This window comes from Numenius arquata, chromosome 2 (genome assembly GCF_964106895.1).
Source record: "Numenius arquata chromosome 2, bNumArq3.hap1.1, whole genome shotgun sequence".
NCBI classification, from domain to species: domain Eukaryota; kingdom Metazoa; phylum Chordata; class Aves; order Charadriiformes; family Scolopacidae; genus Numenius; species Numenius arquata.
Genome location: NC_133577.1, coordinates 104,194,434 through 104,266,522, shown reverse-complemented (window position 1 = coordinate 104,266,522; position 72,089 = coordinate 104,194,434). Strand labels below are relative to the sequence as shown.

The 72,089-nt window shown below is 37.6% G+C and overlaps 1 protein-coding gene across 1 annotated transcript; it reads right to left on the bottom strand.

Moving 5' to 3' along the window:
- Positions 1-13,610: 13,610 nt before the first annotated feature.
- On the bottom strand, positions 13,611-62,252 carry MDFIC (MyoD family inhibitor domain containing; the record flags this gene model as incomplete). Its single annotated transcript, XM_074168247.1, is given in 8 exon segments — positions 13,611-14,981; positions 26,237-26,512; positions 50,079-50,210; positions 61,452-61,610; positions 62,020-62,033; positions 62,035-62,101; positions 62,104-62,168; positions 62,170-62,252. Coding segments are annotated over 8 exon segments (1,044 nt in total), but the record flags the coding sequence as incomplete, so codon positions are not given.
- Between the last annotated feature and the right edge of the window lie 9,837 nt (positions 62,253-72,089).

Here is a 72,089-nt window from a genome sequence, read left to right as displayed (position 1 = left end):
AGTGCCTAGGGAAGACAGCACTGCACTGTACATTACAAAGATCAGAGAGAGCCCAGAAGCAGAACTAGAAAAGAACTCTGTTCACAACATGCATCACAGTGCAGAAATTCCCAGAAAACTCAAATACCATCATTGTCATTTTTGAAATCAAGAAAGCTGGGGAAAAAAATTGCAGAAGGGACCTGATAAAAGTACAAGCTAACGAGTCGCATCTATGGAAAGATTTTATTGAGACATTTGACCTTAAACAACAGATGCAGTAGATTTTTAAGCCCAGTCAAAAGACTATCAGTCCTTGAATCCAAACCACCTCCATATCTGGTGAAGAATGCTACTAAAAATGCATATTTTATTTCCTTCTGAGGAAGGAATTCACTGAAACAACCAACCAAACAAAAAAGTTTTCAGACTAAACAAACAAACAGAAATTGTGTTAGGGAGAGTTTGCTGCAGCATATTCTTCCTAAAATATTTATTGTGACTGAGTAGTAAGTAAGCATTAGGTGAGAGAATTAAAGGATGTGTCCAAAACACAGAATGGGACAGGAAACAACCCTTAAGTTTGTATATACACAACAATACGAATTTCTCAGTTCCATTTGCTTTCACCTCTCGTTGACTGGCAACCTCAGTTAACAGAAGAAATGATAGAACATATTTTCTTGGTATGTTTTACCAGGTCTGTAAGAGAGCACATCAAGAATAGAAACCAAGTGACTGGTTTCTTAGAAATAGAAATAAAATTTAGAAAAATTGTTTAGTGCTTTTAATAACTAGCTGGAATAAAACATGGAACAAATAAGAAATATACCCGGCAAAAGACAGAAATTAGAAATCTTCAGGATTATTTAGTGGACTAAATGCCTTGGGAGACCATCCAGAAAAGCTGAAACACAGAGACCCGTGATGAACCTGATCCTATTCTACATAAAATCCTGATCAATAAACTGACATCCAGTATACTGAGGCTTATTTAAATTATTTTAGTAATACTTATGACACCCCTCTGAGAAGCATGCTGTCAGTTGGTGCAAAATTTGCTCATCAGCATAACAAGAAGGAGGAGGCCTCAGCTAGCACAAGCATTGCAAATGAAATGAAGATAAGCCTGTGTGTGCATGCCTGGCATATAATTTTAAGTTGTACAGTATTTTGTATTGCCTTTTAAATGTCAGCTGTTGGAATAAGCTCTTCATGTGAGAATCTTTGTTTTCTTGACTTTTTCTAAGTTATTTTTGCTACTGTGTTTTAAGGAAGCCTCTGTGGTTCCAAAGAAAAGCTTCAAAATAAAAATTGTGTTTTCAGGAATCCAGTTGCTGAACTGTCATCCATACTCTGGATAGTTGTAGATCATGCAGTTGTAGATCAGTGGTCTCCATGGTTAAAGATATTCTAATATACAGCAGTTCCTAAGCAATAGTACATATGGATTTGTATTTCTATATAAAACAAAACTAGACATCATTCTAACTTGTGATGTTCTGACATTTTGTTTATTTGAAGAAGGAAAAATAACCCAAAACCAAACTTGAATTATGGTATGGCTAAATTGGGAATTACAAGGTCTACAGAAGGGATGATGAAGTCTATGACTGTGTCATTTGGGAAGTGCACATCAACATAAATTTTTCTCTTTCCTGGATGGCTAGACTTGCAACATTACTACCATCCAGAGAAGTCCAACTTTTACATGCTTACATGTGATATTCCCCAGATGCAGTCTCTTCCACTAATCTAAGTGTTGTATGTGATTCTTTCTGTGTGCAAAAGCTACAGGGCAAACTGCGATCAATGTGTAATTTGACTTGATGCCCTTTGAGTTTCCCAGTACTCTGAAACAGGCAAAATCACTTAGAGTAGCTGATTCAATTTGTCAGGGAGCACTGCGTGTAACGTGTATTGGCCCTAATTCAGCTGTAGCAGAATAGGGTGTCTTGTCAGTCCGTCAGCACATTGGGTTATTCACAGGAGCAGAGCAGAGTATGTAAGCCATAAGCACTCCAAGCAAGCATATTTAATTAGAGAGGAACTCATGTACACGTACAACTATTAACATTTACAGTCACATAGCAATACTTTTTATAGAAATAAATTCAGTGATTGTAGATGTTGAAAGGAAAGTTCACAGGACAGGCACTTTCCCACATACCACCAAAGCACTGTGAAGGAACAAAGGAATTCTTCCTTTGGCTGTTTTTTAGCATGGTTTCCAGTTTTCCAGGCTAGCATGTCTCAGGAGGTTTTGTTTTGGTTTTGGTTTGGGGTTTTTTTTGCTCTCAAACTGCCCGACACCATCTGTCCCAGCACTCTGAGGTGCATTTCTGAGAAGGTAAAGGGAGATGAAGGTTTCTCCATTTAATATTGGTTTAAATGGTAAAGATTTTTCATACAAATCAGTAAAGACAGAAGTTCCCATGCCGTGCTACTCTGCTGTCAGACCTTTATACACAGTGTTCCTAACAATAGAAAATTATAATAGAACAAACAATGTATGTCTGTCCTTTAATCTATTAATGTCAGGAAATAATCATTTACACTAATTGTATCTACATATGGGAAATCAGTTCTGTTGTTTATGGTTTAAAACTCCACTAAAGAAGACTACATATTGATACGATACCCTTAATTCCAGGATTTACCTGAAGGCTATGGTAATCTTCATACAGGTAGGCAGACAGTAGGCCTATGCAAATGCAGATGCACATTTGTAATTCCCTTTCATAAATAATAGTTTTATAAAATATACAAATGTGGTGTTTGAGTTACATCCCAGGATCATATCTTCTATTCGAAACATGCTAGAACACCTTTGGCCTCTATTGAAAATACAAAAAGATCTAACCTGAGAAAAAAGTGAGATATCCTACATTTATTTAAACCACATACTACACTGAAGAATCTTTTATCAAAGGTGCAGGAGTACTTACCTTTCCTGATACACTATTTCTTGAAATATCAGGATCCTAGAGAATTCCCTTTAAGCTGCCAGACAGCATGTGCTTTCCCTGATTGTCTCATCTATTGTTTATCTGAGCTCAGAATTGGGCCCAAATAATTCAGGCACAAGGCTTCAAACAAGCATATTAACCTAAGAAGTGCTGCATACAGAGTTTCATACATAATTTGTAAAAAAAAATCAAGCATCTGAAATGCAATGAGCACAGAAGACATCACAAACAAATTGCACCCTTCCCATTTTAATTTTAACAAAGCACTTCAAAAAGTCTTTACACTTCCGTGCAAATTGCCTGCCCTTTGTGCACCAGCATCCTCGCTGGGGTGCTGATAGTCTGCTCAGGGTACCTACCATCAACAGGATCTTGCTTTTCACAACCCTGATTAAGTAAGTAATGTTCACTTTCCGGGAATCCCCCACGGAGCAGCAGCGTTCCTACGTGCCCAGCCATAACACCAGTAATGACTGGATTCTGAGAGAATTTGAAAACCTTCCTCAACACACTTATTTCTGTTTTTCAACCTATATTCAAAGCAATACTTTGGCATTGTTACGTGATTTTTGACAGGGTTACAGTAAATTCATCATGCTAAACTGAAATGTTTCTGGCAGATGTCTACTCTGCAACAATCAAGCCATGTGTACAGTAAAATGTGACAACCACAGCACTACTTCTAGTTGTAAAAATTACACATATAATACTTTATTAATGCTAACTGGGAGCACAATTATGCAGTATATTATTTATATTTTTTGTTAGAAAATTTTTATTGCAAAAAGTTGCTTCAGTATTTTAAATGGGATTAAAATTTTAAAAAAATTAGTCTTGACTTAAAAGCCATTATTGGTAAAAAGAAAACAAACAAGCATATGTGCTAATAAAAATGCAGTTTCTTTTTCAACCCTTCAGACTCTTTTTCTTAACCTCTAACAAATTATATTTTCAGTCATTTCTAGTTTTCCTCCAGAAGGCTATCCCAGAGCAATGGGTTTAGAAAGCTGTTTGGTGGGAATAAACCCTGCATCATTAAAGGGGAATACAGAAAATTTTCCAAAGCAAACATTACAAAACAGGAGACAATGGAGTAAGATTTATTTTTAAAGCAATTTAAGCTATTCAAATTTAGAGAAATCAAGCTTAAATAATGCAAAACAACTTGTTCCATGAGTAGCAGGATTAATTTTCATTCATATGAGTTCAGTCTCAGCTTTATTCCCTTACATTTAATAAAACGTGAAGTTCAGCTGTAGATTTTTCCACAATTAAACATTTTTAGTAAGTCTCCCTTGTGTGGATTCTCTGACAGCTTATAAGAGCTGAGAAAATTCTGCAAGTGCCCCCTCAGTGGGGCAAGAATAGGCCCACACTCACATTTGTTAGGGTTTGGTTTTTTTTTAATTGTTGTCATTTTTCACTTGGTTTAAATTGGACCAACAGGCTTAAAAGTTATTAGTAGGGAATAAGAAAATGGACAAACACGCATGCAAGCATATACATCACAGGGGATTATTAAGCGCTGTTCTCTCTGGAAACCAGGCTAAGAAAAGGGGAAAATTCATTTCTGTCATTGGAGAAATCCCCATACGTCTCAAAATATAGTCTAACAAACTACTTACGATTTTCATAGGGGTCAATTTTCATTTTACCATTTGACTCCCTCAAGAACAGCACTGAAGCGAAGAAGTAGCCTGAGGGAAATAAATAAATAAATAAACCTAATAGTATAGTTTGTGAGTTAAATTTCTTCTGGAGTAGGGGAATGCAAAACTATTGCTGAATCAATGTAACACAGCATTGTAGTAACCTCTAACTAAGGAGCAGGGAAGTGAAATATGCAGTAAAGTCTCTACACACATCTGACCTTTCCACCTGCTCTATCATTTTCTGCATTGCAACATGTGGAAGGATAGCATACAAAAAAAATAAAAGGCAGTACCCACTTCTTTTCCCCAGCCCGGAGAAACCGGACCTTCTAGCTCTGTATTATTGCTCTTTAACATTTCAGGGTAGATTTGTAATGGTTATGATGAGCCTACTGAAAGCTCACAACACAAAAAACCCAGTGGTCCTTGGTTTAATGCAACAGAAAGCATTTTGTCTTACAAATTTCCCACAAACTTCTATATCATAGATGAACTTTCATGCTTTATTTTGGTGTGAGTGGACTATTTACCTTAACACTGCTGCTCATCTTCCTTTCACAGCCCTTTTTATTAACTTTTTTATATTAAGTAAATTCACATTTTATCTATGATGTTTGTTTTACAGGTAATTCATCTAATTTAAAGTATTTTCTTAGGGACTTCAATTTAGCTTTGCCCTTGAAATTAACATTTAATGTGTTTTACATTTTTGCAATAGAAATTAATCTTTATTTGAATTATTAGTCCAGAACTATAACCTACATTCACCATATTTGAATGTTGGCATGGGAAACATCTGTGACTGCCACGTTATCTCAGATAGCTACTGTGAGAGAGGACATACAACTTTGTGTTGTGGAGATCCTGTGCTAGCGAAAAAAAAGTGCCATGTCAAGTCCATTTCAATAAATTAAGACACATATACTGGTACTTCTTATGCTTCCACCAGGAAGGGTAACGAAAGAAAGAAAAAAAGCCTCACCAAATACCACCACTACCACCCTCCCCTGAAATGTTGTAGAACCTGTTCGGGGAATACAGTCAAAGAGGAATCCACCTTGTAGACCAAAGAGTCCCATCCCTGCTTTATCTGATGCCTTCATCTCACTTGCAGAGCACAGGTCAGAAAATGTCACTTCCTCATTAGATAATCTCTCTGAACACAGGTGATGAGCAGCCCAGAATGCTGCTACTTTTCTTATACATCTAGAATATATAGAGATATTATGCCAATGAAAATTTTATGGAAAAACATTTCCTTCTATTCTTTCAAGTGTTTGACAAAATTAAGAATTCTACAAACCCCATTCAAACAATTAAAATAATCTATTAAGTGCGGCCAGCAGGTCGCAGGAGGTGATTCTACCCCTCTACTCTGTGCTTGTGAGACCCCACCTGGAGTACTGTGTCCAACTCTGGAGTCCTCAACACAGGAAGGACATGGACCTGTTGGAACAGGTCCAGCGGAGGGCCATGAAGATGATCAGAGGGACGTAGGGCCTCTCCTATGAAGACAGGCTGAGAGGCCTGGGGTTGTTCAGGCTGGAGAAGAGAAGGCTCCAGGGAGACCTCATAGCAGCCTTCCAGTACCTGAAGGGAGTCTACAGGAGAGCCAGAGAGGGACTCTTTGTCAGGAAGTGTAGTGACAGGACAAGGGGTTAACCGTTTTAAATTGGAAGAGGGGATATTTAGATTAGACACCAGAAAAAAATTCTTTCCTGTAAGGGTGGTGAGGCACTGGAACAGGTTGCCCAGGGAAGTTGTGGATGCCCCATCCCTGGAAGTGTTTAAGGCCAGGCTGGATGAGGCTTTGAGTAACCTGCTCTAGTGGGAGGTGTCCCTGCCCACGGCAGGGGGGTTGGAACTAGATGATCTTTAAGGTCCCTTCCAGCTCTAACCATTCTATGATTCTATTACTGCTGCAACATAACAAAACCATGAGGTATTACTGCACTACCTCATCTAACCTCTCTAATATGAAAGGAAATAAAATTCCATCCAGTTCAACATTTATTGATTATATTATTTTTTTCCCTATATATACTATAGATATGCTACAAATCCCATGAAAATCTTTCAAGTGTTTATGTAGAAGATCGTAATGTTGATTCATTGGACTGCTTCCTTTACAGAAGCTAAGGTGCAACCCAAATACTGTCAACTTTCTTGCCACAGAAATCCATGCATGTTATAGGCATGAATATATTTCTTACCTCAATAGACCATCCAACAACTATGTTTCTCATTAGCAGAGAAAGTCCCTTCACAAGTTATTCCCTTGGTCTTGCGGTACTTTACTTTGAAATGAGAAGCATAGCTCACACAGTCTGTAATGCCTGAAATGAACACCGTACCGAAGAAGACAGGTTGAAGAAACCAGACTGGATTTCTTTGGACTAGGTAAGAGAAAACTTGGCAGGAGTACACAAACTATATGAAAGGTTAATATATGAAAGGTTATGACAAGAGAATGGTGATTGTTCTACACGTCCATTGGGAATAGAACATGGATACATCAGTCTCACTTGCAGAAATGAAAATAAGATTAAATGTGATGTTAGAAAAAAGCTTTCTACCTGTAAGACTCCTGTAGCACTAGTGCTGACTATCTCAAGAGTGTCCAAAATTCCCTTCACCAGAGGTTTTCAAGAACATGTTTTTAGACACTATTTAAGCTCAGACTGCTGAGCTAGAAGTTCTCTAGAAGTTCCTTCCAGCCATGTACTTCTGTGTTTCCACAACAGTTGTGTGCATAGTTTGGAATTAGTATCTTTCAGCATTAGCCTTATCTATACAACAGATTCTGCAAAGCAATTTCCAGCAAAAGTTGGAAGATAGTATTACTCAGAAACACAGTATATTTTTGTCCTTTCCAAACACTTGTGACACAAATCAGTATGAGATAACCTTTCTTCATTTACATGTACATATACTACAAAAATATTACAGTTTTGCTTTCAGGTGCTATAAAAATTATTATCAGCTTTAAAAAGATGTGAAAAATGTAAAAATATCATTTTAACACAAAACCCCCCCACATTTTCACCACAGGTTTTTGTAACAAGAATTGCATATGCAATACATGGAACAATTTAAAAATCATTTTGATGCATTATGAATCACCTGTAAAAAAATAAATAAGTGAAGACATTCTCAATTTTGGTAAATATTTATAGAGCCAAACAATATGAAGTATATGTAACAATCAAATTTCTAGTGAAAATGTGTGCAAGTAGGTTTATTTTGAAAGGAAAATTCCTACTCCCAGTGTCATACCCAATTAAATTCTCCAGGTAATGACCCCATTTGCATAGAGAGCTGAACCCACAAGTGGGAATTTTAATGGGCACACCACCTGAGTACATTAATTGAGAGTGACACTACTTGAACTAGTTTTGTGCTTACCCCACTGAAAATTCTACTCATATTATTTTTAATGTCAAGCTACAAGTCAAATTTCAAGATGATGGATTTGTTCTTTTTTAAGCATTGAATTTGAATAAAAGAAAGCTTTAATTCTGTTATGCATTGCATAGCTTTAACTAATCTGTAGTTCTGATTCTCACCATTGCTTCATTTTTCCAGTGATTGGAATTTAATTTTATTCATTAATTTGTGAATAATTAGATAGAAAATAATGCCTTCAGCAGCTAAATTGCTTTTGGATTGCTGTTTAATGTACTTTTACCAGAATATGTGTTACAGTTAAGCTGGCATAATAGTTTACTAAAATGTAATTGTGTAAATAAGTCTAATTATTCTTTCTAAAGAAACAAGACTGCATATAAAATTTCAGTCATGGATACCTTAATTTTCTTAAACTTAACCCCATGAAAGCTTGATAGTTGCAAAGCAGATTGCTGATGCACAGAGACAGCAGTTGTCAACAGTAGTGGAATCCTTGCATTGTGCTTTCCTTTATCCTTCAAACGCTACTTGTAATGACCTTGAAGTTATTGTGGATTCTAAACCACTGCTGTTAGTCTACATTAAATATGTAATCAAGGTGTCTCCTCCTCACATGAAGAAACAGACAAATGGAGTTGCATTTCCTAGGGAGGAAAGCAAACCCATCTGTTTAATACGTGTTTTTCCCGAGCTTGTTCTTATTAGCCTTCAGTACTGAAAGTAATGCAGGGTCTAAAAGCTACCATATATATGCCACTATAAAAGGTATTAATTTTAAAATAATGTACTGGTCTTAATTTTGAGAACTATTTTGAAGATTGCCAGTTTGCAAGACTCTCTAGGGTCCATCTCAACAGAACTTTCAGTACTTTATTTCAAAAAGCAAGGCACAATCAACACATTTTGAACTTCATATATCCAAATATAAACCACTGTTGAAATACAGTTACTTAGATACATTCCAAAGTTCCAAAGATATCATTTTCACAAGTCTATTTGACTAGAAGTTGCATACAGCAGTGAACATACAAACGACAAGGAAATAATTTACAATAAAACATATATCTTGGTATTGTCCCAGACCTCCATAATAAAAGCCCTTTCTGTTCTCTTTGAACAATGATTAAAAAACCCAAAACCGAAAAAACCACCTTGTGAGAAAGCTGAAAAAGCAAAGTAGGCACTGTGGAAAAAGACTGTAATGTGAAACACATACAAGTTGGAGTACAGCGTTTTCACAGTGTGGTCACTTTGTGCAACTTGGAGATGAGACAAATTGCAGAAGCCTACACCACTGATTGAAGAGGAATTGTATAGTGCTTGGGCACCAATTACATACCCTACAGAGATGATATAAAGAGCCTCAATTACAGTGGAGTATTCTGTCAGTTAAAATAGCATATGCATATCAGAATAAAAATTAGTAAGATACTATTAAAGGTATAAAAGTTATTATACGATCTTTCATTTAGCATTCAATTTTTATGAGTATTGAATGGTAATGTACTAACAATTGCTGTGATATACTTACATAACGGAGGCAAACAAATGTATGTAGTGTTTTACTAAATTAAGTTTTAAGTGAGGTGAACTGATATACTAAAAACCATATAGAGATTAAGATCACCTAATCAAATTCAACATTTGCCTGTTTTGCAGAACGTGATTCAGAATTTTCTCTCTTTTGAACTATAGTAGAAATAACCCATCATATCAAAGACTTCTAAAGAAGAGAAAGGTCATCCTTTTTTGTCAGTAGCACCAACTCACTGGTAAATAGCATAAACAAGTGCTTATGAGGAGGCTGACTTTTGTGCAAGCAATCAACTTCACATCTGAGTATACTGAGCACAGTGAACAAGTGCATCTCAGAAGTAGATGCACGATATTATTTTTACTGAACTTCTTTCGATATCCTGATGCTAAAATTGAGCTAAGGTCCCCCTGCTCTCTTTGGAAGTGATAAGAACTGGCAGAAGGGCTAGAAGGTAGGAAATAAAGTAAGATTAATGCCTGTAGGATTCTAGAACTACTACTGTCACCATCAACACTACCTGAACTCTTCCAACACATGATGTACACACTCACATATAGACAGAAAGAGGGACAGAGAGGATACCAGGTAGGTATTTCTCTAATCTTTAATTTAATTTTGAGGCCAAGAGCGAGATTTCAGATATATGGTTCGTTCTTTGATTCATTCTACAATATATCTGTTGCCTTTCAGAAAATTATGAGACTGCTGGCAAAAGGAGCTTTACTGTGAAAATACATCAACACAATTGGCATTGCTCTCCAAGAGCATACATCAAATATTGCAATCATTAAGATAATTTTTAAAATTTTTAAAAATGTGTGAATAGCTCAGAAAAGCTTCTCATTTAGAAGATTATAAAAACAGTAATTCACGAAACTCAACAAACAGTTCTTAACATGAGTGCTATGACTGAAATAGAGTCATTATTCAATCCGAAAGCTCCCAAATGTTCATTATCCTTCTTCACAGAAGCCATTTTTTCTAGAAATATTTTGTATTATGGATACTGGCTAGAACACCTTTAATAAGTCTCAAATGCTGCTATTTGTCTATGCTTTTATCAGTTCTCACACAAACAATTACTTTGGTACACTTGTTACAATGGCAAGACTTCATGGTACACACTCAATCATATTTTCCGTCAATCATAGTTTCTGTCAGAGGTAACATCTTACTTCTATAACGCCCAAAGGAGATATATCAGAATTTTTTTAGGCCCACTAAGAGCCCACATATGCACAGACATGGTAGAACACTCAATAAATTTAAAATAGACATAGAAAAATTAGTGGAAAAGACTAGACATGCAGTTTCTGCAGTTTTAAAGTAGCATAAGCAGCTTCACACTCAGCTTAAGCCAACATGAAAAAGAATCTTTGATTAAATCACAGCTGAAAAGATGTACTCTATCTGTGTTTGAACTAACGGATTTTAAAAACACACCTTACTTTACAACAGTGGTACTGTGTGCAAGACTTCATTTCATAGGCCGCATAGACCTTTAGACCTTAACATGTCTACTGCAATAATATGACTCAACTACACTCTGTTCAGCTTGTTTTCAGTAAACTGAAGACTTGCTGCAGATATATTAAAACAGTTTTCATTTTGATCAAATTTAATCATTACTGGAATTCCACCTCAGTAATACAATTTCACTTAACGATGAACATTTTTTACTGTTAGAGATTCATGCTAGAACAGTTTCCAGTGCCTGAGTTGGTTTAGCTCCACCTGTAAGACAACCCTACTACATGGGCTCACTCTCTGTGCAAAACCCCAAGGCCAAAGCCTCCAGGAAGTGTTATAACAGAAAAACATCACAAATAAGACATGAAAATATCATTCAGAAGAGTAACAGGGAAGACTAGAAGAAGAAGATATCCAGAAGTTTCAAAATAAAGATCTTTATTTCAAAATAGTGTTTGAGAATAGCACATCTAGTTAATATAAAATACAAATAGCAAGTTACCATTTTTTCAAATGGGCCAGTTTGCAGAACTATATACTGAAACACTGTACAAGTTCACAAGAACTATTATAAAATAGACGGTTAAGTTCTGATGTTTTAATTTTATTTAAACTATATTTTCACATTTGTCTCCTTCTAATTCTGCTTGTTTTAATTACACAAGGTGCTTACAAGTTTGCCTATAGAGTAGAAATTACAAAACAGAATTTAAGAATATAAATATAGAAAGGAATTCCTTAAACTACATACTAATATTCTCTGCTACGAAGATACATTTTACAAAAGTGCTAATATCTCTATGACAAACAGTAGCAGATTACATTTAAATGTCAAACAAATCACACACTTTTATTTTTTTCAATTGTCTGTTATACTTTGATACTAATCACTATGAGGGTTAATAAACACTATTTTCACTTCCTAGTATTTCACAAGTGAAGTGGGAAAAGAAATGTTTGCATATGTGTGTGTGTGCATGTGTGTGAGAGAGTCTCTACATATATGCACGTATGCATGAACAGAGTTATTCTAATTATTGTTCGTATTTTAACAGTACTGGAAGTAAAGACTTAGCAGTAAATACAGTTCCCAGGTTTTCATAATTTCAGTAAATCAAGAAAACCTCTGAGTTTCTGTAAGTAGAAACATAGGTTTGTGCAGAGCAAACTGTATAAATAAACTTTTACACACATAATGGACTCCCTAAGTTGGTATTTTTCTTTTCTTTTTAAACTAAATCATCCTGTGGTAAAAGTGATTATTACTAACATCCAGTATTTGCTAAAAGCTTGATATGCTAATGTGCAGTTTTCCAAACACAAAACTGGAACTGCTCCAGCAGGTCAGGACAGGAGACTGGAAGTCCTCTTGCCCATCCCCAAAAGCACAATCAGACAGGAAACAGCCACAAGTCACCTCTCTATGACCAGAAGAACATGAGGAAGGACAGTTCATGGTGCTGCCTAGCCCCAGAGAGCATGTCCCCACCAACAGGGTGCCCATAGACCTACAATGGGCAAAGCACTGTCTAGAGTTTTTCCAAGGTGCATCTAGTCCCAGTGCTCACTGTGATGCCCCCAATTTCCCCAGAGGCATTATGCCTTACAAAGGCAAAATGCCTCCAGGCACTGCCACTCAACCAAGGCACCTCTTCCCCCTTCCCAATGTGGTTCACACTTTTAGGAGTCATAATTGAGCCCCATGGGCCTGATTCTGAGCTTGGGGAATTTATCAGTTTAACTATATGATCCCTTATTAGCTTGCCTATTACCATAATATCTTTGTGCTCTCTAGCTGGAGCTAAACCAACAGAAAATTCTGACATTAATGGAAATGCACTTAGTTTATGCAACACAGATCTGAATCTGGCCCAATATATGGACACACCCCCTTCCCCCCATAAGAATCAATTCTTGTAGTAACTATCAAAAACAGGTAAGAAACTCTCTGAGTAAATCTGTGCTGCATCAGAATACACCACAATACTGCAGATGTTAAGGCAAAAAGTAATACCTCCCAGCTCCCTAGTATAGTTGAGGATTTGGCTATGTTACCTTCAGTGATAACTTGCAGTAGTAGGCACTACTAGTCAGTGTTCACAGGGAGAAGCTTTGGTTAATATCAGACCATTTGTTGACTTAGCTTCACAATCCTGTGATCTTTAGCTTGTCACATTTGCATAAATTGAACTCGCTACAGCGGAAAGAGACATTGTGGTCAATTCACTCAATAGGAATATGCTATTGGCTATCGATGACTCTTGTAACAAGGCCTAAATTTACGAGATCCAACAATCTACAAATGGGAAATCTGGAGTGTAGATAGGAGAGTTTGTGAGGTCAAAACATGTAGGTGGTTTATAAGAAAAGTTAATGAGCTATAGGCATGGAGGGGAGAAAGTAGCAGATGGTAAAGAAAATGGGTACCATTACTCCCTAAATCTGGGAATGCCATAAACTTCTTTATATGTAGGACCAAATTCATTTCACAATTACAGAATCCTTAATGGTGTAACAGGGAAAAAGTTGCCCACCAGATTCTAACTATTTTTAAAGAATATCATGTTTTTTAAATGTTCTTTTTTTTTTTTTTTTACACAGTTATTTAAAGATAACACTTAAAATCTATCTGCGAATAAACATTTTTGCATTTGCTTTTTGCATTCAATGACAGAATTCCTTGATGACGTCAGTTTTGATTTGGTCATTACACCCTGTTTAAATTCTGCCATCCTCTGTGGATCTTTCTCACACAGTGAAGAAATAAATCCTAAGCTATGTGATACTGGCTGTAAAACCACAAACACTGACAAGGCCACTAATGTACAGGTTTAGATTCTTGAGTTAACTTCTGATAATTTCCCTTTCATAGCCAAATTTTGAAGATTTGTTAGTCTATTAGTCAGTTTGTTAGTCTAATGATACATTTCACGTCTACGCAGATTTCCAAAGTCTCTTTCTAAAAAAAAAAACATTTCAAGTAATATTAGTACTGAAGTAAAATGTAAGTTCTCTATTCTGTCTTGATTGATAACAACAAAATCTTGGCACTGTAGTCCGTGGCAAAACTTACATTGAATTTAGTTTGCCAAATATTCCCATGGTATCAATACTGACAATGGAAAATACCAGGAATCTCTCTCAAACCAAATAGATATTGAGAACAAAAGAAATATTGCCAATGTGACCACTGTAGCAAAACCAACAGTAGATTCCTGATGCTGACTTTGAAATAAGTTTAAAATAATAGACCAAAGTTGCTTTTACTCCAAAGAGATTGAAATAAAGACATTTTCCTTTTCAGAATGCCTGTAAAGGCATGTTATGCATGAAGGCATTTGAGCGTTTAAAGTTGGTAAAGGCAAATACTTAAGGCTTTGGCCTGTAAGTTCTTCTCTGACCAAAACCTGTCACTCAGTTCAAATGACAATCCTGCCCTCATGCAGCCTGCAGTATCAGACCTATAATTCATTTCAATAAAGTCTTCCATTTGCAAAGCCAAAAGGAAGCTGGAACGTAGCTTGAGTTTCACATACAAAACTATACAATTTGTGTTAGAATACAGATTTGAGGATTGTTTTTAAAAAAATGTATATATAGGGAATTAACAGTGCAATACCAGTCGGTTGTGTGAAAATCTTACCTTGTCTGTCTTCAAATGTATTTAAAAAAAAGCTCTCCAGTTTTATAGAGAATAAAATAAAAAGGGATAAATATTTCATGATGGGAAGCAGATCCCACAGCATTCCATGCAGATCTCCAAGCAATCTGAAGATTCACAACATGCGTCCATTATGCCACAGTCCATATCGCACGGGCAGTTACAGTCATCCCCCATCTCGTCCCCACAGCAACAGCAGCAGGCCTCCGATGTGCAGATGCCACAGGATGCTTGTCCCAGAACAATGTTACAGAGGGTGAGAAATTCACAGAACAAGCAAGCCAGGATACAGTGAACACAGCAATCTTCACACGTACCAGTTCAGTAGCATGCCATGTATGAACAAACAAAACAAACCAAAAAAAAAGGAAAGACAAAAAGAAGAAATCATTAGTATGTTATTCCAAATCCAGATATATCACAATATCAAATAAGTAGCTGAAAGACAACGATTCAGAATAGACATAAGCTAACACCACAAAGAACGTTTCCCATCTTCAAGGTCACTTTTGCAGCCTAACTTGTCTCCGATTTAGTACTGGGTTTGGTGCAAGTTTCCTTTCCCCACTTCACTTCACGCAAATCCCAAGTACTAAACATCTTGTACAAAAGATGTACAAAAACTAAACCACTTAGATTCATTTCTCCAGTCATTTATTATATAAAATATCCATATGTTTTATCTTCAGTCATAACTTCTTCCAGCAGGCCTACAAAGTGATTAAAACAAAAAAAAAACCTACAAAAAATCAGCTTATGAAGGAAACTATCTAAAACTTTTTCCAGCCTCTCTCAGTGCCCATCTGAAACTGTTTTGTTGGCTGGCTAGTTATGAAGAAAAATAAGGGAGCTGCCACAACATCTGTGCTTTCTTCATAGTTTTATGCACACCTTAAAACCAGCATAATAGCATGTTATACCTCTTTCTGTAATTTAATAATATATTAAACATTCAGTCAAAATACAGATCTTTCTATTGCTTTTCTACACAAATCTCTTGGTAATCCTTTTAATGTACTACTCTAATCTTCAATAGAGTTCACACCTACACCTGAACATCAATATCCATCTCTCATAAGTACTATAAAATTACATGAGATAATTGAGGTGTCCCACAAACTGTCTGCAAAAAATATGGCACCCAATGAGTAAATATATGGAATAACTTCAAACAATTAATATATCCATGAGACATGACAGGAAAACACAAAGACTGGAACTAAACTTGCGTCAGTGAAAAGGAGGCTGCAGGAGTGAGGGATATACTCCATTGCTTTCACTCTCCTTCCATACGTGTAAAGCATATTTAATTTGTAACAGGCAGTGAACAAACATCCAGAAACAAAATGAAAACTTAAAAATACATTAAATGCTCAGGACAGAGAATTATTGCTCTTTCCTAGCCTCAGCTTTCATTTTTCCTTTTACTGCTTGCAAGCCTTCAACTCCTTTAGCCACAGACAGTTGAAGATTGGGAAAACATTCTGGGGAACATATTCTGCACCATCTCATCCTTTCCCTGTCCCTACAGCCTATCACAAGTATCTGCTATGAGAGACCGGTGGGAAAGTCATGATATTGAGCTATTTGGGCACCTACAGATGTTACGTTCTTAACAGTTCACAGGTTGGAGACTGTTATTATAGGGGAAAGATTGCAATTACTTGCAACAGTAATACAATTACCAGGCCTCCTAAACATATTCATTGCATCAAAAATGATGCAGTAACCGTGACAAGTACCTTGATTGATTCCAAGTACCTCCAACATTGCAGAAACTCTGATGGCAGGATAGTGTAGAGATGACTTGACACAAGCAAGGACAAATACAGCAACGCAACAACAGAGGCTCAGACTTGCAAAATCTGTTCCAAGAAGTAAAGTAACTACCTGAGCTCTTGGCCCACACCAAACATCACATTGCTGAGAACTGATTTCTCCTACTTACTACACTACTTAGATCCAAACTTAGCTTGGGAATACCTGTACAGCAATGTGGTCACAGTCATAACATAAATAATGAACCCTTATGCCTCAAAGAAAAAAAGGAAATATCAGAAAAAGCAAGAAGGAGAAAAAAAAAACCCAAACCAAAAAAACCTCAAAAACTCCCCACTACTGTGCAGGAAGTAAAACTGAGAGGAAACCACAGGTAAGATTGAGCTGTTTTTAAAGAATGTTGTTGCTTGCACTAAAAGGCTGCTTGTCTGAAGAAATACTGTCGCTAAGTAAATCACCTTCATAAAAAACCCAGAAGATACGTGAAATAAAGCTGGGGAGTATCAGTTCACTGAAGAGGTCCAAAGCCAGACCGATAGTGATTAATTAGCTGGTTGTCATGGAGATGCTGTTAAATTTGTTCAGGTACAATCTCCTTTCAGATTTTCTTTTAATATGAAGAAAAAAAGATAAAGAAGCCAAGAGTTCTATCTAAGAAGCCTTTGTATTTGAGGAGCTGAACTTTTTACTATTTTGCATCTTTAAAACACAGCCAAAAGAAGCTAATACCACAACAAATTTTGTTCTACAAATGTATTTTTAAGCAAAACACCATAATAAAACTTTATGTGTATCAGTATTGAAAATAAGATGCTCAAACAAATCTTGTCTTCTTCATGCAAGGATATGTACAATTGCAGGGAAAGAAATAAACATTCACATAAATTACAATATACATATTTATTGATGGGCAAGAGACAGAGTTCATAGGTTACACAAAAGGGACTGCGCTCAGAAAGCACTTTGTGGACTCACAAAAGAACTCTTCCCTCCTAATCACACTAACACACTAAAGCAATGCTTATGAGAAGAGGCCGTGTTGATTTAAATAAAGGTGTTTCAAAGGTAAAAGCTATCAAAAATGACCCAAGACACAGAAAGAAATTTTGGCCAGTACAAAAGGTACAGTCACAGTGGTTTTTTGTAATAAGAAATCTATGTGCTACAAAAAACTCGCACATCCTTCTCTAGTACCCATATTCCTACAGCAACCTGTCAGTTCCACGGAAAAAAATTATATCGCTGAAAAGCACTTCCTTTGGTTGCTGGTGCAGGGTGGTAGAATCCAGCCATGAAGAAGATGCTACATAAAGCTCCCTCCAAAACATATGACTTCAGATATTTCATTACCATGTTGGAGACCACTAAAATATATTTCACTGCTTGCACAAGACTCTCTAATAATTCTTTCCTGCTTCCAAGACCAAAGAGACTATTTTAAATTACAGATTATTTTAAATTTCAATACTATTTTAACATGCTAAGAATAAAGATTATACTTAACTTCCACTCTTTGACCTTACCACATCAAAATCCTAATAGTTTTTGCAGATGAGTGAGTAGTGGAACACATTAATCCAACTGGAACTAAACTTGATTTATGTATTTAGGAAGAATTTGGAAAAAAAAAAGTGAATTTGATAATGTCTTGACAACATGTTTTCTGGAAACTTCGAATATATTTTCTGATAAAGAAATGATACAGTAATATCAATTAGGACACTATATTACTGTAAAGAGATGCTAGCTTAAAATGATCTATTTTTAATGGGGTTTTTTTGAGAATTGGAGGTTTTCTCATTCTTCTTTTCCCATTAGATAGACTAATGCAATTTAAGAATTAGGAGTGTGCCTTTATCAAGGACCACACTCCATCTGCCTTGATGTTCATGATGCAGTACTGTTGATAAATAGTTAACTCCTGAGTTTCCTGGGGTTTTTCATTAAATACTTTCATGGAGAAAGAAGCAATTAGTTTATGTCTCATTACCTAAGCCCACCATTAATGAAGATAAGCTTTTCCTTAGGACTTCCACACTACACCACACCAATCTCAAATTTCCATTGCTTTTCAATTCTTCTATTACACTTTTCTCTAATTAATGTAGAAATACTGCACAACACGTTGGCACTATCCAAAAGTGAGGATGTGGGGTGTCAAACACTGTACAGAGGTATACTTTATTTTAAAAAAACAACAACCAACAAACCAAACCAGTACATTTGCTCTAGTTCCTTTATCAAACACATTTATGATTTCATCAAAACATCATATCACATTGTGATAAATTATGATAGGCTTGGTCTGTAGGCAGTGATAATATATTTTATTAGACCAACTCACAGCTGGGGAAAAAAGATGAGCTTTCAGATACTCAAGCTTATCTTCAATTATCCTTTCATTTTGCCTGGGATGAAAGTTAGACCTGAAGTTAAAAGGGTCACCCCATGCAGCATTTTCAAATACCAATGTAAGTAAAGCTGTTTCCTTAGTCCTTTGGCACATCCCCAAAAGTTACAAATTTGTTAGGGAACTTCATCAAAACTGTTAAACAATGCCAAGGCAAATAGAAACCCAGCCAACTCATCCAAGTTTTTGCTTATATCATACACGCACATCCAGCTTCTTTGTGCTGTTTTAACCAAGGAATGTACACAGTACCTGTAACATCTACTTCAACTGGGTTATAAACGTTATCTCAGACAATATCCAGACAATAAACAGCCTAAAGTCTGTTAAAACTGTTTACACGATGTTATTCAAAGCCCAAAAGGCCCCACTCTACCTTATCCCAGTTGTAACAGCTATGCTCAATTAAGGAAAAGAAACAATATCAACAGTAAACCAACTTTAATTTCTGTCCATGTCTTTTGAACATTTGCACGTGCACACCACTTTCCGTTTCTACAATCTTTGCATACAGGTATTACCTGGATATCCAATTCCTTTTAAGTACTGAAATACATATTCCTTTTACTTCAACTTCCCTTTTATCAACTCCTCTTCGTTTTTATGAAAAGATGTAGCTCTACTTAAGAAACAGACTTTTAAGAGAACTATTGACCATCAAAACTGTACAAGGGCTGCAGAAGTTAAACTGAAAAACGTACAGAGAAACACGTGCACAGGCTGATCTGTGCTGCTTTTGTAATGTTTGACACTAACCTGTCACAGACTGACCCAATAAGCTTTCATACCAAGCAGGCAGGTCACATATGATAAAAGGTTTTCAGGTCTGCAATGGTAAATAAGCTCACTTACAGGATGGTGACCTTGGCCAGCTTCTTACTAACTATATTCACTGAGTTCAGACAACTCAAAACAAATCTCCAGGCACTCTGCTGTCTCACGGCGAGAATCAAAAAGGGCAAAACCGCAATCAAAGTGGCAGCCGAGGTCCTCAGCAGGGGTTTACTCCAGGCCCCTGCAGAGCCCAGAACAGAAGCCCCAGCAGGTGCTACAGGCATCCCGTGGGCTGGCGGCAGCGGGGATGACGATGCGGCGCCGATAGCAGAGACAGCCCAAAGCCTGAGCGGCACGGCGGGGGAAGAGACGAGGAGAAACTACCCGGCACCAGTTTCTTAAAGGTGTGCATTACACAGAGGTGGGGCGTAAACTTAAGGAGAGCAGCACGCATGCCATCACACCACCGTTCCCCTGACACATGGGATGCTGTGCAGACCCTGCTACCCACCCCTGTCCAGAAAACTCCCAGGAAAATGCTCAAGGAAAAATAAGAAATGCAGAAAGAACAAACTGACCTGTCGCATGAAGTGTTGTTATCCCTAGATAACAAAGCTACATTTATTTAGATAGGGGAAAACAGAGTTACAAATCAAAATATATGTGATATTTCAGCATTTCAATATAGAAAACGATTATCTCTATTGATCAAGAAAATTGAAATGTTGCCGAACAGGCAAATTACACTGCAAAATGCATGGAAACTTTCATCAAAGCTTACATTCTAAGCTCTCGATACAGATACAACCTCAGAAGTAAAATGATCCAGTTCAAACATAGAGATACACTAAGAAAAGTGCCAATTTACAATATCTAAGGCTTCCTTAGAACACAAAGCTTTCATTGACATTGCTCATCACTGCAAATACTGAGACTAGTTAGGTGGTAGCTACACCATGACCTTATAAAATGGATACTGTAGGAAGACTTTTTTTCTTTACAGGCCCTGTTTTCCACTCATCCCTGTCACACAACATGCAAATCACCTCCCAAGACCTCTCTACAAACAAAAATATAAACCGTGCTTAAAACAAACCACTCTTCACAATGCCTTCTTAAAAATCACAGGTTCGACCATATGATAATGTTATTTGCCCACTGCCTGATTGACAACTGCGTTCTCATACAACCTTGTCTAACAGAAAACTCTGTTTAGCACTTCATGCTCAGACACAAATCCACTTTGAACCAATTTCTAAAAGATAACAATGGAAATTTTGGTCCAAGCAGAGAGATATACAGGATAGTATCTAAGTAGCTGCCTAAATGCTACTTAATGCTATAGGATGGATTTCAGAAGTGTATGTATTTTTTTAAAAAAAAAGAGACAGAGATGGGCAGCAGATATTTCTGCAGTGTTAGGTTATTCATCACATAATGCAGACTCATACTGAATTTCAGTAAATAATACCAATCCAATGACAGAACAGTATATAAAAGAAAACTCACTGCTGCTCTTGTGGCACTCAAGAGGAGAAAAAAAAAAAAGCTATTCAAAATTCTATGTCCAAAAGGAAATTAAAGTTGACTGAAAACTATTTTTCAGTTTATCCTAAGTTATATAAACCAAAGTAAGATGCTCCTACTTCAAAGAGAGGTCTCCTACCCTGTTAAGAGAACTACTCACTACTTTCCACGCACCTAGTGGTTCTTAAGACCCTGGTTTAACACAAAGGCTGTTTTGTGGTCTTGCTTTGTCTTCAGTTAAGCCATCAATACGACTTGGGATACTCTAATAAATTAATGTAGTCAGCAGCATGACTTAAATAGTAGCCAGCAACCCCATGCTTATATTCAACATCTAGAACAGATGAAGTTGCATTATACTAAAAAGAAGGGGGAAAAGAGTCTCATTCAAATGCACCCTGAAATGCTGAATTTTAAACATCGAATTTCTAAAAATCCCATACGTTGGGTGAGATTGTTCAATGCATCTCTAAGCTCAGTAGCACAAGACACACAGTCCAGAAGGTTGAGGAAGGTTACTTCAGGCCTTGCTCCTGGAAAATCATGAATGGTAACTTAAATCTGGCAGCAAGCCTATGCTGCCTGTCCTTCCCCAGAGCCTCACCCCTATACTGCAGGCTTTCTTTATCTACCTCACTCCTGCATCTAGCCTTATTACATTTCCTAAGGCCTATCTTGAAAAAAATCCTTGGAAAGAAGATGCCTTCTTTGGTTTAGAGAGCCTGGGAAGGAATAAAGTGAAGATCTCCTGACAAAGAGTCCCTCTCCGGCTCTCCTGTAGGCTTCCTTCAGATATTGGAAGGCTGCTATAAGGTCTCCCCGGAGCCTTCTTTTCTCCAGGCTGAACAACCCCAGCTCTCTCAGTCTGTCTTCACAGCACCTCTCCTATGCTTATAGCAGCCTCCCAATATCTGATGGGAGCCTACAGGAGAGCCAGAGAGGGACTCTTTGTCAGGAAGTGTAGTGACAGGACAAGGGGTTAACCATTTTAAATTGGAAGAGGGGAGATTTAGATTAGATATTAGGAGGAAATTCTTTATTGTGAGGGTGCTGAGACATTGGAACAGGTTGCCCAGGGAAGTTGTGGATGCCCCATCCCTGGAAGTGTTCAAGGCCAGGCTGGATGGGACTTTGAGCAACCTGGTCTAGTGGGAGGTCTCCCTGCCCATGGCAGGGGGGTTAGAACTCAATGATCTTTAAGGTCCCTTCCAGCTCTAACCATTCAATGATTCTATGATCTCACCGCACATACAGGAGGCAGGCTCATGATCCGCTCACCATCGTTTAACAAGCTACCATTTCCAGATTAATACAGCAATCGTGTATGCTCTCAGCCTTTTGAACACGTGAAGTACCGCCCTAAACTCAAATTATCAAAAGTTACTGGAGTTGTGGGAACTACCCTGACAAGTGTAGTAATTTGTGAGGTCACAGCAACTTGATCAGAAGTGAGAGCTCTGTTTCAAAAATGAATTAAAACCTGTATTCCTGCTTTCCATCATTAACTTTTTATAAATGACTGCTTTGATTAAAAAAATGCATGACATCAAGCTTCATAAAGTTTTGGTAGGAAAACTTGGTTTGGTTTTCACAAAATGATTAGTGCCTACTTCATTTTGTTCCCTCCACCCTCTTTATTAAATTCCTCTTCCTCTCTTCTTTAACTTGCTTTGGATAGGTATCACTGCTTCCAAACACAGCATCTAAACTGCCTTCTTTTTACTCATTTACAATTGCTTTTTCAGCTTTCCAAGATGTTTCTCTGCACTACGCATAACAGGTGCAAGAGAGTGACAATCCTCTTTGCTAGTGGTCTACCGACCAGAGTTTTGGAAGAACCATGACACCTCTGACATCAATAATTTAAAATATTATTAAAATTTCTTTGAATAAAAAAAAAATCTTTTATTCCCAATATGCACTGAAACCTATCCAGTCCCTTTGAAAAATCTTTAGAACTGACACAGTGTTTAAAAACTGCTTTTTAAGAGAGATACTCCTACTATTTCATAATTCCTTTGGTTTTTTTGTAGTGTAAGTTATGGAGCTGAGTAAGATTTCTTCAGGGACAATATGGATTAATAATAGATGCAGAGGAAGAGCAGAACTGGTGAGTGCACTCATACCCTCCTAAGCCTCACTGGATGTGAAAGTGTTTCTAAACAGTATATTCTGGAATGCTGACACAACTCCATACACTACAGGCTCATTTAAAAAGGCAGATTTCAAAGCTTTTATACTACAGCTACCAAAATGTCTGTTATGTTTTAAGCACTTCCAATGCATAAGATTACACTGCTTAGATGTGCACAAACACAAACGCACACCTTAAGTAAATTCAAACCCAGCAGCTCTTCAGCAGTAACCAATGGCTTATGAGGTTAACATGGTACAAGTTAAAGCAAAGCCAAGTAGTTAAGCAACGTTGCAAATAATTTCCAATAGTTTCCTATCTTTTCCGTCTTCCTGTAAACCTTTTCAATAGTTTCTATAGAAATGTCACTGGATCAGAAGACATAACTGCTCACAAAAATATATCTTTGCCCACAAAAGTATGATTCATAATATAAAGAATCTGTAGGAGTTAGGTTCAAATTAATTTATGTATATAATTTTGAAAGACTGTCTATGCAATCCTCAGTCACAGGGCTTACTAGTGTACTCTCCTCATTTTGTATAGCGAGATGTATTCATCAACTATATATATTGCTGGGTTAAATGCAATTAAACTCCTTCGAACAAATAACCTGGCTAATTAGACCAAGTTTTTTAAGTGTAGTTTTCCAGAAGCTATCATAAGGGATTAACATTTCTTAAATTCATGAACATAATTATTTTTGAGTTATGGATAAATAATTTTTCCTTAAATAGTGATCTTTTCTTTGTGTTACTTTAGATATTTCAACTGGCCACTGTCTGAGTCTCTGATTATATATCTAATCAAAAAACTGATGGATGATAGAAGAAATTACATGTGTATTGATACTTCCTGCAAGGTAACAGCTTGATAAAATTATTACTTATAGCCTGCAGTTCTCCCATGCAGCCCTACAGGGTAAATTACTGAAAAGCTGAACAAATTGTCAGAAGGCTTGTACATGCGTGCATGCAGACGTGTAGACACAAATACCCTAGATATAATTTAATCATTGCACAATAAAACTTGTGCTTCACTCAGATTAGTTAATAGAAAACTTAGAACAGCACATATTAGCAGTGTGGGTCAAGCTATTCAGACAATATATCGAAGTTCCCACATTCAAAATGAGAACATTACAAAGTTAGAAGTACACTGTTGAATATATTTAAATTTTGCTATTAGATAACTCAAGAAACTAGATGTGACAGTAAGGATTAGCCTGTATTTCTGTATTTTGAAAATATCTAAGTTAGTGTGACAACACAATGTAATTATCTATATCTCTTATCAGACACATCCTTAAAAATATCAACATTTCTGACTGTACATAGAAAATTGTATATTGGCAATTTCAGACAACTAACACAATCATGTGTTGGATATTAAAATCAGACATTAGAACTTACAGCTATATCTGAAGGTATCTTATTAATTTTCTCCTCAATCATTCAGTAATTTGACATAATCATTGCCAAGGTTATTAAAAATAAACAAAACCCCCACCGACTGTATTTATTCCAATATAATTTTAGAAGAAAAAAAAAAGGAAGTGCTTGCCATAAATAATTTTATAAGGGCATGAACAGGGCAGGTACTGTCTCTTTAGACCTCTGCAATTTCTTTTTCAGAGATCGAATTTCCTAAATTCAGAGGCGTGCACTTTATACCAGTCATGCGAATAGATCTAGGTCTCTTGACTTACAGTTTTTTTAAATCTAAGAAAAATACTGGGCGGGAGGGTGAACTGGATTTGACATAAAAGATAGAGATAAGGGGAATATAGCAAGTATGAAGTTGTGATTTTGGAAAACGATGTTAGAGGACTGAAAGTGAAATTGAAAAATAACAGCAAGTTCTTGAAGATAAATATATAAATAAACCACAGCAAGGAGGACCAGCCCATGGCACAGTCCGAGAGAAGCCGCTAATGATATTACTACACAGATTCACTCAGTAGGTTTGATTGAAGTAGCTGAAGTCAAGAGAAGTCACTCCACTGACGTTAGTAGGCTTCATTCAGGTCACTACATACAGATCTTCTGATCCCTTTTCCTTTCGTCTAGGCTGAGAATACCCCCATTTCACTGAACAGTACCATTTCCCATTTCTCTGAGAATCTGTGCTTGTACCCACCCCTCAGAGCTTTTTTTAACCAGTGACATCTATGCCTGCCTCAAACCAATAAAAATTTATAGAGCCTCCGCACCCTTCTGTAACGGGCAGGAGCAAAGCCCATTGAGTATATTAGTGCTAATGGGAAGGCAGTGGATTGAGGAGAGGCTTGAGAACTTTGGGACCATTAGAGTAATTGCAAGCAGTGAAAACACACACATGCAGCTAAAACATAAGGGAAATCATTTACTTTTGTTTATTTAAGCTGTGCATAGGGAGTATGAAGCTTTTTCATGCAAATTATTTACAGCTCAAATATAGCATTAAGGCATGCTAAACACTGAAGCACAGGTCCAGATTTTATTACCTAGTGTTCAGACCTCATGGCTAGTCAGAATATCTGCTAAGAGAACATTTCAAACTCAACCCTCCTGGAGCCTGCCATTACTGCACTTAAGTATTTACTATGTTTTGAACTATTGCTTTACCATTTTTTTTCTGATGTATACATGACAATGTTGACAGGTGCTTCTATCGGTTCAGGATACTGATACTAACTGGAGAGACTAAAACATTATCAGACTACGTCAGCCAAATGTTTGAAAGAAAGAAATCTCCCATTGCTTCAGTTTCCTTCAAATACTTAATATTTTCCTTTGGGGAAGTAACTTGTGTCTTATCATAATAATTTCTATTTGCTTCTGGAGCATGAGTCATGCTCTTCAATTATTTTCAGTTGATTGTGTAATTATTAGTGAGAATAGGGTTTGGCAAGTTTTTATTCAGTTTGGGTTTTTTTAATAAGAATTTCTGCTTACCTTCAGGTGAAGTACCTGGCTTTTGAGAAAACACAGAGCTTATTTTACTCTTCTTGCTGCTGTTGCTGTTGACAGACAAGGTGGACTGAATTTTTCTGTGCATTTTTTCTGAAACAGGAGCCGAAAGTTTTCTGTTGTCTGCAGGCACGTGCTTGACCCCGTTGTGAATTCCACTTCCATTACTCAGACCCGCATGGCCATTTTGGATTTTGCCACTTTCTTCCTCACCTCTTTCCAGTGCTGAAGTATTCGGCTGAGGCAAACGTTGAGGTTGTGCTTAAAATGAAAGAGAGAAAGGGTTAATTTAAATTGTAAATTGATAACTGAACACTTTAGGTTAGAGTGGGAAGGCAACTTTCATTGCTCGTATTGATCAAAGAATAGACTGCAAAGTCAACATTCCCTCATCAAAAAAAGAAAGCAAAAAATATCTCTAGATTAAAAATAATTATTAGGTACTCAGAAAGTGCCTCATGTCTGTATGAGGCCTAAATTCCCTCTTCATCACTGCATGGAAAGGTTTGCAATGCTCTATGAATTAGGCAGAATGAATAAGGCAGTAATTTAAAGAAGGAAAAAATCAGGAATGGGAGAAAAAGTAGCAAAGCTGAGATAAACTTGGGTTAAGGGAGTCAAATGAAGAGTGGGGGGAAATGCAAAAGGAGATAAAAAGGTATACGTAAGAGGATGCAGACTGCAGTAACAGAAGTGAAGCTGCAGGTTGGCCAACCCACCAGTCTTCAGAAAATAACCTAAGTGACAAAGTAGGACACCCCCCCCACAACAAGCCACACCAGACCAGTATATCAGAGAAGAAAAGGAGCATCCAGGTAACTAACAACAGTCTGAGCTTAAATTCATAAAGATTGTGCATTGCTGGGAAGAACAAAACCAATCAAGATCTGTTTTGTGGAAGAGGTGATCCAGTAACTAGAGGGAACATGCATTCAAACACCACAAACCAAAGGCTTCCCCTTCAGATTCCTCAATTCAGAATCACAATTTTAGAAATGGCTGTAATGGGCGAGTTAGGGCTTTAACGGCAACAAACTGATATGGTCAAAGGAAAAAAAAAACACAAAACCTGTCGAGGCACGAATCTGCAGTGGCCTGGTTAACACCCCAAGAGTACATTCTAATGAGAGAGCACGAAACTTGACCATTCTTTGTTGAGCTACTATATCATAAAGGAGCATATTTTTAATAACATGGAAAGTACATTGTCTATATATTTAAAGTCTGTATCTAAACAAAAGAAAATATGCAGGACTTTTTTTTATGTGAAGCTTTAATAAAAAAAAAAAAGTAATTTCCAATTAAAGATTCTTACTCAAAAAAAATGCAGACTTTGTTCGAAAACTAATTAAACTATACACATAGCAACACAACAAGATTTCATAATCAAAAAGCATCAGCCCAATCACCTCTCCTAATCAAAACACTACTATATCATGCTTGGACATGAAGAGGTTTTCAGACAGTCCAATCTTCAACTATTTACAAATCTAATATCAAGGAAAAAGCCCAGATTCTACTGAACACTCAACTGAAGAGAGATTAGAGAGTACCAGAAGAAAAACAGGGCTGCAGTTCATTCTCTTTTCAGAGGATTCACATCCATTTTCAGATGATTTCACAGTATTGCTTTGTATCTAGATTACAGTGTGTCCAAGATAATGATACATATAGATAATTATGGTTAGCTTCCTCTAAAAGAAATGTATCCACTGAGCAATTCGGGTACAAGTGACCGAAATTTTGGACAAATACTACTGGGACACACAGACCCATGGTCTCTAAAAAGACTATCAGTTCTGAATTTGGCTATCAAACCCTCCATGCTTCCCCTTTATCAAAGACACTGATATCATTCTCAGATTGCTTCCTCCAACTATCATAAACTTACCCCAATTAAACCTCAGATAAACCTTAAACTTTAACTCCTGGTCACATTCACAGGCAAAAGGAGATACTTTTCATAACAGTTTCAATACGAACTGGTTTGTTTTTTCTTGCCATTTGATTTTTTTAGTCACAGCAACTAAGATTTTAAGATACCCTAGACTAGCCACATCTGTGTAGGTCAGAGTAACCCTGATTGAACCTGCTTTACAAAACTGGTAATATCGTGTTGCAGGCTGGGGGAAACATTTATGCTTTAGTCTCCCCAAAGATGTTGCAGGGAAGACAAAGATGGTTCCCTTCCTTTACCAGCAGTAACTACTCACTAACCTTCAAGCCAACAGAGCAGGAGCTCAACACTATCTTGCACCCGAGCATCTAACTGTTGCCCAAGAAGTTTTTGATGGCAGTACAGAAACTGTTTCTCCTTTCAATTTTGCGTTAGTGCTTCCAAAATCTATGCATATCCATAAGCAAGGCACTTTCTGCTCTCTGGAATTCCAATTGTAGCATATATTCTGCTAACATTTCCAGACTATCATAAAAGCCCCAAACCAAGTTTCTAGGGAGTTTTCTCCTACCTGAAACAGGGTTCTTTAAAAGCATACTACTAGAAACCCTTTGTATAGGACATCTTTCCACATATGTGCAAAACAAATTTTGTCAAAAAAATAATCAAATCCTTCCATTTTAGAAATAGTCAATGCAGACCTAACTGCAGTCAAAAAATAAAATCTTTAGCAATGTCAGGAATCAAAATTTTTACTCTCTGAAGTTCAGTGTTCATACCTATAGCTCCCCATAGCTTTATTTTCATTATCCCACTCAAATGTAAACTTTACTATTAAGAACAGTGTTTTTCTCATTCCATGTAATGATGTTTCCCCTACAATTCCCAAACGTGGAGTGGTGCAGTTGCACCAATAACCTAGAATTACTGGGGAGGGGTTAGCCTTCCCCAATAAATAAAAGCGAGACTATACTAAAATTCTGTATGTCTGGACATGCAAGTTTCTAAAACTGACAGTTATGACCTTTTCCAAGCCAGTTAAATTGGTGGTGGCAGCTTACAATTGTTTGCATATTTTTGGTGCTTTGCTTCAATACAGAAACTTGGCAAATTATCCAAAATTTCATCTTCAAAATTAGGTGTATTTTTGTCAAACTGTGGGTGAATGGGAAGTCTTCGGGAATCTAAACAGTCATTTGTGTTTGCTTTCATTACTATTTTTACTAAGGTTATTTTGGGGGAGGGGGTGGGTTTTCTTGAGGGTTTTTTGGTTTTTTTCTCTAATAATACTGTTCCCAAAGTACTCTTACTTCAGTCTTTTAGCATTTACATCCAACTTTTTAGCTGACTGGCTTTACAGTATTCACATGTGATACGCAGGTCAAATCAAAATGGAATAAAACCCCAAATGGATTAGTTATCTCAATTTAAATTTATTTTAACTTTATTGATAATTTTGCACTAGGGAGACTTGAATCTTATGGTTAAAACACACTTGAAACCAATTAGGAACCATATGACCGCATTCTAGCATAAAGAACAAAAGCAATTGACAGTTCCAAGATTAAGCCACAACCACTCAGTTTAAAACAGAAATATTTTTACCTTATTTTTTAAAGGTTGTATATATCTTAAAAAAAAAAGGTGTAATATGGGGAACGACACAATGCTTCTTAAAACACAGTGATACCCAGGGACTCTCACTCTCTCTTTAATGATCCACTGCTCTCATTCAGCTGTCTTTCTTTTTTCAAATCTTTACATATGTGACAGCTCTCAAAAGTAGACCATAGACCATCTGGCATTTTCAGAGGTGTAACTTGTGCAAATTCAGCTCTACTGGGAACACAATGCTATCTTCTGCCTGCGTTATAAAAGATACAATAGAATGTAGAACTTATGAGTTGTTTTGAATTATTCATTTTTTGCCTGTATATTCAAGAAATTTTACAAACTCTGCATTTTGTACTACATAATCACATGCGTTAAAGGTACAAAGAAACTTTTTGACACCTCTTTTCTACAGAAAGATGGCATTTTGTTTGATATGTGAACATTCAGCGCCTGTTATATCATTCTAAACAGGCCGTGTGCTGCTACAAAAGATCCCATTTTACACTGTATGTATGAGCAAAAAATTTTATTCTTGATATTCAGTAACTAATGCAATACACATCAAAATTTCAAATATGAGTTGGATGAACATTCAGCATCTTCAAATCAGGATGGCACTGGTCACTTACTATATGTTAAAGATTGAAAAAAAAAATCATTCCTCACACAACACAGAAATATTGTCATTTCAAATATCCACAATGAATAGTTTCAAATGTCCTAAGAAATACTGTGCTTTTTAGGTTAATATGTTTTTAATCTTTAGCAAAACCAGTAGATTTAAGTCAATATTTTATACAGTGCTAACACTAGTGGATTTTCAATAAGAATGATAAATATTGGATTAATGATTCAATAGACTGAATCTTTTTTGATAGAAAACTAGCAGATAATGTAGCTAGTAATAACTATACATGAATCTGCTGCCTGTGGAAAAGCAATAAAAAGCCAATATATTGCTATAGCATATAATCTATTAGCGTGTTTCACTGCTTCCTTGTCATTGGTTTCCTTGCAAAGTGGGCCTTAATACAATAACTTCTGCTGTTATTTAACTGACTTTACATAATAATTTAATTGTGAGGTTACTATCTGGTGAATAAATATTCGAGTACTAAACATTTACTGTGGTTTTGATGGTTTTGAAGTAACTATGCACATTCTCATTCAGACTGTAAAATCCTTAGCATGAATGAATTAGCATTAAATGAATATGCATATCTATATGTACACTGACAATACATTGTTTACATCTTGCAAAATAACAGTTATTCTTAGGAGAAAAATCCTGATGGATGCATTTAACAGGAAAACGTATGTCAACACAGGGAAACTCTCAACCAAAAGAGGACAGTCTAAGCTATCACTAGGGATTTTAGACAAAAACACAAAAACAAACATACATGGAATACAGACTCCTCAGAGTCAAAGTGAATCAAAAGAAAACATCAAGAGGGAGAGAAGAATTGAGAGACCTAATTAGTAGCCTAATCACATCAAAAGCTGTTCCAAGGCAGCTGATACTGATGCCCATGGTGTTTGCTAGGCTGGCCAATGCCACCGATGGGAAAAATACTCTCCAGTTTGCAGCCTGGGTCATCTGGCTGCATACCTAGAGAGGTAAGAATGTTGCTTTTCTTCCTTTATGACACAATAGCTTATGACATCAGATCAGGCCACAGAAGCAATATTTTTGCAGGTAGACTACGGAGGAATAAAATGCACAACTCCTGGGTGTAAAAAAAGGTAACCTTTGGTATTTTCAAATATGGAGAAAATACAAAGTATCATTTCATTAGAAAAAACCCTCAACACTTCTCTGCCTCCCAAAACAGTTGCAACCACCATAAGAAGATCAGCTCTTTTGAGGAAATACAGAGGTCCTGCTCGGGTCCATTAATGCTGAAAGCCAAGATCTACATACTAATTTGAACTGGGGAAATTCTTTTATCTCAGTGGTAGCTGCTCCTACTCCCTCTGCACGGATCACATGGAAGAGACCACATGCAAAGGAGGTAAGAATCTGGCCTCTGTTTTTTATCAGTGCTTCTTCGTAACACTATGCTGGAGGGGAAAAATAAAGCAGATGACAGATAGCCATGGATTGCACAGTAAAACCAGGGGCGGCTTGGATTCTAGAGTAAAATTAAGGTGATTCCAAATTGCTTCTGGAAAAGACATAAATTCCTGGGACATAAAAGGCAACATTTCCAACTGACTAGCAAAAAAATCTTACCTTTTCAAAAATATTACAAATTGTATGCATTCATACGCTCAATAAGCATAAAATTTCAGTGAAGCTGAGAGAACTCAAATATCTCAATCCCTCTCCCTCCCCACTTTTCTAAGTAAAATCCTGACTAGTCTCTACATGGATCTTCAAACTACATCAATAGTTTTCTCTGCCTAGCTATCTGGAATATTAACATTCAGATTACAAGATGTACCTCTGAGTCAACCTGTGAAGTGGCTTTTGTCAGCAATTATTTTTGAATATTTTCTAGGACATAAATAGCATATACTGCAGCTTCCATATCACAGAAGGCATACATTAACTAAATAACAAGGTACCATCAAGGTACAATTTATCTTTTAAAATCAATTTTTTACACTGAATTTTTTATACCATGCTGACTTTACAAGGAAAACAAAGTACCAACTAACAGCATCAACCACCTTTTTAGAATTGCATCTTCTAAGACATGAGGACATCTTCAAAATGAATACAGTATATTATTATGAAACAGGATGGCCTTTGTAATGAAAATACTGTAGTAAAATTGCTGTTACGAGTTTTACAGGACCCACACTGAGAACACTTTGTTAAAATACGTCTGAGAACACAACCAGGGAACACCAGGTGTAACAGAAATGGGTCTGGCAGGGGACAAAGGGAAAAGACATTTTATCCCGTCAGCTCTCAGTCGGTGAAGGGCTGACAAGAATGGCAAACGCATGTCTGTGTGTGTGTTTATGGGTTGAGAAGGCGACACAAGTGCACGAGAAGGTGCCAAGAGTGCTCTTAAATCTCTGCAAAGACACCTGCAGTGCCTTCCTTTGGAAGCACTGCAGGACCTTACACACTGTTTGAACGGTTGCAGGAATTGTATAAAGATGTCTTTGACGTACCCAGAAAGAAGCAGTTACCACAGGGAAGCATGAAAAGGGCTGGTAGCCAGAGGTTTACAAAGTTGATAGGCATTCCCACTGAAAATGTGGGGTGAATTTCTCTATTTACAAATCCTCTTCCCTGACATGTTTTTTCAAAATGAAAAAATGCCTGCTGATTTTTTTAATGAGCAACAGCAAATTTTTAGTCATTGCTGAACTGAGTAAATCCTTAACATTTTCATTACCTTTACATTACATTTCATTACATTTTAATGATGAACTCAAAATCCAAATATCCTTTTGTCTTCTAATTACCATTAGATTATCAGTAAATTCTCCTTCTTTATCATACGCAAATCTTGCGATCATTGGCAATGTTTTTTGTGAGACCGAAAATATTGGCATCTATGATAAACTTTGTCGATGACTTGAAAATTCTTGCTAGATCACAATATAATTAGAAATAAAGATGGTTCACATAATACAATGATTGTTAAACCACATCTACATCAAGTGACATATAGTTCCTACTGTAGCATACAGTTTTTCATTTTCTGAGAACGAGCAGCAGTAGCTTGCCATGAAAAATCCAAGAGAAGAGCCAAACACAAAACTGGACATTGTTGGTTACAGGCACTCAGACACCTGGGGAATAAATTTCTATATAAAGCTGTGTTCAAAAGTGGGAATTTTACTCCAAGCTTTCCACTTGCTACATTTATCTATCCGATTTTCTCCTCATACATTCTGCTAGGACTGGAAAAGAACTGCAGTCTGTCTGCTCTTATGTTTCATAGCATTACAAATACTTAGAGCAGTGGCAACCATTGCACAGACATGTGCAATGGCAGGTTAATTCATGGTCACCATTCCAACATTTCATGGTGTTTACACATTAGTCAATCACTTACGAAGGTGATTTTATTTTTTTTATTTAAGGGAAAATCCCTAGTTATTACTTCCTATGTTTTCTACATAGGTAACTTATTAAGAGGCATAATGATCTACTTGATTTTTGTTGCAGCTGTTGTTGTTAAATCTTTCTCTATAACGCACCATGGCTTGCAGAAATTGGGTATGAGAACAAAATAATACAAAAATTAAAAATCAGATAGTTAGGCTTTTTGTTAATTTCTGAAGTGCTGAAAGTTATTTATTTCTGAAACACAATCAGTGATTTAGTAAATGTGAAGACAGTCCCCAAAACTATAAACCATACAAAGGGATGCCAACCCATTAAAATCCCACCTCACCAAGGAACAGAATGCTTTGCTTCTGGAGCTTTAATTTTAAAAGGAAGGCTAATTAACCAATAGACTCAAAAAAGGAATCCAAGCTGTTGGGATGACAATTACAGCAGTTATGCAATTAGTACCTATTACAACATATGGTTATACCACTGCATAAAGACACACTGGCGTCCCATGGAACTTGAGACACTAAGTCAAATATTTGGAACACTTTTGATGCCCCTCACCATTGTGTTACTTGTTCCCAAATCAAATAATAAATATCAAAGAGAAGCTACAAACAACAGGATATCGCTTGCTGGGTATTGCCTCATAAGCGGCACAGCAGGATGTACCAGATAGGAGAGATAACCTCAATGTCATTAACAGCTGTAATCTGGGCAAATGCACAAACAGGTCCTCTTGGCTCCACCAATTCCCGCTCCCTTCCTCAAAACCCCAACAGCCACTGACAAACTAGACAATGTTTCACTGCAAGAAAAAACATGGGATGGTGAGGCAAATAGCTTTTCAGCCTGCCCCTAGCCATTCTCTTTTGAGTGAGAAAATACTCATTCTCCACTGACCATATAGAGTTTTCAGATTACGAGAGTACGGTATTCAGGTAAACTCATACAAACATACACAACAACTGGCTGTACTTGGTTTTAAAAAGAACGTGAAGCCAAATGCTTGGAATGAGCAATTCCCTTAATGTTCACTGCTCCCTTGATTTCTAATCCTCCACTCATGTAAGCGAACGAATTTCAGAACACTCCAAAAAGCGTTCCACCTCAAGTGTGAATCTGACATCCTGCTCTTAGTGCTCTGTCTTTTGTCATCTCTATAATTCTAAGTAATACCCAGTGCTACTACTAACAAAATTAACAAGATGCAGAAAGAAAAAATAGGAGTAAAAACAGGACGGCAACATAGAGGGGGCAATATAAAAAGTTAGTGGGAAAACACACAGAATATCAGCACAAAAATAGGAATACATACGTTGATATCTGAGTTTCTGACCCGGTTGCTGCACTTATTTTCTCTCTGTTATTCTTTCCAGCAACCTAGGGCTGATGCTAAGTTTGGCTTCAGCTGATACCAAGTACCAGAAAACCAAAGGAAGAAAGAGAAAGTACAGCTGCAAGGAAAATGGAACAGGAGAAGCAAATGGGCAGTAACCATGAGGAACAGGCTAAAACTTGGGATTTTACATTATTAAAGCAATAGTAGGGCAAAAACATCAAAAGAAAAAAAACAGAGAGCAACCACCCAGAAGAAGGCAGCACTGGAGGGGAAGGAGCCAGAAAGGGAAAAAATACATAGTGAGCTGAGCCACTTCAGTCTGTGAGGGCAGAAAAGAGCAGGGAAGAAGAAACAAAAAAAAATCACAGGCAAAATCCCACTAGAGCTGCAGTATTTGCTACAAATTTTACAAGTAAGAAAAGAATTAAATGATATATCACTGGATGATAAGCAATGAAATACGGACAAAAACATCATACTTATACAGTGATTGAAGTATACAACAACTTATATAGTGTTGAAGCAATAGTTCCCCTTCTGCTCAAGGTCAGAGAAGCTCCTGGAGCCCAGGCCAAAAATAAGACACATTCAGCAACAGCAGCATGATGGAAAAAGGAATCATGGAATTGTCAGAGTTGGAAGGGACCTCTAGAGATCATCTAGTCCAACTCCCCTGCTGAAGCAGGATTGCCCAGAGCACATTACTCAGGACTGCATCAAGGTGGGTCTTGAAAATCTCCAGAGAAGAGGACCCAACGACCTCCCTGGGCAGCCTGTTCCAGTGCTCTGTCACCCTTACCATAAAGAAGTTTCTCCTCATATTTAAATGGAACTTCCTATGTTCCAGCTTGTGCCCGTTGCCCCTCATCCTATCGCTGGGAACCACTGAAAAGAGTCCAGCTCCATCATCCTTCAACCCACCCTTTAGGTACTTGTAAACGTAGATAAGATCTCCCCTCAGCCTTCTCTTCTCCAGGCTAAAGAGCCCCAGCTCTTTGAGCCTTTCCTCGTAAGGGAGATGCTCCAATCCCTTAATCATCTTAGTTGCCCTGTGAAATTCTGTGTCAGAAAGCAGGGCGAGGACTTGAGGTCCACAACAATAACTCTTCATGACCTAGCTTGTCATTACTACAGACTGGATAGTTAATAGACTGATTTTCAGCAGGAGAAAAAAGATGTGGAAACGTAGTAGAGAGTCCATCTATTTCCAAATCCTGAAAATTCAAAGTGTGAGGAGAAAGAGAGGCCACATGCATCTCCACAGACAACATTAAACACACTGAGGTAGTCTCTGCTACAGATGTCCTTCAGCTACGGGAATTCCCACATGTTAAGCAGGATCTAGGAGATGGGCTCAGGACCCCATCACTAATCCCACCTGGCCACTATGCCTGTAGAATCATGGAAGCATAGAATGGTTTGGGTTGGAAGGGACCTTAAAGATCATCTACTTCCAACCTCCTGCTATGGGCAGGGACACTCCGACTCCACCAGATTGCTCCCCATCTGGTCGCTATGCCCATGGGCTGGACAAGAGGGGCTTCCCCATCCTAAAGCACTACAGGGACCGCAGGTCATCAAAGGATTTTGAGTCACGTACAGAAAGTCCAGGCAGAGGTGCCATAACCAAAGCTGGATCTTGGGCTGCTTTATGCCATTGACGCACCAGCTTGGCATCAGGATGACCCAGAAATGACATCTCTTTTTCTTTTTTTGAATTTTGATGTGCCTTGAAAGGTATGGCACAATCTCACCCAAAACATTTCTGTGCAGGCTGTACAAATTAGATTCTTGAGAATACACCTTGAAAAGTCCTCTTACCAGAGTCCTTGAAAATTCTAAATTCTCTTTTTTCCTTCCCTAGATTGAAAACTGCAGGCAGCCATGGACTAAAGGCTGCATCTCTCCGTCAGAGCTCACTGCCCTTTCCCTTCCCCACCCCACAGGCAGTTTAACTTTGTTTTATGCTTAAACAGTAGTTTCATACGCTGAAGGGAAAGGTAGTGTTATATTTCAGAATGCAAGAATTTATCAACTAAGAGATTTCTGTGTTCAATTCAAAGTTGAATGTGCTTAACACGTAATCATTGTCACCAATACTTAGCACAAAATAATTGAGTAAAAAAAGTTTTCCTATTTACTGTATTCTATCAAAATAATCTAGGAAGTCCTTTTTCTGACTCAGCTGGACAAACCCACCCATCCTGGCCAAGCTTTCATACATGATCTCCATTACATGAATTCACTATAGTAAAAAAAAGTATGCTAAATGAGTTTTTGCCTGCTGCTCATGCACACATCCCTTAAAGCAGTGCAATAGTCAGATTGCTGACCGTGCCTGGCAAAGACCAAACTTCCTGTAAAAATGATGCACTTAGTTTCCTGAAAGGAAGCAAAGCATAAGCTGCTCAAACAATTCACCAGAAAGCCCTGATATCTGAGCCACGCAGTTACAAATCTGTCCTGCTAGAAAAATACAGTGTCCCATCAGTGACTAATAGCTACAAGCACAAAAATTCAGAGAAACAAATGCATTAACACAAAAGAGAAAGCAACAGATTATCTGAAGAAACAGGTAAATTGTCTTAATGTGTTGAAATTACCTGTAAAACTTTTGTCTTTCATCCCACAACAGAGCTAAGATTCTGATTCTCCACTCTGTTCATGAAACAAGATATAAATCTCTATGAAATTACTGTACCCAAACGATTTCAATATAATGGAGGCCAGTAGCACCTGCAAGTCCTTATACTGCAGAGCTGACTGAATAGCAGTAGAATACTGGTTTTTATCTCTAACATACAGAATGGGAGTATTCTTATTTCAACATGTTTAAAAGCACTCAACATTACATATGGAACCATTTTCATTCTCTATTAAAAAAAATAAATAAGTTCTTTCAACTTATAAAACTATGTAATTTCGCCCACTGAAGTTTATTTAGTTCACCTTTTGTTTAAAAATACTTCTAAGTAGCATTTAAATTTGGATGAAGTCCATACTTTGAATTAGTGCTTCTTGCAACAAGGATCTTTTTTATTTTGTCGTATTTAGAAGACATATTTCCCTTTATTGCAGAGGAAAAGAAAATCCTTCTGTACACTAATCACAATTACTTTTTCTTAAATGGAGTGTAGATACAGCAGTGAAATCTGTGCTATGTCAATATTACTCACAATATTCAAGTGTCCATTTTTGCATTTTAAAACATTTTGTTACAAGGTTTTGCAAATAAGCTGAAGGATTTCACAGAAAATAAACAGCATTTTAAGTGAACACATTAGAATTTACAGTTATTTTTTTTGTCCTCTCACAATTCAAGAGCTATAAAAAGTTGTAGCTGAGGCAGCAACCTCCTCTTACCCAAAAAGACCCAAAGTACAGCGGCAACCCTTGCCTCACAGCAAAGATAGCAACTACATCACACACAACCTTCCTTTGCTGCTTGTAGAAGCCTTCAGCCCCACAAACATTCCTGTCATTGTCAGCCACAGCAGCTCGACCAGGCTGGCGATGGGTGAGCCAAACTCCTGCCTCCATCCCTTTGTGCTGTGCAGCTGTGCCGTGCTTGGGAAACATCTCAGCCTCCCTTCTCACATTTCTTGGCCCCGAACAGAAAAGCTGTTAAGAAACCATTCAGACAACTGCCAAAAGAACAGAACTGCCCTGGTTTTCATACATCCTTATTCACTCTACTAAAGATTCATGCCATCTGCCATTTTATTTGCACCGCTGCCATAGTCCTGCCACCTGGAGTTAATTCCAGCACCTTTTTCTTCACTCTCCTTCAGCATAACTAGCTACATTTTATTGTCCCATATCATTTTAGGCTTCTGGAATTAACAAGTCACAATGGGAACATCTCCCTACCACCTTATGTTTAATTAGTGTTGTGCTAATTTAGACAAAATTCCTTGTTTCTGTGCAGTGTGGTGCCGCCAAGCCAAACTACTCAGAAATCACCAGTATTTTATTTTTGAAGACATCCTTATTATTGGCATTCTCAATTTTGATTCTTTAACTTTCAGCTTTTTTCAGGAGCAACAGATTAAGATCAGGTTAATGTTTTGTTTATTTTATGAAAAATTTAATTTAACATAATCACATGACTCCAGAAGCTGAGATTTTCAGAGATGTAGTATTTAACAGTTGTTTTGATTTTTTTTCTGAATGCACAGTATCTTTTCATGATGTTTAATTTACTGTTAATTCTCCAATAGCCAAAATACTTATTCTAATAAGTAGGTTCACTGCTACTTACAAAATAGCTTAAATGTTGGTGTTAACACACAGAAGCTGAAGAGAACAGGCCTTTATACTGAAGCACTTTAAAAACATTTCCAGTCAGCCTCTAAGCACAACCTTCTTGTCATTGCTTACAGGAATAAAGACTGTTCAAACAAACAACAAAGAGGGAAAGGGAGGAACAGAGTAAATTATGCAAACAGAAAAGAGAAAAATGGCTTAGAGACAGTAATATAATAGGGATGGGTCAGTATTTTCTCTCTCTACTTTATAAAGTAAATATGGGAAAGAGGATGCAGAACAATTTAATAAGAATGGGAACAAACCTTCAGCACTTTTCCAACCATGATAGCCACCACTTCTCTTTCTACCACATCACCAATCCATACCCTTTACTTTCTTCCAAAACTACCAATTACAAAGTGAGCTAGGAATTACTAAATTGTTAAACGAGCTGGTGTAATTTAATAAAATTACATATATGAAAACCTACATGTGCATTACCTAAAGTTAGCTCTGTATCCTGCCTCACCATCCAAATATGTTTTTGTGTCACCTCTGTGAAAAACTCAGTTTTATCACCGAGACAAACCTTTCTAGGCAGGCTGATCCCAAATCTTCTCACCAAAACTTAATGTTTCCTTCATTTTGAAATTCAAGCAAAAAGAGTATTGTTCACTAATCTCCTATATTTCTAAATTGCACAGACCTAGAAGATGTTCACTCTGGTTTGACACTGCTCTTATGGCCAGTTTTGGGCAGCATAATAATCTTTCACTGCCTTTCTGTTAAAATGTGAATTTTATTTCAACTTTCAACTTATAAAATGCAGTTGAAATATGAATCTGTCCTAATAAAGAAAGGACATGGGAAAAGGTACATGCCTTCTAAGTGGCTAAGAGGTTTTATTTTTGAAGAAAGATGTATTTCAGATCTGCCCATACTTAAAAGCATGTTTGCTCCTGCTCCACCAAGGAACGGGCAAATGGTTTGTGCTGTCTCTCAGGGGCAAAAACTTGCCCTGAAGGTCAAATCTGACTCATAGGCCACATATTTTATAGGCTTGCCTAACAGTTTGCTCTACTTGACTAGTCTCAAAAGCAAACTTCGTAACATTTTATGCAAACATTATACAACTTTAAGTCTGAGCTGTAAATCAATAAAGCTCACTTAAGCTTGAGGTATCTCTGCATCAGGAAAGAGTCTCTTAGTTGAAATTCTCCTGTAACTAACACTAGCATTGCTAAATCTTACAGTTTTCTCTAAACAAGTGTCATAATATTTATAGCTTCAGATGAAACTAAAAACATGATAATCAAGGTACTTTATAGATGAGGGAAGCAGGTTTAAAAGTACAATTTAAGCCCGTAATTTTCATGGGTCAAGGCATAAAACTCAGAATTTGAAAGCTCTTGTGTTAGAATACCATGGGTTTGCATTTTATGCTCACAGATTTCAAGAGCAGTCCCCATACAAAAACATGTTTCTCACATGCCAGAACACTACAGTTCATTCAAAAATAGTTATGGCTCGGGTCGCAAATAATTCATCATTCTCTTAAATCAAGCCTCAATATTTCTGGAGGCCTACCTCATCAGTATAATGAGTTAACAAAACCAGTATTACAAATACAAATAGCCTAAGTGATCACACCTGTTTGACGTCTGAATGTTTTTCAAAGGGATCCTTTGGGTTAGGATCATGAAGAATATTTTTTTTTTTAAAGGGAAAACAAAAAGCCACCAGCACCACAACAACATGAAAACAGCTCATAGGCTCCTGTTTTTCCTTGTCCTTTACAAAAATACCTTCAGGGAAAGGTACTTGTGGGTACTTTTACACTGCAGATATTACCTGAATGCAGCGCAAGTAAGTAGTATTCAGACTCTTTTTTTCCTCTGGATAGCTATTTCAAGAAGAAAAATGTTTAACCATAAATACTTAGCTAAGCCTTCTGCTGTGACCATGAGCCTCTCTTCATCTTTCACTTTTTTATCAGTAAATACAAAATTCAAAAGATTAAAAACTATTTTGGGTATCTACATTTTGAAGAATTAATTTAATTATTTTGATGTACACACAATATGAAGTACTACTTTTCAGCTGTATAAACTTATTCCAAGCATTGCACACACGACAGCAAATATAAAATTTAAAAAGAGAAAAACTAAGAGAATTTTTGCCATGGTTAAAGTTAAGACATTTTTGCCAGAAAACAGGTTCCTAAAAGTACAACTTGCATGATGAGACTTTCATGCACTTTATAATTTGGCATTTTCTTTGCTAAAAATTGCTAACTGAATACTGTTAGTACTGAAAATAGCAGTCTGAAACCACACTGACTCATTGGTTTTGTAGTATAATATTTCACATAGAACGCAGTCAGACTTTTACTACTCTTCCTCTTTAAGGACCACTACAGACTTATTGTACCTTTTACACTATATAAGGAAGCAATCGGGAAAAGAATGTAAATATTCTTTCCCATCTAGGCATAACAGCACATTAATTCTGAAACAGTACCAATACAAAAAAGGAAAATATTCTGAAATTAAGATACAATTTACTTCAGGCTCAAACACAGCAAGCACAGTAATCTTCACATTACTTGGATACTGTCACCTTTGTCTGGTACCGATGATTAGTGCCATCCAAACTTCCCCAGCCTCAGACCATAAATTCAGATGATGTTCTGAGAGTCAGAAGTAAGGTAAAACAGAAAATGAAAGGCTCCGGGTAATTCTGGCTACTAGTGATATGCAGAATACATGCATCTATCTCATGGTCATCTGGTGCAGTTTAAGGTTCTCACTGAAGTTTGACTACTGTTCTGTAAATGGATCAACAACAGCAAGAAGTTTATTTCTCCACATTCAGTCACCACAGAGTATAGAAATTCCTCACCTATCACAGTCCATCATCAACTGCATTCCTTCAAAACATTCAACCTAGAGTTGAAGGGGAAAGGCTACGCAGAAAACATCTGCACCCCACAGCAGCTCTATTCACAAGTAAGGGACTGCTAACTTCAATGACACTCGGGTCCTTCCACAGGTGACTTCTGTGAACACCAAAGGCCCAGTCTTAAACTCTGAAGATTGTAACTGTTAAGGCTAGCTGTGAAAATGCCTCTCTGCCCAGGAGAGGGTGAAATGAAAATTAAATTAAAATTCTATGGTTATGCAACAATGAGCTGTGAAATTCTCTGGATGTAAAATTGTCTCAGCTGAGAGGTTTGATTTCCAGAAATTCCAGGAAATCAAAAAGGTGTGAAGATGTATACACTTTCAGCAAGAAAAGCCCTAACTTTCTACAGTAGTCTTCCAGGTAGGCACTGGAAAGAGTGCATCATCTTTATCCATTAAAAAAAAAGAAGGAAGGAAATCTAAACAACCCCAGCTGAATCATTAAGACTCAGGTGAACAGTAGCAAACATGAGCTCCAGATGCATATGTGTGCACCAGCTGCAAACTCCAATTAGTTTATTTGAAATACTGAAAATGTTTGGTCTCTTGGTATCTTGACAGCACTGGCTTCCGATTTCTCATTTGTATGTGCTCAGCCTACTGCAAGAGCACTATTAATCATGCTTCTCCTCAGCTTCAACGGGTGTATCTGTAGGAGTAAATCCATGGGTCCTTACAGGCCCTAGTGCTTCTGATGCACAACACACTGGCCTGCTGTCAAGCCAACTAAATTCCAAAATTTTGTTACACAGTGTAATTTTCACTACCACCTTCATGAGATGCTTTACCTTGACTGGCATGAATACTCCAAATATCCTGTACAACACACTTAGATAGCTATCTTCCAGTTTATACAATCAAAGTCATATTTCACTATTTAGTGGCTGAAAACTTGCCGTGGTATAACCCAGTAGGCAGCTATGAAGAAAATTAACTCTTTCCCAGCCAAAACCCGTACAAAACTATGATAATAAATCACATTTTACCTCCTGCATTGTGCTAAGGGAGCTAGCTGATGCACAGTATTTTTAAAGAAAGTTTTCAAAAATGCATGTGTTGTCTGCCATCTTAGAGCCTGTTGGGAAGAAGATAAAAACCCCTCAGGCTCCTCAATAGGCATGACAGGAGGTTTTGAGGACCTTTGGAACAAAAGTGGTAAGAGATCTGCCAGGTCGGCGGGGGAGAAAGTGAAATAATACAGGCTAGTTCTCTGCTGGGGAGAGAATTAGAAAATCTCTCTGCGAGAGGAGTTCTCACACCTCCATTACTTCTACTGACCAGATTCCTCAAACATTTATCTTTTTTTTTAAGGAAGGATCTAAATATCAAATACTGTATTCCTGTATTTAAGCATTGAACTGATCAAAGTTTTGTTTGTCCATAATAATAAGATGGAGCAGGTCATCTTGAGTGCCATCACAAACCATATAATAGGCAACCAGGGGATCAGGCCTAGTCAGCATGGGTTTATGAAAGGCAGGTCCTGCCAGATGAACCTGATCTCCTTCTATGACAAGATGACCCAATTATTGGATGAAGGAAAGGCTGTGGATATTATCTACCCAGACTTTCAAAAAGCATTCGACACTGTTCCCCATAGAATTCTAGTGGAAAAATTAGCTGCACGTGGCCTGGGCGAGCATATGATCTGGTGGATCAAGCACTGGCTGTCTGGACTGTCACAAAGGGAGTTAAATCCAGCTGGCGGCCGGTCACAAGTGGTGTTCCCCAGGGCTCAGTGTTGGGACCATTTCTTTTTAACATCTTCATTGATGATCTTGATAATGACATAGAGTGTATCATCTCTAAGTTCACAGATGACACCAAGTTAAGTCGGAGTGTTGATCTGCATGTGGACAGGGAGGCTCTACAGAGAGACCTAGATAGGTTAGATCGATGGGCTTAATGGTATGAACTTCAACAAGATCAAGTGCCAGGTCCTGCACTTGGGCCACAACAACCCCATGCATCGGTACAGGCTTGGGGAAGTGTGGCTGGAAAGCTGCCTGGCGGAAAAGGACTTGGGGGTTCTAACTGACAAGCGGCTGAATATGAGCCAGCAGTGTGCCCAGGTGGCCAAGAAAGCCAATGGCATCCTGGCTTGTATTAGAAATAGTGTGAGCAGCAGAAGTAGGGAGGTGATTTTCCCCCTGTACTCAGCACTGGTGAGGCCATACCTGGAGTACTGTGTCCAGTTTTGGGCACCTCAATACAAGAGAGATATTGAGCTGCTGGAGCGGGTACAGAGGAGGGCAACGAAGCTGGTGAAGGGCCTGGAGCATAAGTCATATGAAGAACGATTGAGGGAGCTGGGACTGTTTAGTTTGAGGAAGAAGAGACTGAGGGGTGACCTCATGACTCTCTATAACTACTTGAAAGGACATTGTAGAGACGTTGGTCCTGGTCTCTTCTCACAAGCAAATAGCAATAGAACAAGAGGGAATGGCTTCAAGTTGCAACAGGGTAGGTTTAGACTAGACATTAGGAAGAAATTCTTCACAGTAAGAGTGATCAGACACTGGAACGGGCTGCCCAGGGAGGTGGTTGAGTCACCATCCCTGGATGTGTTTAAGAGACGTTTAGATGTGGTGTTGGGGGATATGGTGTAGGGAAAAACTTTGTAGAGTAGGGCAGATGGTTGGACTCGATGATCCCAAGGGTCTTTTCCAACCTGAATGATTCTATGATTCTATAAGGCTCACACTTTTTTATACCTCAGTGTATTTGGGACATTGTACTTAAATCGCTACTTTAACTAAATGGATACACCTTTCAGACTCAGCAATATATTTTGAGTAATTTCCATTAGTCTATTCTGCATGATTTCTGTACTCACATGCTCAGTTATGCTGCAAGAATACGGTATCTGTCATACTTTCTAGCTTTGAAGAGAACCATTTAAGTTAACTTATCTCAAACACTTTGTACTATTTTTTAGTCAGAATAAACAGTCATCTGAAATCACAATAATTGTAAGATGACTATGCACTATAAATTAGCCAATAAAAGGTATTTGGATTAATATCACACAAAAAGAATAGTTCTAACAGCTGACTATCTTCTTCTTATTGGGGAAAATGGTCCCAAACCCAAACTGCATAATTTAAACTACGAAAATTACTCACTCACTCAGCCAGAAGGAAAAGGGATTCTCCAGACATTAAAATTAAATAAATAGTCATGTAAAGTAAAAAATCAACATAAAAATATAGAAAACAAAAAGATAAAAATATCTAGGTGTGTATTTCAATAAAAGAAAATGCAATAAAGAAGAATGTAGTAAATAAAACAGCGGGCACAAGAACACGTAAAATTTTTTAATCCCCACAGAGCTGAACGAAGCAGCCCTTTCTCTGAAGAACCACTCCTATCAGGAGGGTGTTTCCTGGAGGAGAAAGAGGCAATTGAAGCTAGGAAATGATGGATAGCAATGACCTTTCTATCTGTAAAACATGGGCATATTTTAGGTATTTAATCTTGAGAATTGGATTATTATTAATCAATTATTCATGACAATTTGAATCTATGGTAGATGTTTTTTGTTTTCTTAAATATCACATAGCTAAGGTCCTGCTTGAAAACTGGAAAGGAGATTAAATCCTCACAAGCAAATAGTGTTCAAGACTGGCATTTTCTTCCCTCCTAAACATTCCTTCCCCTACATAACAGCACACATTGATGATAACCTAGTACCCTCTGAAAAAGTCTGCCTAAATATCCTGAAAAGCACTTTATAGCCCTTTTCTTTTTTCATTATTTTTAAAGGGGAGTCCTCCAATTCCCCTTTCCCAAAGAAGAAAACAGGACATTGTGGTAACGTGGAGCAGCAAAAACTCCTATGGCTTCATTGCCATAACTACAGGTTACCCTGCTGCACGTTTTAACATCCACTCTTCCTCACTTGCCAAAGGTGAGTGATAACAGAAGCTGAACATCTCCATTACAGGCCACCAGATCATGCAATGAAAATAAGCAGAAGGTGTTAGCAGATAGTTAAAATGCACTGCTGAAGAAGAAGGAAAAGCAGAGATGGGGCTATTCTAAGGCTAAGTTTTTTTGAAAAGCAGAACCTGAAATAAAATGCAAAATATGTGTGCATTTGTGACGGGAAAGGAATAGTCTCAACATTGCCTTGAAGGATACCCAAGATGACAAATCTAAAGTTATCCCAATTTGGGGAAATCACTATGGAAAAGAGACTCTCCCTTACTCACGTTCTAAAATTGAGGATATAGATAGCAATGGCCTCTTTGGGAAGAGGAAGACCAATTTAACACACCTAAAAACACCAAATACTTTGCAGTTCTTCCTCTTCTCAAATACTCCACTAAAAAACATACACCTTATTTCTAGTCTAACTGAACTTCCAGACATCATCTAGTTCTCCCCTTGTCTGCTACAGTTGAAGAACTGTCTTACCAAATCTCTGGTCATTGTGGTATCATGCTTTTTAGGGACTCATCAAGCCCCTCTTTATCCTTCTCCTTAACACTAAACAGATTGAACTCCAGGAGTTTTTCCACAATAAGGCGTGTTTCCAACTACTCCAGTCGTTCCTGAGATATTTGTGGTTCTCCCTTGACCCTCCTCCAACTGCATGCAGTATTCCAGTAACAGTTATGCAAGTGCATTAAGAATTAATACAGAAAGGCAATATAGCCATTTTCTTCTTATTTAGCCCTTCCCTGTTTATATGCCAGTATACAGTAACCTTTTGACTCTCAAGCTCTCTTCAAAAGTGATTAGCTCCTTGGATGAAGCTTCCCATAAGATTACCCATTTACCTGAGATATTATGAATGTATGAGTTTACCCATGGGGGAGGGAAGGGACACTCCAAAGGAAGGGAGGAAAAGGACTAATCTGGGGGAAATATCATCTAGAGAGTAAAAAAAAGGAGGCTTGAGAAAAGGACTGCAAGGGCAGGGCAAGGAGAACTGAAAACATCTTACTCTGGAAAACGGGGGCAGCATTTTAGTTTATTGATGTTGCCTGGTAAACTGAGTTCACAAGTGCAAATGAGAAGTCATACATAATGAAGTCATTACAGAGTCTCTAACACTGGACTTCATTGTTGGTGTGCCAATAAAACTGACTGATTAATCTACTTCCATATAACAGCAGGATAAAACAGCTGCAAACAAGCAAAACCTTGGAAATTAAATGCTGGAAACATTTATAAAGTGAGAACTAAGGCTAACACAAATGGAGTATGTATCAACTGTGGGGGTGGAAAACAATCTGTACGGGGAAAAAAGAAAATGAATCATTAGGATAGTGGTGAATAGTTGTTAATACCCGAGAAAACTGAAGTATGCCCTGCCTAAAACAATTTAAAGGAACAGCTTTAAAATAGACAGTAATGATCAAAACACTGTTTATTTCTAACCTCAAACTTCATTCAATATGCAATATTCTGCAAACTTTAGTCTAGTGGGATAATAGGTCTGGTTGAATCACAGCCATTCTGAGTTACAATATGTGTTATTTAAGATGAAATACCTAAGTAATGTTTGTGATAAACAAGCTTCTCTTTGCTCTACTTTTTCTATTTTTCAAACTTAAGTTACTAAGTAGATCAAGTTGTAAAACTTCTGCAAACTACAAGAAATACTTGTAATTGAGCCAAACACTGTTCCTCATTTTATTTAAGTAGAGCAGCCTTTCCTACTCATAGCCAGAGTCCAAAAAAAGCAGAAAACAAGCTGCTTCGATTTCATAATTTTTGTTTCTTCCATCTAGAGGACTTTAACATTAATGGTTAAAAAAAAACCATTAATTTTAAACAAAGAGTAGATTGCATCATAGCAGCTACAAACATGTCTCATGAAGCCACTACTACACAAAACTCAATTATTAAGACTAGGAGTTTTACAAACTTCCAGCTTTCACCTAAACTTGCTTTTCACAAAAGTCAAAGGCAAAACTACTAGTGACTCCAGGATGAGCAGTTAGGCACAGTAGAGCAGTACAGTGTACCTACAAATTTTATCCTATTTTTTCCCTTTTTCCTGTTACTTTTTTAATTCAAGAGCAGATAACCCTCCCATCACAGAGACATATAACTGCATAAAACTGTTAAGTCACTTTACCAGGGACTTGCACAATCTGCTGCAATTTCTACTATATGTTGAAAAAAATTATCTTTTCCTCTCCCACTTTCCAGTGCAGCCACTACCGTACGTCATTGTGGTGAACAGATTAGAGGAAGCACGGCACCACCCTACTGTCCTTGGTCCTTTCCTCCACAGTTCAGGCACGCTACTAACTGCTACGAAATAAATCTGCTTTCCCACGGGCCTGGGAATAATGAAGACTATAGGAAGAGGGAATGAGAAGGAGGCCACTCCAAAAGTACAGCACTTTCCCAAGTCCTCAACACAAGCACAAAGCAATTGCTTGTCCAGGGACAGTTAGGTCTAAAATAATAATCTTTTGGGATTAATTAAACTCTCAAACTGTGCAGGACAATTCTACCTCTTTATAGACCTTTAGGAATTATTTTTAAATTGCGAGATAAATATCTGACATGCTAAATTCAAGTTTCCTGTAAAGGATCTAGATAACTACTCAAAACATTAAATGGTAGGAGTATTTACTGGGATTCAATATTTAGAAAAAGGGATTAACTAAGATTTGAAAAGAACTTCAAATGCTAACACAAAGTTCAGGAGAAGTCGATTGTATAGATAAGATCAAAAAAAAAAAAAAAACAGAAAACAAACCAAAAAAAAACCCACAACAAAACAACCAACAATCAAAAACCCCAGATAACTCCAAAGAAAATCACCAGTTAGGACAACAGCAGATTCAAAAATATGAATTTACCCCACTGTGTACAGTGCAGTACATGTGCAGTGTAAAGACAGACTGACCCTGAAGTGTGCGGTCAGAAAACGATCTCAGAGAGCTCGAGAACCACTCGGCTTTTAGTCCATTTGCTTTCTGAATACACCCTATAATTAAGGAACAGTTTCTCATGCTGCCCCTCCCTTGAGCAACTCGCACTCAAACATCCACAGAATTTTAAAGTAGTATTAGCTCTGGCAGTTGACAGGAATATTTTTGCCTCAGGAGGGTGCAATTGTGGATGATCTTTTGGACAGCATATGATCTTCAATTCAAGGCAGAAAAATGAGAATAATCTTGCATACCTTTTTATGTTTTAAAGCATCCAAGATATATAGTAGGAATGTGGACTTGTAAAAACTAATTAAACAAACCCACAGTTCCATAGCATAGATCTAAAACCTCGTCTTACAGCATTCTTCTAGTTTTGAATGGAATAACTACTTTAAGGATTCAAAACTCTTTATAAACTTACACCTGATGAGTACTCAGTGCATCTGGAAGCAACTGCTCTCCACATAGTTTACTTTGCCACTTAAATGTACAACCTGAGAAATTAAGGGCAATGACACCTAGCACAGTTGCATACTGCAGCTCACATGCCTACTAAATATACAGATCCCATCATGAATGGTAAGAATATAACATTACGGCTTTAAAATGTCGATGCTACACCAGTCCATTATACTGCACCACTCAAATCACACCTTTCTTTGAACCCGTTGCTTATGCACGCTGACAGGAGTCATTCTGGGAAATAAAGTCGGTAGATGTGCATTATAGTTGCAACACAATTGCATTTGACACACATTTAACTGTGTCAACAGGCAGTATCCCGTTACACAGCGAAAGCAAGCCTAAATGGCAGCAATTTGTTCTGGAAATACTTACTTCTGATGAGGTCACCATCAGTGCAATTTCCCCAGACAGACTGGTCTTGTATCTCTGGTTGTATACTTTGGTTACTGGAAGGCTGTTTTATGTCTTTATCTCCTGCTGCAGTATTCTCTTGGTCAGTTTTTTCTAAGTCAAAAGAAATTTCAAGATATTAGTTTCTGTGGTATTTTTCCTCTATGTGAGGAAAATTCATCTTTGAAAATTAATAACAAGAGAGCATAAAATATAACTTTTCTTAGCATCTCATGTAGTTTTCTTAGAAATAATTCCTAATAAAGTTGATTTTCAATTCATTTTCTTGTCGACATCAAAATAATTCCTCCTTAAGAGTCTCTTTTAGTCATACTGTGCTGAACATATAAAGACAAATATTGTTGAAACTTCAAAACTGATCAGTACAGAAATTCAGAAAATTTATTATAAAACAACTATTTTTCATTGAAAAAATAACCTTTTAAAAGCCACTCCTGAATAAAAGTTTAGCCTATGATGAAAGGAAAAATTATTTATTCTCTCCAAACATATACAAGATGCAGGGAAATTTCCACAGTAAGATTATTTGAGGGGTTCTTAAGGTTATTTCACGAGATAGCAGATCTTGTTTTGATGATTTTGCCAGTGCACATGCAGACCTGCATTTTCTCAAACCAAGGTGACAGCTTTCATTTTCGCTGTCATTAATGTTTTAATAGTCAAATTCACACACAAAAGTCTTTCTGTTCTTGATTGCTACAGGTTTTTCCTACTGGCATTCAAGGAAACATTTGCAAATCTGGAATTACTTTGTTCATTATTCACAGTGACAGATTATCAGTTTATATCCCGTACTAGAGGGATCTGTAAAACACTAAATATTTTCAATCTTGAATATTTTTTGAGTATACGTACAACATTTAATATTTACAATAAATCTAAACAAGCAACTTTTGAAAAGTCTGTTAGCTCTATTTATGTTTCAAACAAGAACATGTTTATAAACAACTTATCGCAACGTAATGATACCGTATCCTCTAGTAAAGCAATTATTCCAGTCCTGAGACACAGAAAAATCACTTATTGCTACCGTGACGTATTAAACGTTAGTTTCTTTATGTAACCAACAGCAGTTTGATTTTAAATCCTAACTTTCTGCCTTTGTTATCCACCCTATTAAACTGAAGCACCAAACATCACTCAAAATAATATATGCCATATTGTATGTGTAGCAGCACGTGCCTTCAAGCACTACTGCTCCCCTTCTATTAATTTCCACCTCTGAAACGTCTGACCCAGCTACCTCCATGGTACTTCTCTCTCAGCCCTCCCTCCCATCATCATTTCTTCAACGTGTCAATATTTCCTCAAGCCCATCCTGAGATGAAATGTTTCACTGGGACTGGCCTAAAGCTACTGAAGTGACTGGGAAGATATCCATTGACTTCAATGAGTTTTGCGTCTTGCCCTGATGACTTAATCTTACCTAGATACTTATCCTAGCCAAAAAATACCCAGATTTTTTCAACCCCTTTGACAGACATTAGATACAAACTATTTCTACCTGGTATCTGTAAGATACAAATCCGACTGTATTGAAGTATGATGATCTTACATATGCAGTTAGGTATTTAGGTGCAAACATGTCTCAAAAGTGTTTGAAAAGTACCCTAAAACAGACTGAGTGAAAATAAGTAGTGTCCTGGAGACAGCTACTGTAAAAGAAATGCAAGCACAGTACACTCTGCTTTCCATGTAGAGTAAGCTTATATAAGCTATTTTAAGAGATTTTGCTCTTAAATTACTTTACTGCAGTAACACCACCAAGATTACAACAATAACTACCCTGCAGGGGTAGTACAAAACTGAAGAGTTACTGCATACAGTTTTCTTGTATAGGATACACCTTTGCAGAGCCCTGCTATTTCATGTAGTAAACAATGAACAGCTCTAAGGAAACATAAATTATAATATTATGGGGCTCTCAGTGTTCTAGATTACATTTTTATCTAATAAATTCGAAGGAGTGCAGAATACAATCAAGTCATAATTCATAGGGATTTTTTCATTCCTCTGCTTGTTTTCTGTTCAGTATCTTTTTTTTTTCTTACTGTATAGGTTGTATGTGTATTTTTCATGTTTATTTTTATTATTCTAGCTAGATATGGTAATCAGCCAGTCAAAAGCATGTAAACAATATTAAGAGTTAACAAGAAAGAATTAAGAGGCAGTATTAAAAAGTAAAAACGTCCCTAATGTTGCAATTGAACACCAAACAATTTTGACAGGAAATTTACAACAGCATTATTTGAGTACCTGTTCTTTGATCTATTGAATTCATATAAAGACTTCCCCATGAAAGTTCATAACAGAAACCTACACCACTGACATAAAACAATAACTTGATACCTTCCTCTGGACTTCAGAATGACCCACCGGAGCAGCTGATCTCCTGGCAGATGCTGCTCTGTGGGTGTGGTGGGCTGAACCCAGGCAGCAGTCAAGGACCACACGGCCACTCCTTCCCTCCCCAGCCCACAGCGGGATGGGGGGGAAAGAACAGAAAGAGCACAAGTGAGGAAACTCGTGGGTCGAGATATACTTCAATAAGTGAAAGGGAGAGGAAGAAAAAACAAAACAAGGGATGGAAAGGCAATCACTCACCACCTCCCACCAGCAGGCGGATGCCCAAACCAGTTTCCCAGCAATGGCTACCTCCCTCAGAACCTCCTCCCCTCAGTTTTTATTGCTGAGTGTGACGTTATATAGTGTGGAATATCCCTCTGGTTAACCTGAGCTAGCTGTCTGGGTTGTGCCCATTCCCAACCCCTTGCCCACCCTCAGCCCCCTCACTGGGGCAGCAGAGTGGGAAAAGAGAAAACCTTAGTGCTGTGCAAGTGCTGCTCAGCAATAGCCAAACCACTGGTGTGCCATCAACCTTGTTGTAGCCACAAATACCAAACACAGGGGCTGCCACAAAGAAAATTAACTCCATCCCAGCCAGACTTAGTACAAAGGGGCTTTAGAAAAAGTAGACCTTAAGCTATGATTACTTAAGATTTTTTTCATACATCACTTCTGATGCACCCTAACACTGAAAATAGACAAACACTGGTTTCCTGATTAATTTATTTGTTTTTTCTTGAATGTGCATCAGGCCTCAGTTTTAGTACAAAGAAATTTCTTGATTATTCCCTTATAATAAACAGCTGATGAGATCATAACTTTTTTTTTTTTTTTAAATTTTAGATGTGCAACTACAACATACCAACTACAATTAATCACACATGAAAACAGCCTCAAGAACACTCTTGAGTCTGTGGTTTGTTGATGCCATTATTTTTGCGTTAGGTGCATAAGAAGGGTGATGAGTCATTTATGAAAGACAACACATTTACAGGTCCAGTAAGAATCCACACAAAGACCTTAATCTTGTCTGATGTGCCACACTTGTGGCAGAGCAGTTTTAATAAAGTCTACAGCTCACACAAATACTAATGGATGGATCCACCCATAGACAGGCATGGCCATTTTCTACTGCATCTCCAAATAAATTCATAACACTTCTCCATTTTAATCAAGCTTAACCTTAAGAATTTTTATGTAATGCTTCAGCAGTATTTTACCTTCTGCTTCCTCTAATACATCCTTGACTCTCACGTGACTAACCTCCAAAACTAGCAGCCAAGAAGAAAAAGAGAGATGCTCTTCCTAGCAGTTCAAATAATGGGAAGAAAAGACTCAGTATGTTCAGAGTCTGGCAGCGTTGAGGTAAAAATCCAATCTCTGTTTAAAACCACAGCAAATTACTCTAGGTCATGTCACAAAAGCAACATAGTCGTCTTTACCTACCACAGCAACCTGTGTGGCTGTCTACCTCTCCTAAATGAATGGCAGTCCCGGGGCTGAAGGGCTTCTAGCCAAAAGCCCCATGGGAACGACACCCACACAGAGCACCCTGTGATTTATCCTGAAGGTAAGCATGGGCACAAACTCTACTTGTGCAGAGATTAATGCAAATTTAAGGTTTAAATAAGGAAGGGTTACAACATGCTGACTGTCGTGGTTTGGGCCTAATTTACCAGAACCAGACAAACAGATGGCCCTTCCTCCCCCTTCTCCCTCCCCCAAAAGAGGAGAGAGGAGGAGAAAGAGATAAGGAGATTCAGAAGTTTAGAATGAACTAAACTACTTTAATGAAGAATTAATATTAAAATAAAAATAAAGAAGAAAATAATGAAATAGATACAATATATACAAAACCGTATGAAGCTCCCAGGATGACAGTCATGTCACCGGCAGGCACTGGGGAAGTCCCAGACTGGACTCAGCGACGGATGGGAACTGGATTCCAGCTCTGGAGTCAGGAACACACGGATCGGGATCAAAGGCGGATGAACAGACAGAGTCCTCTCTGGACGTTGGCCATCGCAGGAAGGGGGTTGACCCTTTGATCCCTCAGCTTTTATACTGAGCATGGGGCAGATGGGATGGAATACCCCAGCTGGTCAGGTTTGGGTCACCTGTCCTGTCCACTCCTCCCCACCAATGTGACCCCTCTACGTTTTTTCCGTTTCCGACCCTCTAAGGGGGCAAATAACAAAATTGGCTGACCGTGGTTGTTATAGCAATAAGTATAAGCAAGGGCCTCCCTGCATACTGTTCCTTGGCACGGAACACAAACATTGGTCTTATCATTCTGAGAACGAGCAGTTTTCTCCACAATATGCCGTTAATTTCAGAGAGTTAGAGGAGGCCTAGCTAGGATGTAAAGTTACAGAACAGAAAATTGGTTCGGTTTTACTTCAAACCGGGACACTGGCAAAGTATAAATCGAGATGGTATCATACCTCAGTGCATCAGTAACTATGTAACAGTCAATCCCTGAACATGAGAAAAAAATGGAAACAAGCACCCAGATTAAGTGGGTTGCACGTCCTCAGAGTGTGATTGGCAGCTGATCTCTACTCATTAGATGACACATAAGCCTATATACTGACTCTGCCATTTCTTCCAAGCATGTGAACTCTTAAGAGTGCTTGACTAGCAACATGACAAACTGGACTTGAGAAACAGGCTTCGAGTTTGTTTATTGACACAGGGATACTGTCGATGTAAAATGATTTCAAAATCCCATTGCTGCAACAACAGAAGGCTCTGTTGCTATGGCACATTCATTTTCTGTTCACCAACAAAGTGGTGGACCACACCAAATAACAAGTACAGCAAAAGCAACCGTCAGGAAAGGCTTCTGGAAACCTGAGCGCGTCGTTCTCATCAAGGAGAGAGGGACAAGCAGAACGGGCTGGCACAGTGGAGTCATTGCAACCTCCAAAGTGCAGAGATGGGAACAGTCCAACCGTTTTACTCTTTAAGGGTAGAAAAATAATGGAAGCACAGAGCAAAGCTGACTTAAGTACCTAAACTTGACCCAGCTGCTGGGATGTAAGCACGAACCCTCAGAAGGCCTGAGTTATCCCTGAACAAGCAGATGCAGATTTAAACATACACGTGCAAAACTCAAACCATCCGAAATGGAATTTTATCCTTCAAATCAAAGAGAGCAATTATAAAAGTGAAAAAAAAAAAAAAAAACCCAAAACCCAACCAACTACAAGAGTAGGTCTACAAGGAACAAAAAGGTGAAGAATGTTCCCAAAAGGAAAGATAACAAAATGGTTCTCTGTTTCAAGCCTACCGCAGTTGGGAGGGATCGAAGAGCATGTGGCAAACACTGCATTTCTAACACTTCCTTTGGTCATTAATATGCTTGCTGGCAAGGAACACTGAGGATGCTATTTCCTACTGAAAATTCCACTGTTCACAACAATAACACAAAGGAACTGCGATAATACCAGGTTTGACAATGCAACCATTAAACGTAACAGCCACCAGCTACTTCATGAAATGCCTAAAACTTTTAGGCATTTCACATAACACGAAAGTTCAGCTGTGTTATTTGTGTAACAGAATGCCTATTCCAGTTCATGATTTGCCTGAAATGACCTAATTTCATTAATGACTGGTTGTGCAATCTAATTAATATTCATAATCCACAAATTATGGAGTTCAAGCCTCCATTTAGATGTTGGATTGTTTTAAAAATAAAATACATAATTTGTTTTCATTTCATTTTGGTGGCTTTCACTTAAATGTCTCATTGCAACTTTCAATGGCCTCAAAAATGCCACTGAAAAAATCAGTGTCTTAAAATTAGAGCAATTCAACTGAACTTCTTGGAAAGCTCTTACACAGAATTTTCCAGGTGCAAGCTATGGAATAACTATGAATATACTACAAGTTTGACAGCCCTAGACAAATTTCAGTCATGATAAATTAAAAATTAGTAACAACATTCAAATAGGTACTCTGCACAATTAAAACCATTACAAAGTTCAAATACATAAGTGAAAACTTCTTTTCACAAATAATCACACTATTTGTCATGCAGTCAGTTATAAATTTATGTCATGCATTCAACAATGTTTCACATTTCGTACGAAACTAGTTTCACATAATACTCAGTGGCTATGGCTTTATTAGCAATAGCATGGGCCAGTAACAGTGGGCCTATAGAGTGAAAGACTTGATTTTAAGGACACATTCCATGTTATACATGTTCCAGGGGCTTTCTACTCTGGACTAGCTCTCAGATTTAATCTCAAAGACTGAAGGCTCATTAGTGGCTGGAGTACATTAGGCACATTCCTGCAGCTCATCTTTCAGAATATGTTGTCCAAAAGGAATCCAGTCCAGGTCACTCCCCAGTATCACTCCACAATGCAAACCAAAGCAGAGGCCAACAGGAGATTCACTTCAAAAAATGCACTGCTGATCCAAATGAAAACACCAGCATAGCACACTCATTGCTGGATGTCACCTATTAGGAAAATATAAGTGTCTAAAACAAAAAGAAATCTAACTTCTGCACGCCTGGAATCTAATTTTTTTGAATAATTATTCTGATATAAAATTAGCCTATGAGATGGAACAAAAGTATTTCAAATTTGATGCAAGACCTTTACAGTCAACTCTATGAAATACAGGCTTATCACACCCACGTGGACATGAATCACTGTACTGCAACGGCATGCATGTGAAACTGAAAGCAGAAGTATATTTTTATGACAAACTAGAGTTAGACACTTATGAAAGTTTTAAGTACTTTAGTCAGTAACATTCAATAAATGCCTCTGTACTGACAGATAGCAACGAAACAAATTAATACAGATTCAGTCAACTCTTGTCAGACTGCAAGTGGGAACACAAATACAGAGGAAGTATTTGGTAAGTTTGAGCAATCTGAGTGCGCTGGTTAACCGTTAAAAATCCATTACTCATAACACTGAGGCACTGCTAGTAAAGTGCAATAATTATGGTGACAGCAATCGTTGCTGCCTCAAGAATGTCCAAACATTCCTCACAGTTAAGTCTTCTGTCACCTCATCTCATCTAGCCAGCACGTTCCTTTAGCAGTCCTCATCATGAGAACAGTTAAGAACAGAAAACATGAAGAGGTTTGAATCACATTCTTTAAAGAAACATGTGCTTTTTGAACTTTTCTAAATGGATGTATTAATTCCTGAATATGGTTTCTTCAGACACCAAATCAGAACTGCATCTCCATCCAGCAACAGTGACATGATTTGCACCAGAAAGAACTGTTACTTATAGAACTTGACCCTTAGTATTTCTACTAGACTTCTCCACCCTCCTCCCCCACCTCATTAGAAGAAAATAAATTCTAGTGTTTTTCCATCATCTAAAGAGTTATTATGGCAGAGAGGTTGGACTAGATGATCTCCAGAGGTCCCTTCCAATCCCATATCATTCTGTGATTATAAAGTTCTTATAGTTAAAATGCAGTTATCAGTCTCAATTTCATAATAGGTTTCTCATTATTATTATTTTGTCTATACTCTTTCTAAACTGAGAAAGTTAAATATTAGTCTAGGTTACATTTAGTTACCAATAAGCAAAGGTAAAAGCATTCCAAATACTTTATAGATTACAGTCCTACATTTTCTAAAATGAGGCCTGATTCTCTAGACATAGTTCCATGTTCATTGAATTTCTCTCTTGTATTCCATGGTTTATTCAAATGCAGAGGATTTAATGAATAAAAAGTCTACCTGTAGTCCAGGTAATATTCACGACATGACTGCTAACATATGAAACATTTTCCTTAAAGCAGTGAGGGCAATGGTGACTAACTGTCACATTCCTTGCTTAGGGATATTATTTCAGTACCTACCAGTGGAGAAAATACTTGATCATAGCCAAATTGAAGTGGTCTGAGCATAGAGATGACACTACTCACTGTCTATGTTACACAGCACACAGGCAATAGTCGTCATAATTTGATTTCAAGGCCTGTAGAGCTACAGGAGAAGAGAGATGGTACGACCAGAATCTTGAACAAGGGTGCACGAGTAGAGCTAATTTTTGCCACATCCTTCCAAAAGTGTAACTAGAGATTTGCAGAAATAAGATTAAACTTTTCATGCTGTAGTTCTGTACCTTGTAGCAGTAGACTCCATTGGTACAGATGATGGTTTAAAGACTGAAACTGAGTATTGACATTGCCATAAAAGAAGATGCTGTGATTTCATTTGCTCTCTCTCATAGCATGCTAATTGTGGAGGGGCAAAGTCCAATAATCTCAAAAATACTTATGCATTAATTCAAAAAAGAACAAGGAAGAACAGTGATGGAGGATTTGTTGAGAGAGCATGTTGGTTAAAGTAACACACAAATTCTTTTAAGTTGTGAAAGCTAGAGCATGCCACATCTGTAGGCCAAACCATGTCTCAACCCACAGTTTTCACCAGCTCCACAACTGATGTCTATCCCTGCAACCTGCCTAAGCTTTATTACTTTTGTCTGGTTTTTAATTAGGTTGTGGGATAGCTAGTTGTGGGATAGCTATTTGCTGAATATTTAAAATTCAATTGAAGTTTCTTTTCCTTTCATGGAAAAATACAATTTGGCTTCAGCATCTGAACGTGTACGATAGCAAGCAAAAGCAGCACTTTGAAGATCTGGATATTTTGATGATACCTCAAAGAACTACAGAAGAGAAGAACAGAAGTTTGTTCTCAGGGTGTAAGGTACCTATACCAGTTAAATAAATTAAGAAAGCACATTAAAGTATGCTGTTACCAATCAAAAAGTCTTTCTCACTAGAATGCACTTAATACTTTATTACACATGCAATATAAGCCATTTTTTTCTGATTAAGGAATCTTTATTCCTAGGTGGACACAGATGTCAAGTATCTCACTGTAAATATATGGAGTCATCACATAAATATGATGAGGTGATTCTAAGTGAAGTAATAATTATTTCAAATTATTGCAGATTTTTCCAAATACCTCTAGCTTATTTCCAGAAATAATATTAATTTCAACTACAGCTTTTAAAATTATCATTGAATTCTGCAGAAGTCAGAGTACTTTTGGATGTCCTGGGGGTAGTATAGACAGAGTACGGGGTACTGAAAGTCCCAGGCATATTATCTCAGATCTTCAGTCCTGGAATATCTGGACTACCTTACCCTGTAACCACACACTGCAAAGCTGACAACAGAAATGCTGGAATATAGACTGGAAATGTTATGAACTCACCTCTTCCTCTTTCCACCCCCATTTCCCCAACAGACTTAAGCTAGAAAAAAGCAACAAATATCTACAGTTATCCTTAAATCTGAGTTCATTAGAATAAAAATTATGTATTTGAATGATGAATTCTGTAAAAAGCCAGCCTTGTCTTTCTGTGAACTGTATACACGCTTTAAAATTGAGTGTGTGCCTTGAAAGGCGTGGCCAGCGAGCAAACCTAAATCAATATATTACAAATGTTTGTACCTTACTGATCCCCAAGAGAGTAACTCTATAATCCTCCACCTCAACAGCTGTAAGCTGTAACTGTGTCATTCAGATTTTCTGCACATAACTTGTCCACGGACAGATCAGTATTTGTTTCCTTATTTTTCATAAAAGGAAGAGCATGTATTGAAAATCTTACAAAATGGAATCACAGAAGACTTTATTTCATAGTGAAAACCCAATTTAAAGTAGCACTGTAAGAAGGAGACCAGTTTCCAGGCTGGTTAGATCACTGAATCACAACTTCAGTAACTTTGATGTATGGCCTACATGCAGCAATTAACCAGTGTGGCCACCTGATCACATGACAGTTAAAAACAACACATTGAAAATAAACATGTGTCACAGATACTGATGTTTCTGGCAAAAACATGATTCTAACAGTTCAGTTCTGCATGCTTGATCTTCTGTATCTAATCTTTTTTTATTATTATTTTTTACTGTTTAGAAGTTATGAGTCATTCTCCAGGACAAAAAAAACCAACCCAACAATAAGATAAGTATAAGCCAATTTAATATGTCTCCCTGCCAGAACATTTTTTACTTAGCTACGGATACTTTCTGGTTTCTCAAATGAGTCTTCAACTTTGATTTCACATAGATATTGATTTTTCCAAGTTACAAAAACAAGACTGCATCTTTAATCCACAGTTGCACAACTGTGTTACCAGGCTCTGCTCCAGTTAACCAGTTATGAATAAAGTTACAGTTTTTGAACAAGATTATTTGTCTGTTCTTCAGAGACTTTCTAAACTTCTGTCAGAATTCTGGAAAACAAAGCTGTAGCTGTAAACAAAAGGAACAGTTAAATCTCGTCTTCACAGACCAGGACTCAGGAGGTAAATGTACTTCCCTATTTTGAGGATAACCTGCAATACACCTTGTCAAACTTCCCTACGCGAAGGCGATCAGAATATCAATGTATTTTGTGCAAATGCAAATAAGACATAACTTGAAGAATTTCTCTTTAAGATTAATGTACTTTTAAATAAGCTTTTGAACAGCTGATACAAAACAAGTTAATACTCTCAGAAACTGGTTTTGGCTGTAGCGTCACAGAGTAATCTAAGAAAAAAACAGCAAAGTGACCTCCAACCTGAACAACACTCCTGGACCAACCTTTTTCAATTTACTGTGAGACCTGGAAGGAGAGCTTTACAGGGGAGAGCTTTACAGGAAAGAGCTTCTAAACACAGACACAAACACAAACAGAGAAACAAGACAGTGTTTTTTAAGGAGCAGCATCTGCCTCTGAATGACTGCAATATTTCAAGTACTGAGATCTGGTGCTGACATCACTGCATCTTTTTTTTTTTTTTGGCATTTTCTACGCAGGAATTTCTGGTTAAAACAATAAAGAGGTGGAAGTGAAAGCGTTACAGTTACACCAAGGGGGGGTGGGGTGGGTGTGAAAGAGAAGAGGGGTTAAAACCCACAAAACAAACCAGTAAATGTATCATTCAAATAAAAGGCGCAACAATTACAGAGAAACTTTAAAGCAACTTACCTCGAGGGAGAGAGATCAAAGAGCTGTTTTCAGTCGGAGCTTGCTCTGGCCCTTCAGGCCCCGGAGGAAGAGGTTCTCTCACTTGGGACATCTGCCAGCTCTCTCACCGAGTAACAAAGCGCCTGCACCCCCCCCGCCAACAAAAACTAACAGGCGACCCTAAAGGAACAAGCAAATGAAAGGGCTCGTTAATGTATTTTATGCAGAAAACTCACGGCTCGGGGGCGCGGGACTGAGGAGGGACAGCAAAACGAAGCGGCGGCAACTTGGCGGCGGGCGCGCACCCGCGGGGCCGGGGGCGGGGGGGGGGCGGCGGCCGCGGGCCGGCGGCGGGGGGCGGCCGGGGGCGGGAGGGGAACCTCGGGGGGGGCCCGTCCGCCGCAGCCGGCAGCGCGGCGCGCCCTACCTCTGCATTTCCTCCCGCTCCGCCGCCGTGCCCGGCCCTCCGCCGCGCCCCCGCCGCGGGAAGCTCCGCGCCGTTCCGCGCTCCGGCTCCCCTGCCGTCCGCCGGCCTTCTCCCCGGACACCCCCCGCCCCGGGCCAGGGTCGCGCACGGAGTGGCACTCACACCCGCTGTCCCCCCGCCGCCACAGTCACTCCTTCTCCATCATTTCCGGACAATGAAACATCCCACTCCGGCTGGCGGCGGCGGTTGTGCAGGTCCTGTCGCCCGCCAGCCACGGGCCCGCCGGATGGGATGGAATGGGGCCGGCGGGGCGCCTCGCTGCCCCCAGCCGGGCCTCTAGCCACGGAAATTCCCCCAGGAGGCCGAAACCCGTCAAGCAGAAAAAGGGAAGAAGGGGAAAAAAAAAAAAATTGGGAAAAAAAAAAAAAAAAAAACGTGAAAGGGAGGCTTTCATGCCTGGAGAGGGTTTGCAGCTGTAGCGCTTGGCAGCGGTGCAGGGGCACTTTTAATGGTGCAGCCGCTGGCTCAGAAGTTGCCGGCTGCGGTTTGTTGCTCGCCGTCCACCAGTTGCGCCCGAGGAGCGGGGCAGGCTGGCACGTGCAGCGCCGCCGGCTGCCCCCCCCGGCCAGGACCAGCCCGAAACACAACCCAGCCCCTAACTGGTAACACAGGGATGTCTCCATAAAAAGGACTTCAAAGCAGACATACAAAAATATTCAAAGGAACACGAAGGGTAGGAAAAGCGTTTTTCCAAAGTAAAACCCCCGAGAGCAAACTACTTCCTCCTCTATCAGCTGCCCAGCGGTGTTACCTGTGCTTTCTCGAGATGGGAAATACATCTTTCCCCGGGTATAGATTGATTTAGTCGTCAGCCTCTTGCCCACACCATCGAGTACTGCAGCTATTGCTCATGTGTGTGCTGGTGTCCATAAGCTACACGCTTTACCTTGCTTACGCTGTCACAGTATATCACCTTTCCCTAACGAAGTCCGTTCACGTTTAAGCTGTAATTTCCTTAAAACTTACAAGCAGATTTTTTATTATAGTTTAGTAAATATATTCTACCGGTATGTCTCATTGCAGTGTACAGCCAGGTATCTTTCGGGAAACAAAAGTAGGAAGACAAAATAGCCAAGTTATAAACCATCTACATCCTAACATAAGAGAAGATAGAAGATAGCTGGTGGATATTTATTTTGGTATCATAAGTGCTAAGGAATACGCTCACGTGTTAAAAGTGCACTTAAAGTTTAGCATTTCCCTGCAATGCTCGCAAACCAGCCAGGAACGGAGTGAAAGTACCTGAGTAGACACTATTTCTGTGTGAGTCACCACAGACTTTAGGGCCTTCCTCTTATTTCAGAAGTCATCAATGCTGTTGCGCCACTGTGTAGCTTTATTACTGGCCATTATTGGTGCAAAAGAGAACAGTGTGATTCAATTGATAAGAAATGCTATTTAAGGTGCATATGTTTTCCTCTGAGAAATACACTAATTTTTAAGTATTTCAGTAACCTAATATGTTCTTTGGTACAACATAATCTTTTTTTAAACTTTTCATGACAAAATGGAAAAAGAATGTGCTATGTGGGGAAGAAGCTATGTAAAAAATCCATTTTGGGCACACAAAATTAATATTGTACTGCATAATAATGATATTTGTCTCAATATCTACATTTTTCATCTATGAAAACATTGCATAATTTTCCATAGCGCCTTCTCTCCTCGCCGTCCTGGGGGCAGAGCAGTTGAGACATAAGGTAGAATGACTTACCTCAAACTCCCAAGTGAGTCAGTAGCAGAAGAGAGGTTATGACTCATACACAACGCACAAGCTTGTGTTTTTCCCTCTGAAATTGGAAACATAGCAGAGGACAGTGGGAGGAGCAATAATTTAGCCAACCACACCCTGCCTTCTAAATATTTCATTGGATAATAAACACCTATGAAGAGCTGATACCACCCAAGGTTGGTGTTTGGGGATTATTTTTTTTTTTCACCTTATCTATTAAACCCACATGGTAAACTCTATGGCGTTCAGTTTATCTTCTTAAAAAAGCTGATGGCATGAGCTCACCCTGCCAAGGTTCAGCTGTGTAGCAGCCTACATAGAGTTTAAAGCAACTAAGTGAGTAGAAGAGGATCTTCAGCGGATAGTGCCATACGGCAATTGATGCAGCGGGAGATAATCCTAAGCAAACGCAAACTTTAAAAAAGGTAAGATCATATACTCAATACATTTATGTATATATATATATACAAAAAGCACAATTCACTGAAATAGCACATTAAAAATGTTGTGCAACTCATAATACATTACATACCAAAGACTGCGATGATTGTAAAAAGATAGGGCTAGATGTGGTCACTGTTAATGAGATACCACAGATATGCAAAGTTCATTGGCTTAAGCCAACCATACAGCACTTCCTGATGGTACAACATCATTCTGACAAATACACAGCTCATCTAAAATAATTATGTTATTAGTTTCCTTTAAAATGTGTATCATTCTAAAATGTTACTGAAAATTCTCAGGAAGTGGGCACTTCAGATGTTAACACCAGCAACCTTTCAAGTAGACTACAAATATCAGATATGTTTTATCTTACTACAGCAACCAAGTTATAGGCTGTTGCACATATCTATTCCAACATGCTTTTCTATTGCTAGATCATAAAATTCAGGTGTGGTCTTCTAGACCATTAATGGCAGATTTGGGGAGGGATGTGAAGAGAAGTTCAAAACACTTGTAAACAGGCAACAAGTATAGTTTATAGGCAGGTAAAATTTTCCTGAAGGAAAACAAAACAACCCCCCCCCAAAAAAATTCCCAAAGCTGCATGTTTTTTTGTCCTTATTAAAAGGTTTCTGTAAAACAGATTCTTATTAAAAATGCAAATAATGCAGAATATAATCATATGTCTTCAGGACAAAATTGGTCATCACCATCTTCTAGTCTGAGCCCCTACACAAGCCATACACTAGATATTTCCTCCAGCCAAAATTGTATTGTCACAGAAAGAAAGTGTTTTAGAAAGACACAAATTGTTTGTTTAAAGTAAACACACAATATTCCAAAATTAACTGCTGCAAAGGTTATGTACTTACATTATTAAAAACTCAAGCTGTATTTCTAGCTTGAATTTTCCAAGGCAAACTTTTAGTCTTTGAATTTTTTTGAATATCAGGTAATTTCTTGTGGAGGAAGTTTCAGACAGTAGAGATGCTCATCTCAACAAAGCTGTAGAAAATCTGTGCATAACTCTTCAAATAAAAATATTTTATTAAAAATATTACTGCTTATACAGTGAAGTGATCAATCACTATTACTTATTTATCAGTGCAAGTGTAGGAACCCAAATTTTCTCCCCATCATAACACTTACCTTTTCTTCCTCGAGGCTGCTCATTAGCTGATGCTGACTTCCTTCCATCATCAGCAGCAGAGGAAAATGGAAGCATTTCACATCCTTATTAACACCCTAGATCAATTAAATGTTTCTGAAAGATGGACAATATTATTTAGTAAATTTTTTGTGATCAACTGCTTGTACCTTAGTACCTGTGAGTTCAAGTTATCTTTCTGCCAAGTCTAAGAACAAGATTTTCAACTTTATAATATGAATTTTTAGCACATATGTATTCTAAATTCTAAACTTCATAGATATTTTCAGTATTAAGATCATGGCAGGATTTCAATCCTAAATATTTATAGTGTGGCAACACTTAAATGGGAAGACTGTTATAGTTAAAAGGGCTAAATAAAAGACTTGGAATTAAAGCCAAATTATACTATAAGATAACAGGATTACAAGTGAAGCTTATGAATAGTTTTGTTTTGTTTTGTTTTTACATTTACATAAAAAATGGAAATACATACAGTATATGTATAAAAGCACTGTAAAAAGGAATAGGAAGGTCACTACCAGGCCTGGTTTGGAGTACTTTTGGTTCCTGGTGTTCACGGCCCAGTTTGTATATTACCCTTCTCCAAAACACCCTGTTTAAAGCCATGTAAATTTTCAGGTGCCAGAAGAGAGCTGGATGCAGCTGTGGTGTAGATGAGGATTTGTGTTCTATACAACACAACCACTGAAGTGCTGTGGGATTTACAGTGCCTTAGACACCAGATGGTCCTAACAGGGCAACCAACCCCTTTTAGTCAAGGAAATCCACCTCCACAGAGCACAAACATAGAAGCAAATAAACGGTAGGATGCCTAAAATGAAATTAGAGACATGCAGATCTAACTCCTTCCATAACCAGAAATGGAATTAAGAAATGCATTCTCTTTTAGAGAAGCAATTGGTTCCAGTAATGCTGTACATTACCCTGGGAGCAAGAAGAAGTCTTTCTACCGTAAATTATTCTTCCCCAGGTTTGATGTTTTTCTGCCACAGGATGGACTCCACAGTGGCGAGAAAGAGAATATGAGGCTTAATGACTGCTTTATGCTGGCTCGAGCTGGCAATTGAGAATTAAACTCAGTGTAAACATGAATTTTAAATACGAAAAGGTATTTTTCTCCATTTTATTTTTCTATTTATAATAAGTATAATAGTATAAGAAACATTTTGTTTTTGTAAAATACTTTCTAACACAGATGGCGAAGATTTCATTAAAATTGATAAATTATGAAGTAAAAGAAAATAAAATATTCTGTGATTAATTATTTCTGATGTAATTCCAATGAAGTCCAAGGAGTTGCATGAAAATGAATTCAGCTCAACAAGCTTTATCCTACTTAGGGCAAAACACATCACATGGCATGGTTTATGGTAGTTTCAGCTATTCCTTAGCAAGCTCAAGCAAGTAGCTCACTCAAGCAGGTAATAGATCTCACATGAAAAAGTAACAGATCATATATTGAGGCATGCAAAATGACGTTTCATCACAACAAAATGTCAACTAGTAATTCATTACTTTCCTACAAATAAGTCAAGAAGAAATATTCAGTATTCAATTACAACTAAGTGTGCTGGATTGCAACAGTTAATTTATTTGCATGCATTCCCTTCAGTTATTCAGTTTTTCACTTTGCAGTTAATATTGTGCCCTAATAAAAGAACTTATTTAGGACTTCAGAAGAAGAAAGTTGAAATTCAGCAAAAGTGAACGTTTCAAACTGTACTGATTTTTTAATGCATTCAAGATTAACTGGAACTTGTCTTGACATTAAAGGTCATCTCAGCAAAGGCAAATGATGGACAACAGCATCTTTTGAGTTATCGGGGCAGAAAGTTTAACGGAATATTGGTTAAAAGGTGTGGCTGACTGAACACAGTATTGTAACATAAGCTATATAGAGACTTAGTAAATTTAGAATAGTTTAATGAATGTACACGAACCACTTAGTCATAATAATCCTAGAGGCTGTATTTATACCAAGCAAAAAAAACCCTAAGCCAAATATTTCTGTTGCTTTTCAGGTTAACAAGGCTGCTTTTGCTTCTGCATCCTGAGCACTATCTGGATCTGGCATTATTCTACATTAGTATTTTATGCACATTCCTTACAATTGTGAGTATTCATGAAATTTGCATTACCTTTTCTCAGCAGTATCAAACTAATTGCCAATATCAAATGACATTTGGAAAAATACCATATCTAGAATTCTACAATAATAAAAATATTTTCATAAAAAAAGAATACCTAGTTGATCCTTCTGAAAAATATTTAGATGAAAAATATTAAAACAAGCATATTTTACAAATAGAATAAATAATACAGTGGAACAGAAGACTGTTATATTGCTATGTGAGATCATGGTATCACATCCAGAGATTATAAAAAATTAGTTAATTTTGTGCATCTTTCAGTGAGTTCATAATATACAGTGCAGTTGCTCCTTTTGAGCTGCCAGTGAGTACACTATGAATGAGTATTAAAAATACTGTGCATTCTGTGTTATATTTTCATAATATAGAATGTTCTTACTTACATATTGTGTATTTTTCCTAATACATATTCAGAGCATATATTGTAACAGCTCCTTTGGAACCACTAACATGTATGCTGTGAATGTGTATTAACAGCAGAATGCATTTGCATATTATGAGTCCATAATACTGAATGCACAATCAAATCTTTGATAAAAAGTCATTGCTATACATACAAGCAGAAGTTATTTTCTCATGCTTCTCACTCACAACTGTGCCATATTGCACAGTCATTTCTCACCCATATTTTTACAACTCAAAAAAAACCCCAGTACTGCAACAATCCTATGAATTAGAGTTTTCTTGAAGTAAAATATTTCATGAGGTGTTTTTTTTCCTTTCTTTGTTCTAGCTGGTAATTATAATAAATATTTTCTTTAATTGCCTGAATATATCCTCCTGTTTTTTTTCATTTTGGCATCCATATAAATGACTGCACTAAGGTCTGAGCATCAAATGCTCATTTGGATAGTACACATAAAATACAGGTCATAGGAAAAACAAACATAAGAATAAACCTCAGTCAGTTCTACTAGTATTTTTAACTATCGTGATTTTGTTTGTTTGTATATTTGCCTAAAATAACAGGGATTTTTTTGCCAGCCAAGAACATACAATTCTCTAGATTGAACAGAACTAAAATTAAAAAATAACATTACAAAATCACATGATTACAAAACTTCATTTGGATCAAAAGGTTGTTTTTCTACATTGACAGATGATCATCCTGGTAACTCATGCACGTAAAGATGGAAAAAGGCACACTTACTTGTCTAAAACAGGGAACTAAAGAAAAATGGTCTTCTGCCTCGGTTTCTTGCTTAGCTAAATGAAAGTAATACAAATCTTGGGTCCGGGCCTGATATCATTCTGTGTCTACGCTCTCAGAGGAGGGATTTTCCCCACAAAGCAAAAGAAAAGCTAAGGCCAACTCAGCTTTTGCCCAGTTCACTTCCTCATCCGTTAGACTTGATGGAATAGCTGCAAAGACACAAGAGGAAATTATCTATACCATTTCAAGGACTGCATAGTGATCATACTGACTATTAGTTTTAAAATACTTTCAGTTGTATTATTTTAATAAGCAGTACTGAAAGGTATTTTATAGGTCTGATGCCACTGCAGAGATATTAGCTCCAAAAAGTATACAGGCAAGTATTCTGGCAATTAATGGCAAGTATAAACTACCAATCATATAAGAAACAAATATTTATGCATGAATATAATAATACCTCAGCTAATATATTAATCAAATAAGAAAACAAAAATTAGATTCAAGACATCCCCCATACAGCTGGTACTTTTGAATCACATATATGGGGATGCAGTCCTGCCCACTGAATGATGGACACAATTATATTCCCCATTATGGTGTGTAATATCTGCCACGTATCAGAGAGAGAGTGTGTGTATGTTGACTTAAAGTCACTGGAATTTTAGTGTTTTCCCTTTAAAAGAAGTGGTTACATTTTAGTTTAGCGAGGAAGCCTATTACACTGTACAAATTCTCTTTTCCTTTTTCTGTGGTTTATTTCAAACATTTTAAAGTATTAATGAAAATACTGTAAAAGTCATAATGTTAAAGTATAAATTTATTTAACATTGTTTTACATTATAAAAGCTATAAACAGGCTCCTGTAAACTTATACAAGCAGTTATTTTGAGGTCTGAGCTGTTTTCCTTTATTTTATAATTGTAAATAAAAATAAGATAGTTTTTACTCAGTTAATTTATAATTCTAATATACGAGTTGCTCTCTCTAAGAGATTGTTTCAAGATATAAGTGCCAGCTATCCGTAAATTACCTTGGTCATCAATGATCAACAAAACCAAGTTAAATAGTTTTCTGTGATTATCCAATGTAAGCTTTACATCTTCTCAATAAATTATTTGGATTTTCAGTTTAATACGCTTTATTATAGTAAAAGTAAAGTTCTGGTAACCAAGATCTATAGCCAAGTAAAATTTAAGCAATTGTGGAATTGGAGCTTTCACCATAAAATCTCTGGTGCTCCAGTCCGGTGTTCTAGTCCAGCCCAGGATCTCTGGCCAGTTCCCTGATTTTTGCCTTATTTTGTTATGTTAGCAAAATAACTTTTTTAAAAAAAAAAGTCAAATTCTTTAATGTAATAGTGGTAAACCAATCCTGAGCTTGATCCAATACTTTCCAGAGTCCAGTTAAACTTTCAAGCACGCTTTTATTGTAGGCTTCAAGAAGACTTGACACCTGTTTTTTTGAGTAAAAGGTATACTTTTAGTTGACATCATAAATATAATTAAGGAGTAAATGAAGGGAGTAGCACAAATGCTACAGCCATTTTTTCTCAGGCATTTGACAACTGCAACGGGAATTTATACATTCCAGCCCATTCCATTTTTCCCCATCCTCAGCATCAGTCTGTTCTCGGGCTGGGATTAGGAGTGCTCCTCCTATGGTCACCCCTCACTCTTCACCCAAAACAATGAATATCTCTCACCACAGCCTCCCTGTATTACCATTTTTGGGCAATTCTGAAAAAGAACTGTATAAAATTTAGAAAAGGGTTATTGAAGTGCTCCCTCAAAACACCATAGCATTGCCAAGGCCTTATTTTCTTGAGGAGAAAAATGTAATTTACATCTGGAAATCTATGTGAAGGATCACTCAAGGCCTGTATTCAATAAGTATCTCCTTCTGCCTGCCATTGTAATGGGATCAAATATGCTAAGATTTTTTTTTTTAAATAATTACATAATCTGTAAGAATGTAAAAATTATGCAAGTCATACTGTAAAAACTTGGTGCCATATATGAAGAATTAATACAGGTAACCCTAGATCTTCAGGAGCATGTAAGTTATCAGCCATTGAATTTTCTTTTTATAAAACTGTAGCTGGGAAAAAACAAAACCTAAAGGTAAGCAGAAATAAAAAGGTATGGTATTTTTTCCTTTATAATACCAAAAAAGAACTCTCTCTTATGACATCACAACCTACCAATATCTGAAGGGAGCCTACAGGAGAGCCGGAGAGGGACTCTTTGTCAGGAAGTATACTGACAGGACAAGGAGTAATGGTTTTAAATTGGAAGAGGGGAGATTTAGATTAGATATTAGGAGGAAATTCTTTACTGTGAGGGTGGTGAAGCACTGGAACAGGTTGCCCAGGGAAGTTGTGGATGCCCCATCCTTGGAAGTGTTCAAGGCCAGGCTGGATGAGGCTTTGAGCAACCTGCTCTAGTGGGAGGTGTCCCTGCCCATGGCAGGGGGGTTGGAACTCGATGATCTCTAAGGTCCCTTCCAACTCTAACCATTCTATGATTCTACGATCCACAGCTTCTAATATATTGTCACACTTTAAGTTCTCCTTTATGGGATTTGTTATGGAATGAGAAGTGGTGAACAGCACCAACAAGCTCCTGTGACAAAGGAGACAGTATAATACTTTTGAAAATAAAGCAGAAGATACTTGATCTCATTTTCTCAACATAAATGAGTGAAGTTGGGAATAATGCAGTGCCTTTGGCCTCACATTGCTGCAAACGACTTCAGAATCTCGACCCATGGATATACCAATCTAAAATACTGCTTTAATTTGCTCTGCAGTTTGCAGAGAAATACACAATCTGGGAATTCAGTAAAATGAAGTGAAGGTTTTGGAAATACACAACAGATTTCTGTACATATACATTAATGTTTGTCTAAGTATCTGTCTAGACACCCATAGTTAACTACACTCACAATGTGCATGCGTAAAGGATATGCTACAGTAGACCATGAGATTATACATTTATCCTCATTTGTGAAGGTGGATGCGTAGAACTCATGAATGGAAAAAGATATATTCTAAAGTATTTAATCCTAATCAATATTTATTAAAGAAGACAAAGTAACAGTAAGGCAAACCTACAGTACATTAGAAAAAAAAGCAGCAAGCTGGATTTCTTATCTTGCAATAGTTAATGAAGTTCTATGATTTATTTTAACCCTGAAGTGCGTTTTAAAAAACCCTAATTATATTAATGTACTAAAAGAAATACAATTGTCACTTAGTTTCATTAAGCATGACAGGTGACAGTTCCAAAGATAAATGCTGAAACTTGTAAAAATTGCAAGTTCAGGTTGAAGTGACAATAACATGGTAGCAATGGGTTGGAGTTGTATTGCTTACTGCATTAATCAATACTACAATTTATTTTTTTAACGTATGAAGGGTGTTTAATTTCATTAATTTATGACTAGGTTCTTTCTACTTAAGTCTTCCTTTCGGTCTTTGGATTTTGTTTTCATTTTAAAACATTCTGGCTATTTATA